General features: G+C 39.4%; 1 protein-coding gene and 2 non-coding genes across 3 annotated transcripts; 1 reads left to right on the forward strand and 2 right to left on the reverse strand.

Moving 5' to 3' along the window:
- Positions 1-626: 626 nt before the first annotated feature.
- Positions 627-1,037, reverse strand: LOC130957051 (uncharacterized). Its single transcript, XM_057883953.1, has one exon. The coding sequence runs from the start codon at positions 1,035-1,037 to the stop codon at positions 627-629; it is 411 nt and encodes a 136-aa protein (XP_057739936.1).
- A 37,691-nt stretch (positions 1,038-38,728) lies between these two features.
- On the forward strand, positions 38,729-38,832 carry LOC130958358 (small nucleolar RNA R71). Its single transcript, XR_009077485.1, has one exon. It is a non-coding gene; the product is annotated as a small nucleolar RNA R71 (small nucleolar RNA).
- An 8,323-nt stretch (positions 38,833-47,155) lies between these two features.
- LOC130959074 (small nucleolar RNA R71) lies at positions 47,156-47,263 on the reverse strand. The gene has a single exon (XR_009078169.1). It is a non-coding gene; the product is annotated as a small nucleolar RNA R71 (small nucleolar RNA).
- Positions 47,264-72,089: the final 24,826 nt, after the last annotated feature.

A 72,089-nucleotide genomic window follows, 5' to 3' on the forward strand; every position in this document is an offset into this window, starting at 1 on the left:
GTGTCAATGAGGATCCGTTTGACAAGACCCGTTCTGACCCCTAGCCGTGATGACCATGAGGGGGCTTTTCAGGACCTCCTCGAACCATTGGTATTCCGGGCCGAAAGAAATGGACGGGGCCCCTTTTGGAGCTTCATGAAGATGAGGAGGAGACCACCAGGACTTTGGCGTCTTTTTTGTGTGCTGATCTCGACCTTGGACCCGTGTTTCTCGCAGTTACTACATTCACTATGGTAAGACCGTGGTCTTCGTCCCTTGGTTCCTGCCGTTGCTTCACCGTTTGGGTCTTGTCTTCCCCGTCGTGGTCGCAACTTCGTCTCCTTGGTTCCCTGATGAGGTGGGAGAATTCAGCTAGTTTTTCGTCCCTGATTGCTTGCTCCAGTGCATCCTTCAGGTCGAAACAGTCCTGTGTTTTGTGTCCATAGCCCTTATGGTAATCACAATAGAGGCTCTTGTTCCCCCCAGTTCGGTCCTTCAGTGGACGGGGCTTTGACAAGATTCCTTTCTCAGCTATCTGTTGGTAAACTTCTATGATTGGAGGGCTGCCGCTTGTTGGCGGCCACAACTTGACTGACTTCCTCATTGTTAATGTACTCGCGGGCTACATTTTGGATCTCTTCCATTGTCTAGACTGGCTTTATGGTGAGGTGCTTTTTGAAGTCCTCGTTAAGGAGCCCATTCGTCAGGCAGAGACTGGCCACCGAATCGGTTAACCCCTCGATCTCCAAGCATTCTTCGTTGAAATGATCTAGGTACTTTTTGGTCATTTCACCGGTTTTCTGGGTGACGCCGAGCAGATTGATCGGGTGTTTTGCTTTTGTGATTCTGGTGGTGAATTGTGCTAAGAAAGTGCGACTGATATCTGAGAAGCCAGCCACGGAGCCCTGCGGGAGGCTGTTGAACCACCGTATCGCAGGGCCTGCTAGGGTGACCGGGAAGGCGCGGCACCTTACCTCGTCTCCCACTCCCTCCAAGTTTATTTGGGCCTCAAAGGCCGTGAGGTGCTCCTGTGGGTCTTGGGTTCTGTCGTACCTCATGTCCGTTGGTTTGTCAAAGTGCTATGGCAACCGGACTTCGAGGATGGAACGATGGAATGGGGTGGTGCCCATGATCGTGGGTTGCCGTGTTCCCCTAGATCTCTCTTCTTCGCTTTGGCGATCTCGCCTCATGGTGCACGCCCGTTTACCTTGGGCGTAGATGATTGTGTCATTTCGCCTCCTAGGGTGTTCCCAATCCTCCCGGCTACTTCCCGATTCTGATCTCGAGACGGGAGTACGTCGGGAGCGACTACTCCAGTGGGAGGTTCTCTCCCGACTCTCGGGAGATTGGGAGTAGTCGGGGTCAGAAGTTTGCTGTTGATTGACGTGCAGAAAACGATCCGACACAAAACTCACCGGCAAGTGCACCGGGTCGCATCAAGTAATAATAACTCACGGGAGTGAGGTCGATCCCACAGGGATTGAAGGATTGAGCAATTTTAGTTTAGTGGTTGATTTAGTCAAGCGAATCAAAATTTGGTTGAGTGATTTGTGATCTGCAGAATTTAAATTGCATAGAAAGTAAAGGGAATGGGTAATTGGCATGAAAATAAAGAGAAAAGTGCTGAATCTTAAAGAACAAGAAATTAAATGGCAGAAACTTAGAACGCAAGAAATGTAAATTGCAAAATCTTAAAATGCAAGAAATGTAAATGGCGTGAATTGTAAAGGGAATTGGGAGTTGGATTTGCAGAAATTAAACAAGGAAAAGTAAAATTGCAACAAGCAGAGAATTAGAAAATGGCTTGGATTGAACCGGATCTTAAACAGCAAAGTAAATGAGCATGGAAACATTAAACAGGGAGTGGTAAATGGGAAATCTGGATCTCAGGACCCAAGAGACTAGAAAACCAAGTCTAGATCTCAATGCCTTCCTAGATCCAACAAGAACAATTGCAAGGAAATTGTAAATTGCAAGGAAATTAGATGAAGAAGCAAGTAACAGAAATGGAAATTCAATTGTAGTGAAAATAAACAAGATCCAAGGTGAGATTGAAACAGAATTTCTTCAATTCTCTCCCTAAGATCCGAAGCAAGGAAAGTAAAAAGTGCTTGGCAAGAACAAGGAAGAAGAGAGATCAATTCTCCTCCCAAATTCTCTTGAATTAAAACAACAATGCTAGAATGTAAAAGTAAGCACCCAATGCTAACCGAAAAGAAAGCTCTATGAAAACTAAAAAGGGAAGCTCTATGAAGACTCAAAAAGGAAAGCTCTATGAAAACTAAAAAGGGAAGCTCTATGAAGACTCAAAAAGGAAAGCTCTATGAAAATTAAAAAGGGAAGCTCCCTGAATAACTTGAATTCTAGCCTATTTATACACTTTCTTCAAATGATCTTCAAGCCTTGAGTTGGGCCTTTGCTCTTGGTGGAATTGGGTTGAAAGAGGCCTTGGTTGATTGCTCTTGGAGAGGAACCAAAGTGAACCAATTGAACCGGATTGGATTTTTGAAGAAGTTGGAGTAAAAGTTTGAGTCAAAGTTAGGGGTCTAACTTTGAGGCTAACTTTTCATATCAGCTAGCAAAATTTACTGATGCCAACGTTGGTGCAAAAGTTAGGGGTCTAACTTTTGCTCCAACGTTGGCCCTTCCTAATGCACCAATGGCGCCAACATTAGCCCAAAAGTTAGGGGGCTAACGTTGGCGCAAACGTTGAGTAGCCCTGGACAAATTTTTCATGCCAACGTTAGCCTCCAAGTTAGGGGGCTAACGTTGGCGCAAACGTTGAGTAGCCCTGGACAAATTTTTCATGCCAACATTAGCCTCCAAGTTAGGGGGCTAACGTTGGCGCAAACGTTGAGTAGCCCTGGGGTGATTTTCCAATTCTCACGTTAGCCTCCAAGTTAGGGGTCTAACTTTGAGGCTAACTTTTCAACCAAAAGTTTGTGCAAAAGTTTGAGGGCTAACTTCAAGTCCAACTTTATACTTCCTGGTTCAATTTCACTTGTTTCATTGTCCTCTCTTTGATTCTAGCCATTCCTTCTTACTTCAACCTTTCTCCAAGCTTTCTTCACCTATCATTAATCAACCAAACACATCAAAGCTATGCTCAAAATCATGAGATGTTCATTCTATCCTAATATGTAACCATTATGGCATCAAATCTCATGAAAAAGCATGAATTTATCTATGGTTGATTCAATCAAAGGAAGCATGAAAATCTACCCAAATTGGCTTGCTTAGGCCTCAAGAAAGTGCATAATTTAAGTGAAAACAAAAGAAAAAGACTAGTGAAACTAGGCTAAGATGACTTGTCATCACAACACCAAACTTAAAGCTTGCTTGTCCCCAAGCAAGAAATGAATTATTAAGAAGAAAGAATGAAATGGAAGAGGATGTTCATGCTAGCAGAATATTATTGGTAGTTCATGGGATTTTGTGTGGATATGCACATACTCACTTCTTACTGACTCTTAGGCTTTAGAAAGTCTCCTTCAAGCTTCAAGTACCATACTGCTATGACCTCTCATTATTCCTTTATCCTTGGCTATTACTTTGTTCTAAGGCTTTATTTGAGTGTCATGTGTAGCAAGTTCATTTTTTTTTCTGTATACTTGACACATTATTCACCATGGACACTTGGCTCACATTCCTTCTTAAAATATTGATGTCCAGCACCTCTTTGGGTTACTAAATGCCTTGTAGTTAGGTTGCTCTTGATAGTGGATTTTCAGCTGATGATCCCGGATTAGTTAATCCAAGTCACCAAGTGTTGAAGCACTCCAAAGAGCTTACTAATCCAAGCAGATCCTAGTACAAAGACACCACAGGCATATATTTTAAAGTTTAAGCTATTGGTGTCCAGCCTTGTTTCTTTTTGTTTCCTTTTCTTTTCTCTGCCACTTTTCGGCTATTTCTTTTCTTTCTTTCTTTTTGTTTTTCTTTCTTACCAGGGATCTTTATTTAATTGAGATCCATAGACAGTAGGTCACTCTATACTTGGAAGGAGATATCCTAGCTCTTTATTCACTAACAGTGAGCTATTATACAATCACACACATACCACCACTTACTATTATTCTACTTCTATCTAACAGAGACTATCTTACTTCACATTCAAACATTTCTTTTATAGATTTAAAGATGCAGGGGACAGAACATGCTTTTAGTCAAGCGGAAGTAAACACACAAGCACAAATTTAGACTAGCTTACTTATTTTAAGAGAAAATTGAATCTGTTTGAACTAAGTGAACACTTTAACAGAACATACTCAAAACATTTCTCAACAGCAAAGGTTAAGTATAGATACAACCTATTGGTTTGCAGTTCTTTTGTTCGTCCTTCTGTTGTGCCCCTTTTCGAGTCATGATGCGTAATTCCTTGCTACTTCCTCTGATTCAACAGTTTAACTCTGGGCAGACTTTTATGTTCTTGCTAAAGGTTATAGAGTTAGGACTAAAAAGCAGTTATATGGTTGAATAATCTGTTTGATTGCTTGAGACTAGCAATGTGCAGGAAGTTAGAATGTGTTTCTGAATGAGGTTTTGGTGGAACACCAAACTTAGAATCCTACATTCTCCCTTAAATTGTTTTTGGTGTGCAACACCAAACTTAGTTCCTTGCAATACATATCAATTATTCAACATTTCTATTGAAAAAGCTATGAAAAGAAAACTACCTCAGGTTGGGTTGCCTCCCAACAAGTGCTCTTTTATTGTCATTAGCTTGACATCTTTCCATTTTTTTCAAGAGGGCTGTAGGTTCTGGACCTCTTTTTCCTTATCCCATTGTCCTCCCAAGTACAACTTTGCTCTGTGACCATTTACTGTGAATTGATTCTTTGTTGCCTCATCAAGTAGTTCAATGCTCCCATAGGGAAAAACCTTTGTCACCAAGTATGGCCCAGTCCACTTAGACCTTAGTTTGCCAGGGAAAAGTTTAAGCCTTGAATTGTACAGGAGCACTTGCTGTCCTGGCTTGAATTCCTTCTTTGTGATATTCTTGTCATGCCACCTCTTAGCTCTCTCCTTGTATATCTTAGCACTTTCATAAGCGTCTAGCCTGAATTCATCTAACTCATTTAGTTGTAACAGCCTTGATGAGCGGATATTTTGTACGCTTTTTGGGGGTAATTTCATGTAGATTTTAGCATGTTTCAGTTAGTTTTTAGTAAAATAATATTAGTTTTTAGGCAAAAATCATATTTCTGGACTTTACTATGAGTTTGTGTGTTTTTCTGTGATTTCAGGTATTTTCTGGCTGAAATTGAGGGAGCTGAGCAAAAATCTGACTTAGGCTGAAAAAGGACTGCTGATGCTGTTGGATCCTGACCTCCCTGCACTCGAAATGGATTTTCTGGAGCTACAGGAGTCCAATTGGCGCGCTCTCAACGGCGTTGGAAAGTAGACATCCAGGGCTTTCCAGCAATATATAATAGTCCATACTTTGCGCAAGGATAGACGACGTAACTTGGCGTTAAACGCCAAGTACATGCTGCTGTCTGGAGTTAAACGCCAGAAAAACGTCATGATCCGGAGTTGAACGCCCAAAACACGTCAAAACCTGGAGTTTGACGCCAAGAAAGGCCTTTACACGTGGAAAGCTTTAGTCTCAGCCCCAGCACACACCAAGTGGGCCCCAGAAGTAGATTTCTGCACCAATTATCTTAGTTTACTCATATTCTGTAAACCTAGGCTACTAGTTTACTATTTAAAACAACTTTTACAGACTTATCTTGTACCTCATGACATTTTCAGATCTGAATTACATACTTTTGACGGCATGAGTCTCTAAACTCCATTGTTGGGGGTGAGGAGCTCTGCAGCGTCTCAATGATTTAATACAATTCCTTTGTTTTCCATTCAAACACGCTTGTTCTTATCTAAGATGTTTATTCGCGCTTAACTGTGGAGAAGGTGATGATCCGTGACACTCATCACCTTCCTCAACCCATGAACGTGTGCCTGACAACCACCTCCGTTCTACATCAGATTGAATGAATATCTCTTAGATTCCCCAACAGAATCTTCGTGGTATAAGCCGGATTGATGGCAGCATTCATGAGAATCCGGAAAGTCTAAACCTTGTCTGTGGTATTCCGAGTAGGATTTCGGGATTGAATGACTGTGATGTGCTTCAAACTTTAACCTGCTGGGCATTAGTGACAGACGCAAAAGAGGGATTCTATTCCAGTAGGAGCGGGAACCAACCGGTGATTAGCCGTACTGTGACAGAGTGCGTGAGCATAGTTTTCACTGCGAGGATGGGAAGTAGCCACTGACAATGGTGACACCCTACATAGAGCTTGCCATGGAAGGAACCTGCGTGTGAGAAGAGGATTCCAAGGAAGAGTTGAAGTCAAAGGACAAAGCATCTCCAGAACTCCAACATATTCCACAATCCTTTACAAACAAATAACTCTATTGCTCAAGTAACATTATTCCCTCTTTTATTTTTATAATCAAATCTAGTAATTTCACTTTTAATCCAAATAACCTTGTTGACATCCTAACTAAGAATAATAAAATAAATATTGATTGCTTCAAACCAATAATCTCTGTGGATTCGACCCTTACTCACGTAAGGTATTACTTGGACGACCCAGTACACTTGCTGGTTAGTTGAACGGAATTGTGCCCACTCATACCAAAAATCCTAAGTTCCACAAGTCTACAATAAATACATTAATGCTATATTGATGTGATCACAATTTCGTCCACCAAGCCTTTTCTCTCCGGTAGCTTGGGAATCAAGGTTGAGGAGTTTAGTGGCCCAAAAAGCTCTGTGTTCAAGCTCTACAGGGAGGTGGCAGGATTTGCCATACAAAAGCTGAAAGGGTGACTTGCCAATAGAAGTTTTAAAAGCTGTCCTATATGCCCATAATGCATCCTCTAGTTTTCTGGCCTAATCTTTTCTTGTGATTCCCACTGTTTTCTCTAGGATCTTCTTCAATTCCCTATTTGCCAATTCAGCTTGGCCGTTAGTCTGAGGGTGGTAGGGTGTGGCTACCTTATGGACTACTCCATATTTGTGGAGGAGTTTTTCCATCTGTTTGTTGCAAAAGTGACCACCACCATCACTAACAAGCCCCTTGGGTACTCCATATCTTGTAAAAATGTGTTTTTTAAGGAATTGGAGGACAATTTGTGCGTCACAGGTAGTTGTGGCTATGGCCTCCACCCACTTTGAGACGTACTCCACAGCTACTAAGATGTATCTGAAAGAATAGGAAGGGGAAAGGGTCCCATGAAGTCAATTCCCCATAGGTCGAACAATTCTAATTCCAAGATGAAGTTTTGAGGCATTTCATTCCTTCTTGTTAATCCTCCTGCTCTCTGACATTCATTACATTGATGAACATATTCTCTGGCATCCTTGAAGATGGTTGGCCAATAGAAGCCACTCTGCAGTACTTTTGTGGCTGTTTTTTCTGGGCCAAAGTGTCCACCATAAGCTGAACCGTGACAATGCCACAAGATGTCCCTTATTTCACTCTCGGGAACACACATTCTGATTACTCCATCAGAGCATCTCTTGAACAGGAAGGGTTCATCCCATGAAAATTTCCTTGCTTCATTGATTAACCTCTTCACTTGTTGCTTAGAGAACTCTTGAGGTATCTTCCCTCCAACTTTGTAGTTAGCCATGTCAGCAAACCAAGGTGTTTGCTGGATCTGTAAGAGATGCTCATTTGGGAAGCTTTCATTTACGGGCTGAGAAGCCTTTTGAGTTGTTTCATGTGGTAGCCTTGACAGATGATCAGCAACCCGGTTTTCAGTGCCCTTCCTATCTCTTATCTCAATGTCAAACTCTTGTAGGAGCAATATCCACCTGATGAGTCTCGGTTTAGCATCCTGCTTTGACATCAAATACTTAAGTGCAGCATGATCAGTATAAACCACAACTTTGGATCCTATCAAGTATGATCTAAACTTATCAAATGCATAAACTACAGCTAGCAACTCCTTCTCTGTTGTGGTGTAATTTCTTTGGGCATCATTTAACACTTTACTTGCATAATATATAACATGATGTAGATTTCCTTTCTTTTGCCCAAGTACAGCACCAATTGCAAGGTCACTTGCATCACACATGAGTTCAAAAGGTAATTCCCAATCTGGAGGTGTGATGATTGGTGCTGTTGTGAGTTTATGTGTTAAGGTTTCAAAGGCATGCCGGCAGTCTTTATCAAACACAAAAGGATTATCAAGCATTAATAGATTACTTAAAGGTTTGGCTATTTTTGAAAAGTCCTTGATAAACCTTCTATAAAATCCGGCATGTCCCAAGAAACTTCTAACAGATTTCACATTAATTGGTGCAGGGAGTTTTTCTATTATCTCAACCTTTGCCTTATCAACCTCTTTCCCTTTTCTTGAAACTTTATGGCCGAGGACAATCCCTTCGGGAACCATGAAATGGCATTTTTCCCAGTTTAAAACCAAATTAGTTTCTTGGCATCGTTTCAAGACAAGAGTTAAATGGTTCAGGCAAGCATTGAAATTATCACCAAAAACAGAGAAGTCATCCATGAAGACCTCTAGAAATTTTTCGACCATATCAGAAAAAATGGATAGCATACACCTTTGAAATGTGGCAGGGGCATTGCAAAGCCCAAAGGGCATCCTTCGGTATGCAAAGACTCCAAATGGGCATGTAAAGGTAGTCTTCTCTTGGTCTTTGGGGTCCACCATGATTTGATTATACCCAGAATATCCATCCAAAAAGCAATAATAGGCATGACCGGCTAGCCGTTCCAGCATTTGATCAATGAATGGAAGAGGGAAATGGTCCTTTCTGGTGGCATCATTCAATCTTCTATAGTCTTTGCACATCCTCCATCCAGTCACTGTTCTAGTAGGAATCAACTCATTCTTCTCATTGGTGATGACCGTCATTCCTCCTTTCTTTGGTACAACCTGAACCGGGCTCACCCATGGGCTGTCAGATATTGGGAAAATTATCCCTGCATTCCACAACTTCATTACTTCTTTCTGGACAACTTCCTTTATTGTGGGATTTAGCCTTCTTTGAGGTTGAACTACTGGTTTGGAATTGTCTTCCAAAAGGATTTTATGCATACATACTGCAGGGCTGATTCCTTTCAGGTCATCAATGGTCCATCCTAAAGCATCTTTGTGAGCTTTGAGTACATTAAGAAGCTCTCCCTCTTCCTTCTTTGTCAGGGATGAATTAATGATCACTGGAAAACTCTCTGATGTGTCTAGAAATGCATATTTGAGATGGGGAGGTAGTGGTTTCAATTCTTGTTTCCGTACTTCTTCCTTCTTGTCTTGTTTCTCATCTTGCTCAATGAAGGTCTCAGCTACTTGTTCTTCTATTGCCTCTTGATTTCCTTCTTGCTCTTGAGAATTTTCTTCCTGCATTTCTTCCACCAGACTCTCTATCATATCCACTTTTACGTAGTCCTCTTGCTCCGGAATGTTTTGCATTGACTTGAAAACATTTATGATCATTTGTTCATTATGGACCCTGAAGATCATTTCCCCTTTTTCTACATCAATGATGGCTCTTGCTGTGTGTAGAAATGGCCTTCCTAAAATGATTGAGTCACTTCCTTCCTCTTCAGTATCCAAAATCACAAAATCTGCTGGGAAGATAAATTCCCCAACCTTCACCAACAGATTCTCCACAATTCCATTGGGTGTCTTGATGGATCTGTCAGCCATAACTAATGACATCCTGGTGGGTTTAAGCTCTTCTATATCAAGCTTTCTCATCATCGAAAGAGGCATTAAATTGATGCTGGCACCAAGGTCACAGAGAGCTTTGTTGAGAATTGTTTTGCCAATGGTGCACGACACTACAAAGCCCCCCGGATCCTTGAGTTTTGGTGGAATGCCCCGTTGAATCACAGCACTGCATTCCTCGGTGAGTAATACGGTTTCCCTCTCAAGCCAACTTCTTTTCTTGTTGATAAGCTCCTTTAAAAATTTGGCATACAGAGGCATTTGCTCAAGTGCTTCAGCTAAGGGGATATTGATTTCCAGCTTCTTGAAGGTCTCAAGGAACTTGTGGAAATGCTGGTCCTTAACTTCCTTGTTGAACCTCTGGGGATAAGGTAGTGGAGTTGTGATGTTTTTCCCTACTTGCTGTTGACTTTGTTGGTTGCCCTTCTCTTTAAGTTTTTCAGTGCTTTTGTTTGGCCTCACAAATTGCTCCTTAGCTTCATCTGCCTTTGTTTGCTTCTCATCCTCTGTTGGTTCTTTGATGCTCTCTGCTTGCTTCTTTGTAGTGTCATTGTTGCTCATCAATGTTCTCCCACTCCTTAATTGTATTGCCTTGCATTCCTCCTTGGGATTTGGGATTGTGTCACTGGGCAGTGAGCTTGAAGGTCTCTTAACAGAAATTTGCTTGGAGATTTGCCCGATCTGCCTCTCTAGGCTTTTTATTGACGCTTCATGGTTTTTGGTTGCCATTTCCTGGTATTTCATCATTTTGTCCATCAAGGTCTCCAGGTTTGTGAGTCTTTGGGATTCAGGTGGTGCTTGTGGTGGGTTATGAGTTGTGGGTGGTGGATGGTGGGCATTTTGGTTAATGGGTTGGTTATTGGATTGGTACTGGTTGAGGTTGGGGTAGTTGTTTTGAGGTTTTCTGTAAGTGTTTTGGTTGGTTTGATGCTGGTTGTAATTTTGGTTGTTTCTTGGGTTGTTTTGGTTTGAGTTCCTCTGCCATGGTTGTTGGTTTTGGTTTTGAGTGTCTCCCCATCTGAGATTGGGGTGATTCTTCCATGAGGGGTTGTAACTATCACCATAGACTTCATTTGGATTAGAATGCATGTACTGGACTTGTTCTTGCTGTTGCTCTTCTTGAACTTCTTCATTTTGTCCCCATGTAGTTGATGGTTGGCTAGTGTTAACTGCTGCAACTTGGAGGTTATCAATCCTCTTGGTCATTTGCTCAAATTGTTGTTGAATTTGCTGCTGCATTAGTTTGTTTTGAGCCAGGATTGAATCCACTCCTTCTAGCTCAATTACTCCTCGTCTTTGTGATGGTTGGCGGTTTCTTTGATGAGCAAAAAAATATTGGTTGTTAGCCACCATATTAATGAGTTCTTGAGCCTCCTCTGCAGTTTTCATGAGTTGCAAGGAACCTCCAGCTGAGTGATCCAAAGCTTCCTGGGATTTCAGTGTTAAGCCTTCATAGAAGTTTTGCAGCTTCTCCCATTCATTAAACATGGCAGGGGGGCATTTTCTGACTAGAGCCTTGTACCTCTCCCATGCCTCATAGATGGGTTCAGCCTCCATTTGTGTGAATGTTTGTACCTCGGCCTTCAACCTTATAACCCTCTGTGGTGGATAAAACTTGGCGAGGAACTTGGTTACCAAATCATCCCAGTTGTTGATGCTGTCTCTTGGAAATGATTCCAACCATTGAGTGGCCTTGTCCCTGAGAGAGAATGGGAATAGCATCAGTTTGTAACTGTCAGGAGGCACACCATTAGTTTTGACAGTGTTACATATCCTCAAGAAGGTGGATAAGTGTTAGTGCGGGTCTTCAAGTGATCCTTTGATCATCTTGTGAGATTGGTCGGTTGTGGGGTGTTAGGGGTTGGAAGGATGGGTGATGTGGTGGTATGTTGTGATTATTGTTGATATGGTGAATTTTTTGCAGGTTTGGGCAATTGGGGTTGTTGTAATTGAAGTCCCTTTGTTCCTGATATTGAGATTCCTTCATTCCTAGATAAGAATGTGGCTTCCATGGTGGAAATTGTGCCTTCACTGTGGTAGAATGGAGAAAGTCAATTTGTCTAGCTATTGACCCCAATTGTTGCTGAGTTTGCTGATGTAGCTGTTTGCTTTGATTCATGACTGCCTTCATTCCTTCAAGATTCATCATCTCCTTGTCTGAAGTTGCATTCTGTGGGGTCTCAAATGAGTGTTGGTTATTGGCTCTCTTGTTATTGAGCTCTGCAGTTCCTTGGCCAGCTGCTGTTACTTTGAGAAGGTTATCTGAGACGTAATCCACTGTTCCTCTTGTTTCTAGGGTTAATCCTTCATAGAATGCTTGGAAACCCACTTTGTCAGTTGCTTTCTTGTATTTTTCCCATGCTTTGAACAATGGTTCTTCCTCTCCTTGTGTGAATGGATGTATCCCCTCTTTCATCTTGATGTTGTGTTGGGATGAGGAGAATTTGGCCAGAAATTTGGTGACCAAATCGTCCCAACTAGTAATACTTCCCCGGGGAAAGGTTTCGAACCATTGTGCAGCTTCATCCTTTAGTGAGAAGGGAAATAGCAAGAGCTTACAGGTATCATGATTTACACCATTGGGGCTAACAGCACCACAAGTCTTTAGAAAAATGGATATATGCTGTTCAGGATCTTCCACTGGGTTTCCGCTGTAAGAACAATTTTTCTTGATTGATGTAATGAGTTGCGGCTTCAAGTTGTGGTGTTCTTCTTTCTCAGAAACTCCTTCTTCAATGATACCTTTCCCTTTGGCTGTTCTTCTTTCCTGTGACATATAAATCAATCACAAGGAATACACAGTGGTATTTTTGGAGAATAGAGTGTAGTTAATTGTAACAAAACTTCAAACAGTTAGCGTGTTAATAGAGGCAAAACTTCAAACAGTTAGTGGGTTAGTCAAAAATAAAGAAAAAGTGCTTGATCTAAATTACCACCTCACTTAATCATTGTCAATCTAATTAATCCCCGGCAACGGCGCCAAAAACTTGACGTGCGGAAAACGATCCGACACAAAACTCACCGGCAAGTGCACCGGGTCACATCAAGTAATAATAACTCACGGGAGTGAAGTCGATCCCACAGGGATTGAAGGATTGAGCAATTTTAGTTTAGTGGTTGATTTAGTCAAGCGAATCAAAATTTGGTTGAGTGATTTGTGATCTGCAGAATTTAAATTGCATAGAAAGTAAAGGGAATGGGTAATTGGCATGAAAATAAAGAGAAAAGTGCTGAATCTTAAAGAACAAGAAATTAAATGGCAGAAACTTAGAACGCAAGAAATGTAAATTGCAAAATCTTAAAATGCAAGAAATGTAAATGGCGTGAATTGTAAAGGGAATTGGGAGTTGGATTTGCAGAAATTAAACAAGGAAAAGTAAAATTGCAACAAGCAGAGAATTAGAAAATGGCTTGGATTGAACCGGATCTTAAACAGCAAAGTAAATGAGCATGGAAACATTAAACAGGGAGTGGTAAATGGGAAATCTGGATCTCAGGACCCAAGAGACTAGAAAACCAAGTCTAGATCTCAATGCCTTCCTAGATCCAACAAGAACAATTGTAAGGAAATTGTAAATTGCAAGGAAATTAGATGAAGAAGCAAGTAACAGAAATGGAAATTCAATTGTAGTGAAAATAAACAAGATCCAAGGTGAGATTGAAACAGAATTTCTTCAATTCTCTCCCTAAGATCCGAAGCAAGGAAAGTAAAAAGTGCTTGGCAAGAACAAGGAAGAAGAGAGATCAATTCTCCTCCCAAATTCTCTTGAATTAAAACAACAATGCTAGAATGTAAAAGTAAGCTCCCAATGCTAACCGAAAAGAAAGCTCTATGAAAACTAAAAAGGGAAGCTCTATGAAGACTCAAAAAGGAAAGCTCTATGAAAACTAAAAAGGGAAGCTCTATGAAGACTCAAAAAGGAAAGCTCTATGAAAATTAAAAAGGGAAGCTCCCTGAATAACTTGAATTCTAGCCTATTTATACACTTTCTTCAAATGATCTTCAAGCCTTGAGTTGGGCCTTTGCTCTTGGTGGAATTGGGTTGAAAGAGGCCTTGGTTGATTGCTCTTGAAGTTTGGAGAGGAACCAAAGTGAACCAATTGAACCGGATTGGATTTTTGTAGAAGTTGGAGTAAAAGTTTGAGTCAAAGTTAGGGGTCTAACTTTGAGGCTAACTTTTCATATCAGCTAGCAAAATTTACTGATGCCAACGTTGGTGCAAAAGTTAGGGGTCTAACTTTTGCTCCAACGTTGGCCCTTCCTAATGCACCAATGGCGCCAACGTTAGCCCAAAAGTTAGGGGGCTAACGTTGGCGCAAACGTTGAGTAGCCCTGGACAAATTTTTCATGCCAACGTTAGCCTCCAAGTTAGGGGGCTAACGTTGGCGCAAACGTTGAGTAGCCCTGGGGTGATTTTCCAATTCTCACGTTAGCCTCCAAGTTAGGGGTCTAACTTTGAGGCTAACTTTTCAACCAAAAGTTTGTGCAAAAGTTTGAGGGCTAACTTCAAGTCCAACTTTATACTTCCTGGTTCAATTTCACTTGTTTCATTGTCCTCTCTTTGCTTCTAGCCATTCCTTCTTACTTCAAACTTTCTCCAAGCTTTCTTCACCTATCATTAATCAACCAAACACATCAAAGCTATGCTCAAAATCATGAGATGTTCATTCTATCCTAATATGTAACCATTATGGCATCAAATCTCATGAAAAAGCATGAATTTATCTATGGTTGATTCAATCAAAGGAAGCATGAAAATCTACCTAAATTGGCTTGCTTAGGCCTCAAGAAAGTGCATAATTTAAGTGAAAACAAAAGAAAAAGACTAGTGAAACTAGGCTAAGATGACTTGTCATCACTGATGCTCTTGATTTGCTAATTGGCGCTCCAGGTTCTGCACCCTATGGCGCAGTTCCTGCATTATCCTAGCGCTGTCGCTACCAGTTCCCCTGAAGGGGCGTCTTTCTTGGGCTCTTGACTGCGGCTCGGTTCGTCGCGGGGGGACCTCAACCGCTTGCGGTGAGAGGCAACGGAAGCTGCCCCCTCGAGGCCCATCGTCCGGCCCTGGCCCCCTGGGCCTTGCACGATCTCCATTCAGGCGTCCTATCCCCACAGACGGCGCCAATGTTCGGTATCTCGGGTACCAGACGGTTCGGAGTGGTTCTCGGATGAACAGGTGGGGCATAGCCTGGAATCGGGTTGCAAGGGTGAGACGGGTAGGCCGACGTTCCGAGCTCCCAATGCGAAGGGTGGTGTCACCTGCAAAGACACTCCGACGCCCAAGTCAGTAGAGTGTGCAGGCAAGAAAGGGGTAAAGTGGTGTATGACGTACCTTGGGGGAGGGGTGATGGTGTTTTTGTGGAAAAACAAATTTCCAACACACAAATCCAACCGGCAAGTGTACCGGGTCGCATCAAGTAATAATAACTCACAAGAGTGAGGTCGATCCCACAGGGATTGATGGATCAAGCAACTTTAGTGGGTGATTAGTTTAGTCAAGCTAACATTGAAGTGAATTTGGATGAAGTGTAACCAACAGAAAGTAAATAGCAAGGAAAATTAAAGTGCAGAAAGTAAAATTGCAAGTAACTTAAAGAATAAGAAAGTAAAATTGCAAGAATCTTAAATGACAAGAATTATAAATTGCATGAAAAGTAAAGGGGGTTGGGTGCTGGAAATTAAATGAAAGCAATAGATTAAGCAATTGGAAATTTAAATTGCAGAAAATGTAAATGTGCAGGAAATTTAAAGAGAGCAGTAAAGCAAAGTGTAGAACAATTGCATAGAGATTAACTTGCAGGAAAGTAATTTGGGATCATGAACAGAAATGTAAAATGAAGAATAAGTGCAGAAGAGTTAAATTGCTTGAAAGTTACTTGAAAGCCAATGGAACAGTGAAAATAGAAGAGCAGCCAAGAATTCAACTCAATTTCAAAATAAAATTGAGGATCTCAAGGAATCAAAGAGACTAGAAAACAAGTCTAGATCTCACTCCCTTCCTTGATCCAACAGCAACAATTGCAAAAGAAATAAAGGAGAGCAAGTTGCAGAAATTGTAGAAGAAGAAGAAATGAACAGAAAGTAGAATTCAATTATGCAGAAGAACAAAGCATGGATTTCAGATCAAAGATTGGAACAGAATTCCTCCAACCTCAATCCAAAATTTCAAAACAAGAGAAAGACTAAAGAGAGAGCTCTCTAATGGGGCAAGCCTTTTTTTTTTTAGTCGAGCTCCCTTAGTGAGATGGAATTGATGCCTTTATATAGGCTTTACAAAGTGAAAATTAAAACAAATTACAATTAAAATGAAAATCCTAATCTAATTGATCCATGTGCCTTTGAGTGATGATGTGGGCTTTTTCTTGCTTTGGATTTGAGGAGGAATGGGTTTGGTTGGCCTTGATTCAATTTGGAGAGGAATTGAATTAAAATGGAATTTTAGTTGATTTTGGCCCATGAAGGAAAATTGCTTCCAGGAGGCTGCCCTGCCCTTGTGGAGGGCAGGGCAGAAAATTGATGCTTGGTGCTAGCAATTGGTGCGTGTTGGTGCAGCCTTGTTCGAGCCTGGTGCGGCCATGGTGCATGAAATGCTGCCCTGCCCGCGCCAAGGGCAGGGCAGGAAAAGTTGGTGCTGCCAGAACGTGCCATGGTGCTGCCAGAATCCAGAATTGGTGCGCCAGATTTAGAAATTGGTGCGCCAGAAATTTTCCTTGGTGCATGGGATGCTGCCCTGCCCTTGTGGAGGGCAGGGCAATGTTGCCTTGGTGTGTCTTGTGCGCGCACCACTTCCTTGACCGTGCGTCTCCCTCTTCGAACCTTGATGGAAGCATTTTTGTTTATTTTCGCTTGTTTTTGGCCCTTAAATATGCCTCTCGTTCCTGCCTCAATTGTGCGTCAAATATGGATTGCTATATATCGTTGGAAAGCTCTGAATGTCAGCTTTCCAATGCAACTGGAAGCACATCAATTGGACGTCTGTAGCTCAAGTTATAGCCCTTTGAAGTAGGCATGGTCATGCTGTGTGCGGCCAGATTTTAACTTAGCGAAAATTCTTGCTTCCAACCATACTTTGCATCACAATTCTGCCCTGCCCTTGGCAAGGGCAGGATCGTGTGCGTGCTGGCTGCTTCCTCTCTTGATTTGGTCATGGGCCACGCTTTTAAAAGCGTGGCCTAAGGCTCCAAAGTGTACCCAACTTCAAAATGTACCCCAAGGCTCTTTTTTTCTCCTTTTTTTGTGCTTCTTTGCTTCTTTTTCTTCTTATTTCCTACAAGATTTATAAAATTAAAAGATCAAGGAAATATATCATTTAAGTACAAAAAGCATTCAATATTTAAGCACAAATCATCAATTTCTTGTATGAAAAAGCATAGAAAATGGGTATATGATGACATGTCATCAAGGGGTTAGACCCTCTCCATATATACTTTGTCAGAAGTGGGTCCCACAAGGGTAGAACCCACCTTCTTCAAAGCTTCCTTGTACAACTGTGGCGGCTAGCTGTCCCAGACGCGTGTTCGCATCGGCAAATGAGTGCCTCACACCCGACCGTTCGGGTCGGGTGGTTAATGGGTCGGGTAGGCCCATGTTCCCTTTGGGCCAGGCCGTAACAAAATATATTTTTAAATTTTTAAAAATTTAAATGTTCGTAGACTAAAAAGTCAATAACTTATTTATCTTTTTCTCTAAATTCTTTTAAACAAATGTATGTTTATTCATAAAAGAAAATCTTAAAATGTGATTGGTTGCTATTATTGTGGTTTGTTAGTGCTATACTCCTATTCATTCGCATGAAATGGGCCGCAACAACCTTCCTTCCATTTCAGGTGGCCTACACAAAATGGATTGCTGCAGCTTTTTTACATTTCGCATATGGTTCGTCAGAAATAATGGACGATTTCATTTCGTGTATGCTCTGAACGAATTGGACCTATGTATTTTTGTCTATAAGTATTTATATAATTATATATCATACAAAATTAATTTGAGACTCAATATGAGCTAATGTTTGGTCTTAAGTCAATGTAAATTTTATATTATTTTTAGAAATATTTATGAATAGGTTTCAATTCGTATATTCGCGATATTTATATGAATTTAATCTAAAAATTATATATATTGATTTGATCTGTAAAGTAATTGGATCACATTGTATCCAATCCACATACTAATTGAATTAAATTGCAAATTTTAAGTACCTATTTGCATATCCGTAGATTCGCAAAAAATAAATAAATAAATAAATATTTTTTTTCAATTAATAATTATAATATATGTTGTATTATTTATTTTTTTTATTTAAAAAAAATATGTTTAATAATATTTTAGAAGTAAACATGTTAAAAAAAAGAATTTTATTGATTTTTTAATAAAATAAACTTTTAAAAATATTTTTATATTTTACGAATATATCCCATATCCAATCTGCAAATATGCAGATCAAATGGGATCGGATCCAAACTTAAAAATACGGATATTAGATTTGATCCGATAAATTTAGTGTGAACTCTATCGAGATTTTGATTATATCTGATCCGATTCGATTGGTTTTCAGCCCTAATAATTTTTAATTGTTTCATTTATTGGGTTATACAAGTGACAATATTTAATTAGTCTTTCTTTAAAGTAATATAGTCTCCTTTTATTAATATTGATCTCATTTTAAACATTGTATCTAATATAAGTTTTAATTTTAATTTAATTCGGTTACTATAGATGTCATAAATAATACCTTTAAAAGTATCCTATTAAAGTTGCTCTTAAATGGCATGTTTGAAAATTTTTTAAGGTATAAAATTGAATTGAATTTTATCAAAAATTGAATTTCAGTCAAAATTGAATTTAATTTTAGTATTTGGAATGAATTAATACAACTATAAAATTGAATTGAATTTCAGTATTTAGAATGTTTATCAAATAAATTAAAATTTTAGAATAGACAACTTTACCATTTATTAATATAACATCATATTTAAATAATAAATATATTTATTTATTGATGCCAGGGCATCTAGGCCAGTTTCACCGACCTTTTCTTTACTGTTTTAGGGTAGTTTCATGCATTTTCCTAGTAAACAAGGCAAGTTTTGGGTGAAAAAATACTTACACCTTCATTTAAGCAACTATTGTGAATTTTGCATGATTTCATGAGATTTTTGCCAGAATTGCATGATAATTTAATGATGCATAATCTCATGACTCTGGCTAGAGCTTTGATGCACTTTAATTGCTTGATTTCAGGATAAATGAAGCATGGAAGAATCACGTTAGCATTCACGTTAACTTAGTTAACGTGACTACTAACGTGGGATGGCAAATAGCTTGCAACGTTAATGAGAAAAGTGATCACCAATAACGCCTGCGAAGCCATTCATAGCCTGCGTTAAGAGCCACGTTAACTAAGTTAACGTGGTACTTAACGTAGGAGAAAAAGAGGACTCCACGTTAATGAGAAACGTGAACTCCAATAACGTTTCTCCTCAACGTTAGTGGTAAAAGTGAACACCACTAACGTTGGGAAACTAGGTAATGCCCGACGTTAAGAGTCACGTTAACTAAGTTAACGTGAACTCTAACGTGGAAGAGGATCAACAATGCCAACGTTAGTGACATTCACTTTTGTCACTAACGTTGGATCATTAGCATTGCCTACGTTAACTCTCACGTTAAGATTGTTAACATGGAGTGGGGTTCAAAGAGCCAACGTTAGTGACACTCACTTTTGTCACTAACGTTGGGAGAGGGCTTCATTACTATGTTAATAGCCACGTTAACTTAGTTAACGTGGGTTCTAACATAGGGGCTTAAGGCAATTGGAGCGTTAGTGACAAAGGTGAGTGTCACTAACGCTCTCGAAGGTGGTAGATACCCACGTTAAGAGCTACGTTAGCTAAGCTAACGTGAGACCTAACGTAGGGGGCAAGAGGCAAGCAACGTTAATGGGAAAAGTGATTCCCATTAACGTTTGCGAAAAAGGGGCACAAGCCAACGTTAATGGAAAAAGTGAGTCCCATTAACGTTGGCCAAGAATTGAGAAGGAACGTTAGAAGTCACGTTAAGACTTCTAACGTTGAGAATAACGTGGGCATATAAGGGTGGAACGTTAGTGGAAAAGGTGAATGCCACTAACGTTCTCGCACCCAGAAATGTATTCCACGATAATCTCACTAAATGCCCAAGCCTAATTCATATTTCTCTGCAAGCTGGGCCCACTAAAGATGAGAATTGCTTCAACTCAAGGTCCAAAGCTCACATCCAAGACTTGAAGAACTCACTAGAAGATCATGAAGAGTAGTATATATAGGAGTAGTTTTGAACAAGCTAGGGGCTTTTTGGACTTTTGGGGAACCACTCTCTGCATATTTTACTTTTCTGTACTTCTAGCATGGATTCTTCTTTTCTGCCAATTTTGATTCCTAGAGCTATGAACAACTAAACCCCTTTCATTGGGTTAGGGAGCTCTGCTGTAATTTGATGGATCAATATTAGTTTTCATTCTTCTTCTTCTCTCTTTTCTCTTGATTTTACTAGAAAGCTTTCAATCTTAATTCAATTGGTTAGTTGTCTTGGAAAAGAAACTCTCCATAATTGTATCTCTTCGAAACCTTGGAAGAGGAATGAAGAGATCATGCTAGAAATGCTTTCTCATGCTGGACCAATTTGGGATTGGATGGATATGTGACTATAATCCTACCAATACTTGATTTGGGAAATGTATGTGGTATAATCAGTGACCATACTTCATCTCTTCTCATGAGCAATTGACCAAGGAATTGGCTATTGATCAAGATTTGAGAGATTGGATTACCAAGGAATTGGAATCCAATCACTTAAGATTGCCAAGGAGATCAATGAATGCATTGATTGAGGAAGAGATGAGAATGAATTTGATCCGGAGAATTGCAACATCTCCTAAACCCAATGATCTCCCCATTTCTGATCTTACCCATTCTCTTTAATTTCTGCCATTTACTTTTATGAGCATTACCCCAATTCCCCATTTAAGATTCTGCACTTTAATTTCTGCTATTTAATTTCTAGTCATTTAAATTTCTGCATCTCAATCTCAATTCTGTCTAGCTCAACTAGCATATTCTTCTAACTAAAGTTGCTTGACCAATCAATCCTTGTGGGATTCGACCTCACTCTATAGTGAGTTTTACTTGACGATAATTCGGTATACGTGCCGAAGGAAAATTTGTTAGAGACAAGTTTCCATGCATCAAGTTTATGGCGCCGTTGCCGGGGATTGATTTTGAATCAACAATGATTAAGCTAGAAGATCACTTTATTGAGCATTTTTTTGTTATTTTCTTCTGTATTCGGTAGTTTACCTTAGTTTGTTTTTAATTCCTTCTTCATCCCCTTTACCCTCTCTATTCTGTTCTCTTTTTCTTAGTTTATCATAATTCGGCTCACTAACCCACTAACTGTTTGATAAATTGCATCACTCACACTAACAATCATTCTAACAAAAATAGTCTTCACTATATCTCCTGTTGTGCATTCTGTTTGTTGTATGACATGAAGAAGAGAATGAGTCTCAACATCCTTTGATTCAGAACCTGAGAGAACCCTTTGGAGACGAAAAAGGGAGGCAAGAGGAAAAAGAATTATTGGCGCTGAGGAAGAGGAAGAGTATTTTGAACCCAACGTGGAAGAGAATTTGGAGAACAATCATGAAGAAGAAGCTCATAATCATGCCAGAGAAGGCCATGCAAACCGGACTGGGCACGAAAGGAGGGTCTTAGGATCCTATATCAATCCTATTCCAGGAAACTGTGGAAGCAGCATTCAGAAACCCACCATACATGCCAACAATTTTGAGCTAAAACCTCAGCTCATCACTTTGGTGCAAAATAATTTCTCATTTGGAGGAGGTGCTCAAGAAGACCCTAACCAACACTTGACCACCTTCTTGAGGATTTGTGACACGGTGAAGTCCAATGGAGTCCACCCCGATGTCTATAGGTTGCTCTTGTTTCCCTTTTCACTCAGGGATAAGGCAACAAAGTGGCTTGAATCTTTCCCAAAAGAAAGCCTGACAAATTGGGAGGAGGTAGTGAACAAGTTTTTAGCAAGATTTTATCCTCCTCAAAGGATCAATAGGCTAAGAACTGAGGTGCAGACTTTCAGGCAACAAGATGGTGAGACACTTTATGAAGCATGGGAGAGATTCAAAGACTTGACAAGGAGATGTCCACCAGAGATGTTTAATGAGTGGGTTCAACTTCACATCTTCTATGAAGGTCTTTCCTATGAGTCAAAGAAGGCTGTAGATCATTCATCAGGAGGTTCTTTAAACAAGAAGAAAACCGTTGAAGAAGCCATAGATGTCATTGAAACAGTTGCTGAGAATGATTACTTCTATGCCTCTGAAAGAAGTAACACTAGAGGAGTAATGGAGCTGAACCACATGGATGCACTGTTAGCCCAAAACAAGATGATCACCAAGCAATTAGCAGATCTTACCAAGAAGGTGGAAGAGAACCAAGTTGCAGCCGCCATCACCTCATCACCAACTCATGAAGGAGTAAACATGGGAGAAGAAGGTGATTGGGAGCAAGCCAACTATGTGGAAAATTCACCTAAACAAGTCCATGATCCATACTCAAAAACCTACAACTCTGGATGGAGAAATCACCCAAACTTTGGATGGGGAAACCAACAAGACCAAGTACAAGATCAGAGACGTTCCAACTTCAACTCCAACAACAATGCCACTCATCAAAACACTTCACAGAGATATTACCAACATCCATCTAACTAACCTTCTCAACCACCTAATCTCAACCCACCACCATCTACAGATGATAGGCTTTCAAAGATTGAGGCTCTACTTGAAAACATATGCAGAGAAGTCCAAGACAACAAAGTGTTTAAGGAAGAAGTGCGAGCCAACATCAAGAACCAAGGAGAAAACATCAAGAGATTGGAATCCCAAGTAGGTTATCTATCTCAACAAATTCCCAAACCCATTGATGGATTCCCCAGTGATACAGAGTAGAATCCAAGAGGAGAACCAAAGAAAGTGAGATGGGAAGAATGCAAAATGATAACCACAAGTGATGAGGGGAGTATGAATGGAGTAGAACACCTCCAAAATAACCAAAAGGAAAGTCAAGAGGAAGGAAGCTATGCAACTCCACTCACATCCAAGGAAGAGCTAAAGAAGAAGGAGGCATTGAACCCATATGCACCTTTTCCCCACAGGCATAAAGGTGGTGTAGCAGGGAGAATGTACTCAAGGTTTCTTGATATGTTTGCATCTTTTGATGTAAATATACCATTCATTAAATCCCTCCAACAGATGCCCTTCTACATTAAGTATATAAAAGAGCTACTAGCCAGAAAAAGTCCATTGAAGGGTGGACAAACAATCAAGATGAACAGAGATTGTAGTGCTCTCATTCAACCAGGACCACCCACAAAGAAGGAGGATCCAGGAAGCTTCCACATTCCTTGTGCCATAGGAAAAACAATGATTGACAAAGGGCTTTGTGACTTGGGAGCAAGCATCAACTTAATGCCTCTCTCTCTCATGAAGAAGCTCCAAATCAATGAACTAACTCCCACTGATGTAATTATCAGATTGGCTGACAAAACCCAAAAACAAGCAGTAGGAGTAGTTAAAATGTGCTGGTGAAGGTTGGGAGCTACTATCTTCCCACAGATTTTGTCGTTCTGGAAATGGATGAGAATCCTATTTACCCCATCATTCTGGGAAGACCATTTCTAGCCACAGCTAGAGCACTCATAGATGTAGAACGAGGAGAGTTAGTGCTGAGAATACATGATGAGCAGCTCGCTTTCAATGTTTACAACCTCTCACAAGGAGCAGATCACGAAGACAATAAGATGATAGAAGAGCCAAACGAGGAAGCACAAACAACACAATTGGAAGCCCCATTGGTTGGGGAGCCATATAGTCAGGAAGAACCATGTTCAAAGGTGATCCAAGAGGAACCAGAACCACCAGATTCATGCAAGATCAATAACAAGAATCTCCTAGAGCAAGAGTCCATAGAAAACAAGAAAACATCAATGGAAACAAAGAAAAAAGTTCCAAGGAGATGGAGAAGCAGAAAGATACCTACAGAAGATCTTTCCCCGAGAGACGAACTTCTCAACGATTTCACTGGAGGCAAACATACTGCAAGATGGGAGGACTTCAAGCACTATCAACCTCCTTGACAAAGAACCAAACGTCAAGCTAGTGACGCTAAAGAAGCGCTTCATGGGAGGCAACCCATATTCTATAACCCTCTCTTCTTTAAATTTCTAATAACAATAGCAATAAGGCAATTTCCATGGAATTTCAAATTAATTTTGACAACTGACAATAAGTCCTTCTACATGCAACTTATAGTACACGATAAGTTTGGTGTTCAAAGCACACCAAGTGTGGTTTGAACACACCTTATGAGGAAAGTTCATTCCCCAAACTTGTTACACCATGTGATTACAAACAAGTTTGGTGTACCAACGTGCATGCATGGGAAGTTTAATGTTTAATTGATTTGTTTTCATGGAAAGTATTTAGTCATATAGAAACGAAAGAAAAAGAAAAAGAAAAAGAAACATTTTATTAGTTCACACTTTTTCCCACCAAAGGTTCAAATAACCCATTGCATCTACTGTTTGTATATAGGGAATCAAAAAGGACATTGATGGTAATTGATAGGACAATTAATACAAGGAGATTCGGCCACTATACCAAGGGAATTTTACACTTGTCTTCATAGGGAATGTCCTTGGAAGTGTTGCCATGCAACATGGGGAATGGATGGCTTTGGAGACCAAACCAAGACCCTCATAAAGGAGGTGATCCATGTGATAATCCAATCTCAAAACCCCAACCGTCCATTATCAAAACAACACCATCAATCCACACCCTTCAACAATTGCCATCCCCCTATATAAACCCCTTCACACAACTCTTCCGTACACACCCTTTATCCCCATTCTTTTCTTTTCACTTCTTTCTCCCGGCCATACATACTTCACGTATACCTTATATACTCACCTCTTCTCTTCTCCCTTCAAAACTCATTCCTACAACACTCATTCTACCTCAACCTAATCGAACTCCATCTTCAACCCTTTAACCTCTACTATTCAATTCTCACTCAAGGCAGCATCAAGCTTCAAGAGGCGAAGAGGAAAAGAACCAATGGAGTAGCCCTCCTTCGACACTGGGAGATTTAAAATAGCCTTTCATGAGCTCGAATTCGAGCGAATAAAGGAAAAGAAGATTTTGCCCGAGTCAACCTTTCAGTTCGATGAAGATGAGTGTCCACAAATTCGAGAGAAGATTGAAAAGAGGGGTTGGGAAAAGCTCACTAACCCGGAAGCAAGGGCAAATGCAAACCTCATCAGAGAATTTTATGCAAATGTGGTTAGAGAAGATAAGACCACAGCCCCTACCTTCAAGAGCTATGTAAGAGGAATAGAGGTAGATTTTAGCCCCAATGCAATCACTAGAGTCCTCCATTTGAAATCCCCACGTTTTGTTGAGCTTGGTTATCAAGAAAGAATAAATAAAGGTGCCGACAATGATGAATTGGAAGAGATTGTGGGTGATATATGCATTGTGGGATCTGACTGGGAAAGGTATGCAGATAAGAGACCTCGGTTCATCAGGAGAGGAGACCTCATCCCGGAAGCCAAGGCCTGGTTTGAGCTTGTGAGACGATCTATCCTTCCAGCAGCAAATAATTCTGAGGTCAATATTACTCGAGCTACCATGGTACATTGCTTGATAAAGGGTGGAAGCATCAACATGCACGAAATTATAGCTGAAGGAATCCAAGAATCAGCCGAGAAAAAGGATTCAGGTGCCAGACTTTGGTATCCCAGCACCATCCTTAGATTATGCATGAAAGCCAAGGTAGTCTTTGAGGACAGCAATCCAACTTGGCTAGGTCTTGGGAGATCACTTACACTCCAACGCATCACCCATGTGACTCCAGCTCAACAGCAGAAAAGACCCCATCTAAGGAAGAGGACATCGGAAGAGGCACAACAGGAAGAGCCTCTCCAAGAAGAACCCCAACCCACGGAACATCATTAAGAAGGATATCATGACCCAACCGACATCAACTTGGGTCACATCCGAGGAGCGATTGATGATTTGTCAAGGCTATACATGGAAGGACAAGAACAACAACTGCAACTTCAATCTTAGAGAATGGATCGGCAAGAGGAAATGCTAACAAATTGGATGAATCAACAGAGGGAATGGCAGAGACAGCTAATGGAGCAACAACAAGAGCACTACTCCCAGCTTACTCAAGCCTTCAATCAAGTGTCTGAAAGGCAAGAAAGTCAAGATAAACACTTCCAAGAACTCAACCAACGCTAGATGAATCAGATGAAAGCATTCAACGAATTCAGCGTGCTAAATGAAGGAAGGCAACTGCACCGAGAAGAATTCAGCATCAACACTCAAGCAAAGTTAAACTATGTGGTTGAACATATGCATCACCTACACCCTGACATCCCAAATTATGAGGCAGTTCGCAAGAACTTAACTGAACAAGAAGAAGGGAAGGTGAAACAGTGAAAGGAAGCATTAAAGAATAAGATGGAGGATGCCGGATTTGGAAAAAGTTGATGGGGAAGCGTAAAGGGAATGGAGACTCAAGTAATCAAGGAGAATCTCAAGGGAGCAGAAGAGAATGAGCAGGCCAACAAGTGAAAGGTGGTGAAATTCCTTCTTAGTTTACCTTCTTTTTCAAAGCTTTAAATAAGGAAAATCATGTATGAAATAGAACATGCTTCCATGGTAGCTTAGGATGTTCAATTATGCATTTAATTCTCCTTATTTAAGTCTATGTTATTGAGCCTAATGTCTTGAATGTTCACTTGCACCTTTCTTACTTGTATGCTTGTCTCTTTAAGTTAATCAAAAAGAAAATGTTATGAAAATAATGAGAGTGGAGTTATTTTGTAAAGTGCATTCTGAATGTTTGTGGTAGGATGATTAGTAAGCTAAGTTGGTTCACCAAGAAAGGAAAGAAAGCAGCTATCCATCCTAAGTCCTATGTTTGAGACACATTCTTTGAGGCTAGCTAAACAATAAGATCCTAGCAAGAAAAGAAAAAAAAGAAGAGCAATACAAGTGAAAATAAGAAAGGGAACACAACAAGAAACAATGCTAGGCACCAAGGGTTTCGAAACTGAGGCATGTGTCTGTGGTGTTTATGTACAAGGGATATACTTGGATGAATAAGCTCTTAGGGGTGCCTTATCACTTGGTAACTTGGATTAACTAATTCGGGATTATCAGCTGAAAGTCCACTATCAAGAGTAACCCTTGTTACAGAGTACTTAGTAACCCAAAGAGGTGATGGACACCAAGGTCTCAAGAAAGAAAGAATAACAAACCATGTGCCTGTGGTGTGTATGTATGAGGGAAAGAGACTTGAGGGAGTAAGTCCTTAGGGGTGTCTTAACACCTAGCACCTTAAAACCAACTGGTTTGGGAGTGTTGGCTGAAAGCTTATCATAAAAAGTCGCCCTCTTACAAAGCACCTAGCAAAAAGAAAAATATACTTTGATAAAAAAAAGAAGGATCAATAAGAAAGAAGCCTCAAGGGATGCAATCAAGAGAGTGACTAGGGATTTAATAAAGGCTTGAAACCTAAAAGGAAAGAACCTAAGTTGCTATGCATGAAACTCCATGAACCATGAATGCTACTTCCATCTTATCTTCTTGTTCTTTCATTTCATTTTTCTTATGCTTCAGTACTTGCTTAGGGACAAGCAAACTTTAAGTTTAGTGTTGTGATGCCAGGGCATCTAGGCCAGTTTCACTGACCTTTTCTTTACTGTTGTAGGGTAGTTTAATGCATTTTCCTAGTAAACAAGGCAAGTTTTGGGTGAAAAAACACTTACACCTTCATTTAAGCAACTATTGTAAATTTTGCATGATTTCATGAGATTTTTGCCAGAATTGCATGATAATTTAATGATGCATAATCTCATGACTCTGGCTAGAGCTTTGATGCACTTTAATTGCTTGATTTCAGGACAAATGAAGCATGGAAGAATCACGTTAGCATTCACGTTAACTTAGTTAACGTGACTACTAACGTAGGATGGCAAATAGCTTGCAACGTTAATGAGAAAAGTGATCACCAATAACGCCTGCGAAGCCATTCATAGCCTACATTAAGAGCCACGTTAACTAAGTTAACGTGGTACTTAACGTAGAAGAAAAAGAGGACTCCACGTTAATGAGAAACGTGAACTCCAATAACGTTTCTCCTCAACGTTAGTGGTAAAAGTGAACACCACTAACGTTGGGAAACTAGGCAATGCCCCACGTTAAGAGTCACGTTAACTAAGTTAACGTGAACTCTAACGTGGAAGAGGATCAACAATGCCAACGTTAGTGACATTCACTTTTGTCACTAACGTTGGATCATTAGCATTGCCTACGTTAACTCTCACGTTAAGATTGTTAACGTGGAAGTTAACGTGGAGTGGGGTTCAAAGAGCCAACGTTAGTGACACTCACTTTTGTCACTAACGTTGGGAGAGGGCTTCATTACTACATTAAGAGCCACGTTAACTTAGTTAACGTGGGTTCTAACATAGGGGCTTAAGGCAATTGGAGCGTTAGTGACAAAGGTGAGTGTCACTAACGCTCTCGAAGGTGGTAGATGCCCACGTTATGAGCTACGTTAGCTAAGCTAATGTGAGACCTAACGTAGGGGGCAAGAGGCAAGCAACGTTAATGGGAAAAGTGATTCCCATTAACGTTTGCGAAAAAGGGGCACAAGCCAACGTTAATGGGAAAAGTGAGTCCCATTAACGTTGGCCAAGAATTGAGAAGGAACGTTAGAAGTCACGTTAAGACTTCTAACGTTGAGAATAACGTGGGCATATAAGGGTGGAACGTTAGTGGAAAAGGTGAATGCCACTAACGTTCTCGCACCCAGAAATGTATTCCACGATAATCTCACTAAATGCCCAAGCCTAATTCATATTTCTCTGCAAGCTGGGCCCACTAAAGATGAGAATTGCTTCAACTCAAGGTCCAAAGCTCACATCCAAGACTTGACGAACTCACTAGAAGATCATGAAGAGTAGTATATATAGGAGTAGTTTTGAACTAGCTAGGGGCTTTTTGGACTTTTGGGGAACCACTCTCTGTATATTTTACTTTTCTGTACTTCTAGAATGGATTCTTCTTTTCTGCCAATTTTGATTCCTAGAGCTATGAACAACTAAACCCCTTTCATTGGGTTAGGGAGCTCTGCTGTAATTTGATGGATCAATATTAGTTTTCATTCTTCTTCTTCTCTCTTTTCTCTTGATTTTACTAGAAAGCTTTCAATCTTAATTCAATTGGTTAGTTGTCTTGGAAAAGAAACTCTCCATAATTGGATCTCTTCGGAACCTTGGAAGAGGAATGAAGAGATCATGCTAGAAATGCTTTCTCATGCTGGACCAATTTGGGATTGGATGGATATGTGACTATAATCCTACCAATACTTGATTTGGGAAATGTATGTGGTATAATTAGTGACCATACTTCATCTTTTCTCATGAGCAATTGACCAAGGAATTGGCTATTGATCAAGATTTGAGAGATTGGATTACCAAGGAATTGGAATCCAATCACTTAAGATTGCCAAGGAGATCAATGAATGCATTGATTGAGGAAGAGATGAGAATGAATTTGATCCGGAGAATTGCAACATCTCCTAAACCCAATGATCTCCCCATTTCTGATCTTTCCTATTCTCTTTAATTTCTGCCATTTACTTTTATGAGCATTACCCCAATTTTCCATTTAAGATTCTGCACTTTAATTTTTGCTATTTAATTTCTAGTCATTTAAATTTCTGCATCTCAATCTCAATTCTGTCTAACTCAACTAGCATATTCTTCTAACTAAAGTTGCTTGACCAATCAATCCTTGTGGGATTCGACCTCACTCTATAGTGAGTTTTACTTGACGATAATTCGGTATACTTGTCGAAGGAAAATTTGTTGAGAGACAAGTTTCCATGCATCATGTTTATGGCGTTGTTGCCGGGGATTGATTTTGAATCAACAATGATTAAGCTAGAAGATCACTCTATTGAGCATTTTTTTTGTTATTTTCTTCTGTATTCGGTAGTTTACCTTAGTTTGTTTTTAATTTCTTCCTCATCCCATTTACCCTCTCTATTTTCTGTTCTATTTTTCTTAGTTTATCATAATTCGGCGCACTAACCCACTAACTGTTTGATAAATTGCATCACTTACACTAACAATCATTCGAACAAAAATAGTCTTCACTATATCTCCTGTTGTGCATTCTATTTGTTGTATGATAGGGAGAAGAGAAGGAGTCTCAACATCCTTTGATTCAGAACCTGAGAGAACCCTTTGGAGATGAAAAAGGGAGGCAAGAGGAAAAGGAATTATTGGCGCTGAGGAAGAGGAAGAGTATTTTGAACCCAACATGGAAGAGAATTTGGAGAACAATCATAAAGAAGAAGCTCATAATCATGCCAGAGAAGGCCATGCAAACTGGACTGGGCATGAAAGAAGGGTTTTAGGATCCTATATCAATCCTAATCCAGGAAACTGTGGAAGCAGCATTCAGAAACCCACCATACATGCCAACAATTTTGAGCTAAAACCTCAGCTCATCACTTTGGTGCAAAATAATTTCTCATTTGGAGGAGGTGCTCAAGAAGACCCTAACCAACACTTGACCACCTTCTTGAGGATTTGTGACACGGTGAAGTCCAATGGAGTCCACCCCGATGTCTATAGGTTGCTCTTGTTTCCTTTTTCACTCAGGGACAAGGCAACAAAGTGGCTTGAATCTTTCCCAAAAGAAAGCCTGACAAATTGGGAGGAGGTAGTGAACAAGTTTTTAGCAAGATTTTATCCTCCTCAAAGGATCAATAGGCTAAGAACTGAGGTGCAGACTTTCAGGCAACAAGATGGTGAGACACTTTATGAAGCATGGGAGAGATTCAAAGACTTGACAAGGAGATGTCCACCAGAGATGTTTAATGAGTGGGTTCAACTTCACATCTTCTATGAAGGTCTTTCCTATGAGTCAAAGAAGGCTATAGATCATTCATCAGGAGGTTCTTTAAACAAGAAGAAAACCGTTGAAGAAGCCATAGATGTCATTGAAACAGTTGCTGAGAATGATTACTTCTATGCCTCTGAAAGAAGTAACACTAGAGGAGTAATGGAGCTGAACCACATGGATGCACTGTTAGCCCAAAACAAGATGATCACCAAGCAATTAGCAGATCTTACCAAGAAGGTGGAAGAGAACCAAGTTGCAGCCGCCATCACCTCATCACCAACTCATGAAGGAGTAAACATGGGAGAAGAAGGTGACTGGGAGCAAGCCAACTATGTGAGAAATTCACCTAGACAAGTCCATGATCCATACTCTAAAACCAACAACTCTGGATGGAGAAATCACCCAAACTTTGGATGGGAAAACCAACAAGACCAAGGACAAGATTAGAGACGTTCCAACTTCAACTCCAACAACAATGCCACTCATCAAAATACTTCACAGAGATATTACCAACATCCATCTAACCAACCTTCTCAACCACCTAATCTCAACCCACCATCATCTACAGATAATAGGCTTTCAAAGATTGAGGCTCTACTTGAAAACATATGCAGAGAAGTCCAAGACAACAAAGTGTTTAAGGAAGAAGTGCGAGCCAACATCAAGAACCAAGGAGAAAACATCAAGAGATTGGAATCCCAAGTAGGTTATCTATCTCAACAAATTCCCAAACCCACTGATGGATTCCCCAGTGATACAGAGTAGAATCCAAGAGGAGAACCAAAGAAAGTGATATGGGAAGAATGCAAAATGATAACCACAAGTGATGAGGGGAGTATGAATGGAGTAGAACACCTCCAAAATAACCAAAAGGAAAGTCAAGAGGAAGGAAGCTATGCAACTCCACTCACATCCAAGGAAGAGCTAAAGAAGAAGGAGGTATTGAACCCATATGCACCTTTTCCCCACAGGCTTAAAGGTGGTTGATGATTGGATTATTGACGGTATAGAATTTCACAAATGAATTCTCGTTGCAAGTATAGTTCCTAAACCAAACAATAATCTTTTCATACAAAAAGTTGTTTGTCACTAAAACAAATCCCCTAAATTTATAAACCGAAGTATTGAAACCTCGGGTCGTTCTCCCTAGGAATTACAATAAAGTGTCTTGTTATTGGTTAGAAATGTGTTTTGGGGTTTTGGATAAGAAGCATGAAAGTAAATGGCAATGAAAATAAACTAACAACTATAAAAGGCTCTTGGCAAGGTATGAAAATTAGAAGTTCTATCCTAGTTATCCTTCTCAATTGTGATGAGAATTATTCATTGCTACCACTTAGTTAACCCTTACTAAATAAAGGAAAGTCAAGTGGATGAATTAACTTGAGCCACAAGTCCTAGCCAACTCCCAAGGAAAGACTAGCTTTAGTGCACTCCAAACCAATTAGCAATCTCTCTAATTACCAATCAACAAAGGAATTAGATAACTCAAGTATCACTAATTACTCTACCTAGGCCAAGAGGAACAAAATCTAACTAATAGCTATAAGAGACATTTCATCAAACACATAGAGTGCAATACAAGTAAACATTTTTAAATGCAAGAATTAAAGGAATCTACAACTACAAAAACAAGAGATCAACAATAGAAAAGCAAAGAAGACACATTTAGTATGAATTACCTCTTATTGAATTGGAAGAATGTAGAAGGAACAATACTGGATCTACAACAAAATATAAGAACAATCATAAAGGAAATTACAACAAAAGAGTAGAAGAAGATGAATGTAGCAACAAAGAATTGAGAGATAGAAGTGGAAGAAAGCAAAGATTAAAACCTAGATCTAAGAACTAATCCTAATCCTAATCCTAGAGAGAAGTGAGAGCTTCTCTCTCTAGAAACTACTTCTAACTATTAAACTAAGCTAATGGTAACTAACATCTAAAGTATGAAAAAGTATCTTCATTCCCGCTTCAATCCTTGGCTTAAATAGCATCAGAAATGAGTTGGATTGGGCCCACAAGGCTTCTAAAATCATTGGCCACGTTTTGCTTTAAGTGAACCAGGTGGCAGCAACGGCGCGTGCGCGTACTATGCATGTACGCGTCACCATGCGCAGTTCAACCATAACAAATCTTATATCGTTTCGAAGCCCCGAATGTTAGCTTTCCAACCCAACTAGAACTGCATCATTTGGACCTCTGTAGCTCAAGTTATGGTCATTTAAGTGCGAAGAGGTCGGCTTGACAGCTTTCCGGTTCTTTCATTTCTTCATGAGTTCTCCAACTTTTCATGCTTTCTTTCTTCATTCCCTTGATCCAATCTTTGCCTCCTAAACCTTAAATCACTTAACAAACATATCAAGGCATCTAATGGAATCAAGGTGAATTAGATTTAGCTTTTTTAAGTCCTAAAAAGCATGTTTTCACTCTTAAGCACAATTAAAGGAGAAGTTATAAAACCATGCTATTTCAATGGATAAATGTGGGTAAAAAGTCATAAAATCCCTTAAATCAAGCACAAGATAAACCCTACAAATGGGGTTTATCAGTGGTGTAGCAGGGAGAATGTACTCAAGGTTTCTTGATATGTTTGCATCTTTTGATGTAAATATACCATTCATTAAAGCCCTCCAACAGATGCCCTTCTACATTAAGTATAAAAAGGAGCTACTAGCCAGAAAAAGTCCATTGAAGGGTGGACAAACAATCAAGATGAACAAAGATTGTAGTGCTCTCATTCAACCAGGACCACCCACAAAGAAGGAGGATCCAGGAAGCTTCCACATTCCTTGTGCCATAGGAGAAACAATGATTGACAAAGGGCTTTGTGACTTGGGAGCAAGCATCAACTTAATGCCTGATGCTACGATTTTAGGAAATTGCACGATCGGTAAAAATTCCTTCCGGCAAGTGCACCGGTTATCGTCAAGTAAAAACTCACAATAGAGTGAGGTCGAATCCCACAAGGATTGGTTGCGTGAGCAATTCGGATTAGAAGTGTGTTCTAGTTGAGCGGAATCAAGATTTAGATGAGAATTGCGGAATGTAAAATTGGCGGGAAACGTAAATGGCAAGAAATTGAAATTGCGGAATCTTAAATTGCATGAATTAAAGAGCGAGAAGCTAAATTGCTGAAATTAAAAAGGGATCGGGGTGATTGCATGAATTTAATTTCAGAATGTAAAGAGAAAGTGGTAGATCAGAAATGGGGAATTCATTGGGTTTCAGGAGATATTGAGATCTCCGAATCAAAACATTTTTATCCCTTCCTCAACCAATGCGTTCATTGAATTTTGCTTGGCAATCTTATATGATTGGATCCCAATCCCTTGGCTCACCAATTCTCTCTAAAAACAAACAAATTCCCAATCCCTTGGTTTAAATGTTCATAAGAAGATATGACGCTCGATCACTGATTTTACCACATAGTTTCATGAACCACAATTTGGTAGGATTACATGTCACAATATCCATCCAAACCCCAATCCAATTCACTGTGAGAAAGCTTCTCTAGCATGAATCCTCCATTCCTTTCCCAAGGTTCCGAAGGATTCCAATTATGGATAGTTTCTTTCCCAAGACAACTAACCAATGGAATTAGATCGAGAAGCTTTCTAACAAAAATTCAAGAGAAAAGATTGAAGAAGAAGATAAAAACTATTATTGATTCATTGAATTACAATAGAGCTCCCTAACCCAATGAAAGGGGGTTTAGTGAGTCATAGCTCTGAATTCAATCCCCAAAAAGTATGAAAACTAGAAAAATGATCCAAAAGTCCTCTCACTAACTTAAATTCTATCCTATTTATACACTTTCTAAATTGAGCTTCTGTTGTGTTTCTTGGGCTTTGAGGCCTTTCCCTGATTTCCTTTTGCTTTGGGTTTATGATCCATAATCCTGATGAGGCTGCTGATCCAATTCTGTAACATTCATTGAGCCAACTTAGTGATAATCAAGTAATGACACATGACTCAACAAATTAAAATTCCAGACTCATCAATTCTTCAGGCCCAATCCCATAAACCATGATATTCAATTGAGTTTCATACCAGAGTACGTTTAAGTTAATGTTTGTGCTCAAATGCTAACTTAAAACTGCAATATCTTTGGCCCAGAAACCTTTTCAAATAGTGGCGTTTAAGTTGCAGTTTAAGCTTAAACTGCAACTTAAACGCCAGACACTTCCAGTGATGGTATAACTCAAGCACGTTTAAGCTTCAGTTTAAGGTTAAACTGAAGCTTAAACGTGGAAATGGAAGGAAGCAACCATGGAGGGTAAAGTAGTCGAACACGTTTAAGCTTCAGTTTAAGGTTAAACTGAAGCTTAAACGTGGAAATGGAAGAAAGCAACCCTGGAGTGTGGAATGGTCAAACACGTTTAAGCTTCAGTTTAAGGTTAAACTGAAGCTTAAACGTGGAAATGAAGAAAGCAACCCTGGAGGAGAATTTTGGTCGAACACGTTTAAGCTCCAGTTTAAGGTTAAACTGGAGCTTAAACGTGGAAATGGCTCCCTGGTGCATTTCTCATTTCTGGCGTTTAACTTCCAGTTTAAGGTTAAACTGGAGGTTAAACGCCACTTTCAGCTTTTCCTTAGCTTTCATGATTTTGGCGTTTAAGCTCCAGTTTAAGCTTAAACTGGAGCTTAAACGCCACTGATAGTTCCCAGCATTATATGGCTTGGCAGTTTAAGTTCCAGTTTAAGCTTAAACTGGAACTTAAACTCCACATGTGATATTCAAGCTTCCTTTATTGATTTTGTTGCTTCCTTGCCTAGCCTCTTCTTCCCTGAAATCATCCAAACAACTGCATCAAAGTCTTGCAAAATTTCATGAGAAATCTTCCATTCATAGAATTCAAGTAATATAACTAAAAACTCATGGAATTTGCATCAAAATCATACTGTTTGGATGGTTCATTGCTTTGTTATTCATTTAACCATTCTTGGTTACTTTAAGCTCAAGAAAATGCATAAAACAACTAAAACTAACAGAAAAATGCTAGTGAAACTAGCCTAAGATGCCTTGGCATCACAACACCAAACTTAATACTTGCTTGTCCCTAAGCAAGTCCTGAGTTATTTGAGAAGAAAGTATGAAACAGAAAGCAATTACATTGGCTATATTAGCAAGCATTTGAAGTTCATCAGAAGGGTTTTATGCAGAAAGTTGCAGCATCACCTTTTTAATTCTTATCAGGTAAGATTATCACTTTTTCATTGCATCCATCAAACATTGCTATGGCCTCTTGTTATTCTTATGTCCTTGGCACTTTTCCCTTCTTTTTGAATTGTAAATCAATTATTGACTTCATGAGCTTATAGCCGTGACCCTTGTATGTATGCACACTTATTACTGGACACCAAACTTAGTGTTTGGTAATGTCTCCTGATGACATGAAATCCATGTTGGTTGTCCTTAATGAATGTGCATAATTCTAATAAATCATAGTCACTTTGGCTCTTTGATCCTAAACAATTTTACTACCTAAAGTAATTGAAATCAAAGTATTAAAACATGCAAATGGTATACTTGTCATGAATTTCTAAATCCAGAGGAACTTCTTGCTTTTCATTAACTGTGTTCAAAGAGGAACACCAAACTTAATGTTTGGTTGTGCACCTTGAATGAAAGATTGAATACAATTTGAATAAGATTTGGGGTGCCTTCAGGCACACCAAACTTAGAGACCAATTGTATTTTACATGCAATGTTTAGTGCACCTTATCAACAGTTGTCCTGAGGATTCAAGTTCATGCATAAGAAACCATGCTTTATTAGATGCAAAGCAAAACAATAAAGAGTAAGGATACTAAAACATGGGTTGCCTCCCATGAAGCGCTTCTTTAACGTCACTAGCTTGACGGTTGTCCCTTGTTAGGGTGGATTGTAGTGCTTGATGTCCTCTCCTCTCACTATGAAAACGTCCCCATTTGATTCCTTCATGATTTCCAAATGTTCCATAGAAAGAACCTTCCTGATTGTGAACACTTGAGGGAGCTGGGAAGGAATGGTTTTGAGGCCAGGTGGGATTGGAAGATAATGACTTGATATCACTTTATCTCCCGGAGAGAAACCTTCAGTGGGAATTTTCTTGTTTCTCCACCCTCTTGGCAATTTCTTTACAATTCTTCCCTCTCTCTTGAGGATTTCTTCATTGACCCTTATGCCAGGAGGATCCTTCTGAGCTGTTTCTATTGATTCTTGTGGCTTTAACTCTTGCAATTCTTGTTTGCCTTCCAAGGACTATTTCAGAGTTTCAGCTGCTGGGTTGCTTTCCTCCAAACACAGATGGCTACTATCATCCTTAGGCTTTTCAGGTTCTGGTTCAGGCTCAGATGCAGGTTTGAAAACATGGAAAATGAGCTGTTCATCATGTATTCTCAAAATTAGCTCTCCTTGTTCTACATCTATGAGCGCTTTAGCAGTGGCTAGAAATGGCCTTCCCAGAATGATAGGGTGTAGGTAGCTTTTCTCCATGTCCAAAACGACAAAGTCTGTGGGGAAGAAATAATTTCCCACTTTCACCAGCACATTCTCAACTACCCCTTCAGCTTGCTTCTGAGTTTTGTCAGCCAGTTGTATGATTACATCAGTGGATCTCACCTCATTCAGTTGTAGCCTCTTCATAAGAGTCAGAGGCATCACATTTATGCTAGCTCCTAGATCACAGAATCCTCTGTCAATTTTTGTTTCCCCTATGATGTAGGGGATATGAAAACTTCCTGGGTCTGTTTTCTTAGAGCCTATGTCCTTCTTGATGAGGGCACTGCATTCTTTGTTCATTATTACAGTTTGTCCTCCCTTCAAAACTCTTTTCTTGCTCAGCAATTCCTTCAAATACTTGATATGTGTAGGCATCTGCTGGAGAATCTCAAGAGAGGGAATATTGATATGGAGAGACTTAAATGTCTCTAAAAACCTTGAATATGTTTTCCCTTTTTCACCTCCTCCTAACCTCTGAGGAAATGGTGCTTTTGGTTGGTATGTTTCCAGCATGCCTTTATTTTGCAGTTCCTTGGCTTGCTCAGTTTCACTTTCCTGCTTAGCTTCTTCCTTCAAGATTTTTGGCTCCTGTTCTGAGGGTCTGATTCCTTCTTCTTCTGAGACTTCCTTCAATATGGTGATGGCCTTGCATTCTTCCCATCTCACTCCCTTTTGTTCCCCTTTAGGATTCTTTTCTGTGTCACTAGGAAACACTGCAGTTGACTTGGGGGCCTGTTGAGATAGCTCTCCTACTCGAGACTCCATCCTCTTGAGTTTTTCACCATGGTTCCTTAAGGTAGATCTCACATCATCCCTAAAGCTTTTCAACTAACTTATGTCCTGACCCATGTTTGCAAGTATTCCTTCTATCCTGTTTAATTGATCTTGAAATTGTTGGTTCGGATTAGGTTGGGCAGGTTGATTATTTTGGCCATGATATGGTGGTTGGGAGTAAGTGTTTTGTGTGGCTTGGTATGATCTTTGGTTGGAGTTTTGGTATGTGGAATTGTTATGTTGGTTGGGTTTGTAAGGTTTGTGGTTTTGTGGTTGGGTTTGTTGGTTTCCCCACCCAAAGTTTGGGTGGTTTTTCCAGCCTGGGTTGTAAGTGTTGGAATGTGGATCATATGGTTGCCTTTGTTGATTTCCTACATAATTGGCCTCTTCCCAATCACCTCCTTCAGTGCTTACTTCCTCTTGATCTTGTGTGTGTATTGCAGCCACTTGATTTGTTTCTAATTTCCTGGTGAGCTCTACTAGTTGCTTGGCAAACACCTTGTTTTGGGCTAGAATTGTATCAACATGGTTCAGCGCCATGACTCCCTTAGTGTTGTGTCTCTCTGAAGCATAGTAGTACTCATTCTCAGCCACTGTCTCAATTACTTCAATGGCTTCTTCCACAGTCTTTTTCCTATTCAATGAACCTCCTGATGAATGGTCTACAGCCTTTCTTGATTCATAAGAAAGTCCATCATAGAAAATATGCAATTGCACCCAGTCATGGAACATGTCTGGTGGGCATTTCCTTGTCAAATCCTTGAACCTCTCCCATGCCTCGTAGAGAGTTTCACCATCTTGTTGTCTAAAAGTCTGAACCTCAGATCGAAGCCTATTGACCTTTTGTGGGGGGTAGAAACGTGCCAGAAACTTGCTTTCCACCTCATCCCAGGTTGTTAGGCTCCCCCTTGGGAATGATTCCAGCCACTTAGCTGCCTTGTCCCTAAGTGAAAATGGGAACAAGAGCAGTTTATAGGCATCTTCCTGGACTCCATTGGACTTCACAGTGTCGCAAATTCTCAGGAATTTTGTGAGATGTTGGTTTGGATCTTCATTAGCACTCCCACCAAATGAACAATGATTCTCCACCAGTGATATTAGCTGTGGTTTGAGTTCAAAATTGTTGGCCTGAATGGGTGGTTTCTGAATGCTGCTACCACAATTCCGAGAGGTTGGGTTTATGTATGAACCAAGAACCCTCCTCTCGGGAATGGCATTGTTTCCATCAGCTCTCTCATGGTTGTGAACTTCTCTATCCATGTTGAGATCTAGAGCTTCCTCAAAATTGTCCTCAGATTCTCCTTCAGATTCTTCTTCTCCCAATACTCTCTTCCCTCTTGCTTCCCTTCTAAGTTTATGAAGGGTCCTCTCTGGTTCGGTATATGGAGGAGTTGATGTCTCTCCTCTCCTACCTGTCATACAAGAACACAGCACAGGCAACAAACAAGTGAAATACTCTTGGTTAATGGAAGAGTATGGTTAGAGCAATTGAGGAATTAATTCAAATAGTTAGTGAGTCAGTGAGTTAGTTGCTTGAATTTAAAGGCATAAAGAAAGAAAGCAAGTAACAGAGTGCAGAAATTAAAATTCAACAAGAAACTTGAACTGAATTAACAAAACAAGAAAAATGCTCAATCTAGTTAACTTCCAATTTGAGAATTGTCAATCGAAAACCAATCCCCGGCAACGGCGCCATAAACTTGATGCTACGATTTTAGGAAATTGCACGATCGGCAAAAATTCCTTCCGGCAAGTGCACCGGTTATCGTCAAGTAAAAACTCACAATAGAGTGAGGTCGAATCCCACAATGATTGGTTGAGTGAGCAATTCGGATTAGAAGTGTGTTCTAGTTGAGCGGAATCAAGATTTAGATGAGAATTGCGGAATGTAAAATTGGCGGGAAACATAAATGGCAAGAAATTGAAATTGCGGAATCTTAAATTGCATGAATTAAAGAGCGAGAAGCTAAATTGCTGAAATTAAAAAAGGATCGGAGTGATTGCATGAATTTAATTTCAGAATGTAAAGAGAAAGTGGTAGATCAGAAATAGGGAATTCATTGGGTTTCAGGAGATATTGAGATCTCCGAATCAAAACATTTTTATCCCTTCCTCAACCAATGCGTTCATTGAATTTTGCTTGGCAATCTTATATGATTGGATCCCAATCCCTTGGCTCACCAATTCTCTCTAAAAACAAACAAATTCCCAATCCCTTAGTTTAAATGTTCATAAGAAGAGATGACGCTCGATCACTGATTTTACCACACAGTTTCATGAACCACAATTTGGTAGGATTACATGTCACAATATCCATCCAAACCCCAATCCAATTCACTGTGAGAAAGCTTCTCTAGCATGAATCCTCCATTCCTTTCCCAAGGTTCCGAAGGATTCCAATTATGGATAGTTTCTTTCCCAAGACAACTAACCAATGGAATTAGATCGAGAAGCTTTCTAACAAAAATTCAAGAGAAAAGATTGAAGAAGAAGATAAAAACTATTATTGATTCATTGAATTACAATAGAGCTCCCTAACCCAATGAAAGGGGGTTTAGTGAGTCATAGCTCTGAATTCAATCCCCAAAAAGTATGAAAACTAGAAAAATGATCCAAAAGTCCTCTCACTAACTTAAATTCTATCCTATTTATACACTTTCTAAATTGAGCTTCTGTTGTGTTTCTTGGGCTTTGAGGCCTTTCCCTGATTTCCTTTTGCTTTGGGTTTATGATCCATAATCCTGATGAGGCTGCTGATCCAATTCTGTAACATTCATTGAGCCAACTTAGTGATAATCAAGTAATGACACATGACTCAACAAATTAAAATTCCAGACTCATCAATTCTTCAGGCCCAATCCCATAAACCATGATATTCAATTGAGTTTCATACCAGAGTACGTTTAAGTTAATGTTTGTGCTCAAATGCTAACTTAAAACTGCAATATCTTTGGCCCAGAAACCTTTTCAAATAGTGGCGTTTAAGTTGCAGTTTAAGCTTAAACTGCAACTTAAACGCCAGACACTTCCAGTGATGGTATAACTCAAGCACGTTTAAGCTTCAGTTTAAGGTTAAATTGAAGCTTAAACGTGGAAATGGAAGGAAGCAACCATGGAGGGTAAAGTAGTCGAACACGTTTAAGCTTCAGTTTAAGGTTAAACTGAAGCTTAAACGTGGAAATGGAAGAAAGCAACCCTGGAGTGTGGAATGGTCGAACACGTTTAAGCTTCAGTTTAAGGTTAAACTGAAGCTTAAACGTGGAAATGAAGAAAGCAACCCTGGAGGAGAATTTTGGTCGAACACGTTTAAGCTCCAGTTTAAGGTTAAACTGGAGCTTAAACGTGGAAATGGCTCCCTGGTGCATTTCTCATTTCTGGCGTTTAACTTCCAGTTTAAGGTTAAACTGGAGGTTAAACGCCACTTTCAGCTTTTCCTCAGCTTTCATGATTTTGGCGTTTAAGCTACAGTTTAAGCTTAAACTGGAGCTTAAACGCCACTGATAGTTCCCAGCATTATATGGCTTGGCAGTTTAAGTTCCAGTTTAAGCTTAAACTGGAACTTAAACTCCACATGTGATATTCAAGCTTCCTTTATTGATTTTTTTGCTTCCTTGCCTAGCCTCTTCTTCCCTGAAATCATCCAAACAACTGCATCAAAGTCTTGCAAAAGTTCATGAGAAATCTTCCATTCATAGAATTCAAGTAATATAACTAAAAACTCATGGAATTTGCATCAAAATCATACTGTTTGGATGGTTCATTGCTTTGTTATTCATTTAACCATTCTTGGTTACTTTAAGCTCAAGAAAATGCATAAAACAACTAAAACTAACAGAAAAATGCTAGTGAAACTAGCCTATGATGCCTTGGCATCAATGCCTCTCTCTCTCTCAAGAAGAAGCTCCAAATCAATGAACTAACTCCCACTGATGTAATTATCAGATTGGCTGACAAAACCCAAAAACAAGCAGTAGGAGTAGTTGAAAATGTGCTGGTGAAGGTTGGGAGCTACTATCTTCCCACAGATTTTGTCGTTCTGGAATTGGATGAGAATCCTATTTACCCCATCATTCTGGGAAGACCATTTCTAGCCACAGCTAGAGCACTCATAGATGTAGAACGAGGAGAGTTAGTGCTGAGAATACATGATGAGCAGCTCGCTTTCAATGTTTACAACCTCTCACAAGGAGCAGATCACGAAGACAATAAGATGATAGAAGAGCCAAACGAGGAAGCACAAACAACACAATTGGAAGCCTCATTGGTTGGGGAGCCATATAGTCAGGAAGAACCATGTTCAAAGGTGATCCAAGAGGAACCAGAACCACCAGATTCATGCAAGATCAATAACAAGAATCTCCTAGAGCAAGAATCCATAGAAAACAAGAAAACATCAATGGAAACAAAGAAAAAAGTTCCAAGGAGATGGAAAAGCAGAAAGATACCTACATAAGATCTTTCCCTGAGAGATGAACTTCTCAACGATTTTACTGGAGGCAAACATACTGCAAGATGGGAGGACTTCAAGCACTATCAACCTCCTTGACAAAGAACCAAACGTCATGCTAGTGACGCTAAAGAACCGCTTCATGGGAGGCAACCCATGTTCTATAACCATCTTTTCTTTAAATTTCTAATAACAATAGCAATAAGGCAATTTCCATGGAATTTCAAATTAGTTTTGACAACTGACAATAAGTCCTTCTACGTGCAACTTATAGTACACGATAAGTTTGGTGTTCAAAGCACACCAAGTGTGGTTTGAACACATCTTATGAGGAAAGTTCATTCCCCAAACTTGTTACACCATGTGATTACAAACAAGTTTGGTGTACCAACGTGCATGCATGGGAAGTTTAATGTTTAATTGATTTGTTTTCATGGAAAGTATTTAGTCATATAGAAACGAAAGAAAAAGAAAAAGAAAAAGAAACATTTTATTAGTTCACACTTTTTCCCACCAAAGATTCAAATAACCCATTGCATCTACTGTTTGTATATAGGGAATCAAAAAGGACATTGATGGTAATTGATAGGACAATTAATACAAGGAGATTCGGCCACTATACCAAGGGAATTTTACACTTGTCTTCATAGGGAATGTCCTTGGAAGTATTGCCATGCAACATGGGGAATGGATGGCTTTGGAGACCAAACCAAGACCCTCATAAAGGAGGTGATCCATGTGATAATCTGATGAGCGGATGATTTGTATATTTTTTGGCATTGTTTTTAGTATGTTTTTGATATGATCTAGTTAGTTTTTAGCATATTTTTATTAGTTTTTAGTTAAAATTCACTTTTCTGGACTTTACTATGAGTTTGTGTATTTTTCTGTGATTTCAGGTATTTTCTGGCTGAAATTGAGGGACCTGAGCAAAAATCTGATCCAGAGACTCAAAAGGACTGCAGATGCTGTTGGATTCTGACCTCCCTGCACTCGAAGCGGATTTTCTGGAGCTACAGAAGCCCAATTGGCGCGCTCTCAACGGCGTTGGAAAGTAGACATCCTGGGCTTTCCAGCAATATATGATAGTCCATACTTTGCCCAAGATTTGATGGCCCAAACCGGCGTTCAAAGTCACCTCAAGGAATCCCAGCGTTAAACGCTGGAACTGGCACCCAAATGGGAGTTAAACGCCCAAAATGGCACCAAAACTGGCGTTTAACTCCAAGAAGAGTCTCTACACGAAATTTCTTCATTGCTCAGCCCAAACACACCAAGTGGGCCCGGAAGTGGATTTTTATGTCATTTACTCATCTATGTACTAAGTTTTCTATAAGTAGGACCTTTTACTATTGTATTAGAGAGCTTTTTGACATCAAGGACTTTTGGTAGCTATCTTTGTATGCTATCTTAGACCTTTGGGAGGCTGGCCATTCGGCCATGCCTAGACCTTGTTCTTATGTATTTTCAACGGTGGAGTTTCTACACACCATAGATTAAGGGTGTGGAGCTCTGCTGTACCTCGAGTATTAATGCAATTACTATTGTTCTTCCATTCAATTCCGCTTGTTCTTTTACCAAGATATCACTTGTTCTTCAACATGATGAAGGTGATGATTGACGCCCATCACCATTCTCACCCATGAACAAGGTGACTGACAACCATTCTTGTTCTACAAGCATCTGAGGCTTAGTGAATATCTCTTGGATTTCTGATTGCATGATGCTGGTTGATCGCCTGACAACGAGTGCTCGCCTGACAAACGAGCCAGCCATTCCATGAGATCAGAGTCTTCGTGGTATAGGCAAGAACTGATGGCAGTATTCAAGAGAATCCGGAAGGTCTAACCTTGTCTGTGGTATTCTGAGTAGGATTCAATGACTGAATGACTGTGACGTGCTTCAAACCTGTAACCTACTGGGCGTTAGTGACAGACGCAAAAGAGTTATTCTATTCCGGTAGGGGAGGGAACCAAACGGTGACTGGCAGCACTGTGACAGAGTGTGTGCATTAGCTTTCACTGCGCGGATGGGAGGTAGCTGCTGACAACAGTGAGACCCTACACAAGTTTGCCATGGAAAGGAGTAGGAAGGATTGGATGAAGACAGTAGGAAAGCAGAGAGACGGAAGGGAAGGCATCTTCATACACTTGTCTGAAGCTCTTACACCAATGATATACATAAGTATCACTATCTTTATCTTTTATGTTATTTTCGTTCATCATCATATACATTTGAGTTTGCCTGACTAAGATTTACAAGATGACCATAGCTTGCTTCAATACTAACAATCTCCGTGGGATCGACCCTTACTCACGTAAGGTTTATTACTTGGACGACCCAGTGCACTTGCTGGTTAGTTGTGCGAAGTTGTGTAATGCCATGGTATGAGCGCACCAAGTTCTTGGAGTTCATTACCGGGGATTATTGAGTTGTGAAAAAGTATTGTTCACAATTTCGCCACCAAGTTTTTGGCGCCGTTGCGGGGATTGTTCAAGTTTTGAGCAAGCTTTGGTAACATCAGTGCCAAGATCCGGCAACAACATCAAGTTTTTGGTGTTATGCCGGGATTGTTTAGGCTGGACAACTGACGGTTCATCTTGTTGCTTAGATTAGGTATTATTTTTTTCGAAATTCTTGAAGATGAATTCTAGAGTTTCATGATGATTTGTTGAAATCTGGCTGGCTGAGAAGCCATGTCTAATCTGATTGGACCGAGGTTTCAACTCATCACCACAAGAGCTTGTTGATTCTCATCAATTTTGCTCTTGGAGCAGTGATCTGCTAAGATTTGGCTGACCTTGGTCATGTCTAGTGTTTTGGACCGAAGCTTTCTTTGAAAGCTTGGCTGGCTGTGAAGCCATGTCTAATTCCTGGACCGGAGTCTTAGACTAGCATTGCACTGATTCCTGGAATTCTCATTAAGAATTTTGATACCTTTTCCCATTTAATGTTCGAAAAACACAAAAAAAAAAATTTGAAAATCATAAAAACCAAAAATATTTCTTGCTTTAGTCTAGTGTCTCATCTTAAGTTTGGTGTCTTATGCATGTTTTTGTTATAATTTTCGAATCCATGCATATATTTCTTTGTTTTGATCTTTGAATTCTATTGACTTGAAGTATTTTGTGTGTCTCATATGCATTCTCATATTGTTAGTGTCAGTAGTATACAAACTGCTAAGTTTGGTGTCTTGCATGCATTGTTAATTGATTCCTTTTGCATTTTGATTATTAAAATCCAAAAATATTTTTAATTTGTGTCTTTTCAAGTCAATGATACAAAGAATTGAAGATTCAGAACATACAGCAGAGGGATTATACAGAAAAAGCTGAGCATTCAAAATGCCAGTGAAGAAGGCAGACTGGCGTTTAAACGCCAGCCAGGGCACCTGGTTGGGCGTTTAACGCCCAAAAGGGTGCATTTTGGGCGTTAAACGCCAGAATGTATACCATTCTGGGCGTTTAACGCCAGGATGGTGCTAGGAGGAATTTTGTTTTCAAATCAATTTTTTTTAGTTTTTCAAAATCAAATCTTTTTCAAATCAAATCTTTTCAATCAAATGTTTTCAAAATCAATTTCTTTCCTTTTTAAAAGATACTTACTAACAATTAATGATTTGATTGAACATCACAAGATTGTTACCTTTTCTGTTGAGAAAGGTTTAAATGTTTCAATCATATCTTTTCTTGTTAGGAAGTCATTAATTTTAAGATCATATCTTTGCAAATTGTTTTCAAATCATATCTTTTAAAATTGTTTTCAAATCATATCTTCTCAATCACATCTTTTAAAACCATAACTCTTCAATTAAATCTTTTAACCACATCTTTTTCAAAATAGTTTTCAATCAAATCTTTTTAATTCTAATTCAAAATCTTTTTCAAAAATCACTTGATTTTTTTCACTTTGATTTTCGAAATCAATTGATGTTTTTCAAAAATGTTTTCAAAATATTTAATTAATTTTCGAAAATCTTCTTCCCTCCTTCTCACATCCTTCTATTTATGGAGTACCACTCCTTCTCAATGCACAATTTGAACCTTATCTAATTAAAGTTCGAATTCTTCTTCTCCTTCTTCTTTCTATTTCTCTTTTCCTCTGACATTTCAAGGAATCTCTATACTGTGACATAGAGGATTCCACACTTTCTTTTTCTTCTCTTTCATATGAGCAGGAGCAGAGACAAAGGCATTCTTGTTGAGGCTGATCCTGAACCTGAAAGGACCTTGAAGAGAAAGCTAAGAGAAGCCAAAACACAACTCTCTTTAGAGGACTGACCGAATTCTTCAAGGAAGAAGAAGATATGGCAGCCGAAAACAACAATAATGCAAACAATGCAAGGAAGGTGCTGGGTGACTTTACTGCACCTACTCCTGATTTCTATGGGAGAAGCATCTCTATCCCTGCCATTGGAGCAAACAACTTGAGCTTAAGCCTCAATTAGTTTCTCTAATGCAACAGAATTGCAAGTTCCATGGACTTCCAATGGAAGATCCTCATCAGTTCTTAGCTGAATTCTTGCAAATCTGTGACACAGTCAAGACTAATGGGGTTAACCCTGAGGTCTATAGACTGATGCTATTCCCTTTTGCTGTAAGAGACAGAGCTAGAATATGGTTGGATTCTCAACCTAAAGAAAGCCTGGACTCTTGGGAAAAGCTAGTCAATGCCTTCTTGGCAAAGTTCTTTCCACCACAAAGATGGAGTAAGCTTAGAGTGGAAGTCCAAACCTTCAGACAGAAGGATGGAGAATCCCTCTATGAAGCTTGGGAAAGATACAAACAATTAATCAGAAGATGTCCCTCAGACATGCTTTCTGAATGGAGCATCATAGGTATTTTCTATGATGGTCTCTCTGAACTATCCAAGATGTCCTTGGATAGCTCTGCAGGAGGATCTTCATTTGAAGAAGACGCCTGCAGAAGCTCAAGAACTGATTGAAATGGTTGCAAATAACCAATTCATGTACACTTCTGAAAGAAATCCTGTGAACAAGGGACTAGTCAGAAGAAAGGAGTTCTTGAGATTGACACTCTGAATGCCATATTGGCTCAGAACAAATATTGACTCAACAAGTCAATTTGATTTCTCAAAGTCTGTCTGGAATGCAAAATGCACCAAACAGTACTAAGGATGCTTCATCTGAGGAAGAAGCTTATGATCCTGAGAACCCTTCCATGGAAGAGGTGAATTACCTAGGAGAACCCTATGGAAACACCTATAATTCTTCATGGAGAAATCACCCAAATCTCTCATGGAAGAATCAAGAGAGACCTCAACAAGGTTTCAATAATAATGGTGGAAGAAACAGGTTTAACAATGGTAAACCTTTTCCATCATCTTCTCAGCAGCAGACAGAGAGCTCTAAACAGAATACTCTGACTTAGCAACCATGGTCTCTGATCTAATCAAAACCACTCAAAGTTTCATGACTGAAACTAGATCCTCCATTAGGAATTTGGAAGGACAAGTGGGTCAGCTGAGCAAGAAAATTACTGAACTTCCCCCAAGCACTCTCCCAAGTAACACTGAAGAAAATCCAAAGGAGAGTGCAAAGCCATAGACATGCCGAATATGGAGAGGAAGGAAGGGAGGAGGACGCCAGTGAGGAAGACCTCAGTGGGCGTGTACCAATCTCCTCTGAGTTCCAATGGGAATCTGAGGCTCAAATGAGACCATAGAGATTCCCTTGGACTTACTACTGCCTTTCATGAGCTCTGATGAGTATTCTTCCTCTGAAGAGGAGGAGTATGTCACTGAGGAGCAAGTTGCCAAATACCTTGGAGCAATCATGAAGCTAAATGACAAGTTGTTTGGAAATGAGACTTGGGAGGATGAACCCCCTTTGCTCACCAAAGAACTGGATGACTTGTCTAGGCAGCAATTGCCTCAAAAGAGGCAGGATCCTGGGAAGTTTTCTATACCTTGTACCATAGGCACCATGACCTTCAAGAAGGCCTTGTGTGACTTAGGGTCAAGTGTAAACCTCATGCCCCTCTCTGTAATGGAGAAATTAGGGAGCCTTGAGGTGCAAGCTGCAAGAATCTCATTAGAAATGGCAGACAATTCAAGAAAACAAGCCTATGGACTTGTAGAGGATGTTCTGGTTAAGGTTGAAGACCATTACATTCCTACTGATTTCATAGTCCTAGAGACTGGGAAGTGCATGGATGAATCCATCATCCTTGGCAGACCCTTCCTAGCCACAGCAAAGACTGTGATTGATGTTGATAGAGGAGAGTTGATCATTCAAGTGAATGATGAATCCTTGGTGTTTAAGGCCCAAGGATACCCCTCTGTCATCATGGAGAAGAAGCATGAAAAGCTTCTCTCAAAACAGAGCCAATCAGAGCCCCCACAGTCAAACTCTAAGTTTGGTGTTGGGAGGCCACAACCAAACTCTAAGTTTGGTGTTGAACCCCCACATTCAAACTCTAAGTTTGGTGTTGGGAGGTTCCAACACGGCTCTGAGCATCTCTGAGGCTCCATGAGAGTCCTCTGTCAAGCTAATGACAGTAAAGAAGCGCTTGTTGGGAGGCAACCCAATGTTTTATAATTAATTATTTTCTTTTGTTATTTTATCTTTTTTGTAGGTTGATGATCATAAGAAGTCACAAAAGCAATGAAAAAGGAAAAACAAAATGAAAAAACAGGAAGAAAAACAGCACACCCTGGAGGAAGATGCTGCTGGCGTTCAAACGCCAGTCAGCCTAGCAGTTGGGCGTTTAACGCCCAGTCTGGCACCTTTCTGGGCGTTTAACGCCAGAAAGGGGCACCAGACTGGCGTTAAACGCCAGTAAAGGGTAAAAACCTGGCGTTAAACGCCAGGAATGGGCACCAGCCCGGCGTTTAACGCCAGAAAAGGCTCAAAACGTGGATTTTGATGCCATTTGGTGCAAGGATGCCTTTTCCTTGACACTACAGGATCTGTGGACCCCACAGGATCCTACCATCACTCTCTCTCTTCTTCCCCATTCACCAATCACCTCAACACCTCTTCCCCAAAAAACCCCTCACCTATCAAATCCCATCTTTCTCTTCACCACTCACATCCATCCTTCATAAAACCCCACCAACCTCACCCTTCAAATTCAAACCACTTTCCCTCCCAAACCCCCCTCAAATGACCGAACCCTCATCCCCCTCTTTCCTATATAAACCCCTCTTTACCCCTTCATTTTCACACAACCTAAACACCCTTTCTTACCCTTCTTGGCCGAACACACTACCATCTCCCTCTTCCTCAATTCTTTTCTTCTACTCTCTTCTTCTTCTTTTGCTCGAGGACGAGCAACATTTTAAGTTGGTGTGGTAAAAGCGTTGCTTTTTCATAACCATTTATGGCATCCAAGGCCGGAGAAACCTCTAAAAAGAGGAAAGGGAAGGCAAAGGCTTCCACCTCCGAGTCATGGGAGATGGATAGATTCCTCTCAAGGGTGCATCAAGACCACTTCTATGAAGTTGTGGCCTTAAAGAAGGTGATCCCCGAAGTTCCCTTTTCACTCAAAAAGGGTGAATATCCGGAGATCCGCCATGAGATCCGAAGAAGAGGTTGGGAAGTACTTACCAACCCCATTCAACAAGTCGGAATCTTGATGGTTCAAGAGTTCTATGCCAATGCATGGATCACCAAGAACCATGACCAAAGTGTGAACCCGATCCAAAGAATTATCTTACCATGGTTCGGGGGGGGAATACTTGGATTTTAGTCCGGAAAGTGTGAGGGTGGCGTTCAACTTGCCTGAATGCAAGGAGATGAGCATCCTTACACTAGAAGGGTCAACTTTGATCAAAGGTTGGACCAAGTCCTCACAACATATGTGAAGAGGGCGCACAATGGAAGCAAGATTCAAGAGGCAAGCCAGTTCAATTAAGAAGGCATGACCTCAAGCCAGTGGCTAGAGGATGGTTAGAGTTCATACAACGCTCAATCATTCCCACTAGCAACCGGTCCGAAGTTACCATAGACCGGGCCATCATGATCCATAGCATCATGATTGGAGAAGAAATAGAAGTTCATGAGGTTATAGCCCAAGAACTCTACAAGGGGCGGACAAGACCTCCATTTGGCAAGGTTAGCCTTTCCTCTCTCATCTGTCACCTCTGTTATTCAGTTGGAGTTGACATAGAGGAGACATCACCATTGATGAGACAAGCCATTACCAAGAAAAGGATGGCACACAAGAGACCCCTCTCATCATGAAATCCCTGAGATACCTCAAGGGATGCACTTTCCTCCACAAAACTATTGGGAGCAAGTAACACCTCCTAGGAGAGTTGAGTTCCAATATGGGACAACTAAGGGTGGAGCACCAAGAACACTCCATTCTCCTCCATGAAATTGAGAAGAACAAAGAATCATGAGAGAGGAGCAACAAGGCACGGAAGAGACATTGCGGAGCTCAAGCACTCCATAGGACCTTCAAAAGCAAGGAAGAGCCGCCATCACTGAGGTGGACCCCATTCCTTGATTTCCTTGTTCTTTATTTTCTTTGTTTTTTTCGAAAATTTGTGCTTTATGTTATCCTGCTTGTGTCTTATGATCATTAGTGTCTTAGTCTATGCCTTAAAGTTATGAATGTCCTATGAATCCATCACCTTTCTTGAATAAAAAAAATGTGCTTAATTGAAAAAAGGAAAATTGCATGAATTTTGAATTTTATAATAGTTTAATTATTTGATGTGGTGGCAATTTTTGTTCTCTGAATGTATGCTTAAACATGCATATGTATCTTGAATTTGTGGTTCATGAATGTTGGCTCTTGAAAGAATGATGATAAAGGAGACATGTTATTGAGGATCTGAAAAATCAATAAATGATTCTTGAAGCAAGAAAAAGCATTGCTATAAAAAATAAAAAAAAAATAAAAAAAACCGAAAAAAAAGAAAAATAAAGTTGTGATCCAAGGCAATAAGAGTGTGCTTAAGAACCCTGGACACCTCTAATTGGGGACTTTAGGAAAGCTAAGTCACAATCTGAAAAGGTTCACCCAATTATGTCTGTGGCATGTATGTTCCGGTGGTAATACTGGAAGACAGAGTGCTTTGGGCCACAGCCAAGACTCAAAATAGCTATGTTCAAGAATCATCATACTTACTAGGAGAATCATTAACACTATCTGGATTCTAAGTTCCTAAAGAACCAACCATTCTGAATTTCAAAGGATAGATTGAGATGCCAAAACTGTTCAGAGGCAAAAAAATCAAAAGCCCCGCTCATCTAATTAATACTGATCTTCACAGATGTTTTTTGAAATTCATTGCATATTCTCTTCTTTTTATCTTACTTGATTTTCAAGTTGCTTGGGGACCAAGCAACAATTTAAGTTTGGTGTTGTGATGAGCGATGATTTGTATACTTTTTGGCATTGTTTTAGTATGTTTTTGATATGATCTATTAGTTTTTAGCATATTTTTATTAGTTTTTAGTTAAAATTCACTTTTCTGGACTTTACTATGAGTTTGTGTGTTTTTCTGTGATTTCAGGTATTTTCTGGCTGAAATTGAGGGACCTGAGCAAAAATCTGATCCAGAGACTCAAAAGGACTACAGATGCTGTTGGATTCTGACCTCCCTGCACTCGAAGCGGATTTTCTGGAGCTACAGAAGCCCAATTGGCGCGCTCTCAACGGCGTTGGAAAGTAGTCCATACTTTGCCCAAGATTTGATGGCCCAAACCGGCGTTCAAAGTCACCTCAAGGAATCCCAGCGTTAAACGCTGGAACTGGCACCCAAATGGGAGTTAAACGCCCAAACTGGCACCAAAACTGGCGTTTAACTCCAAGAAGAGTCTCTACACGAAATTTCTTCATTGCTCAGCCCAAACACACACCAAGTGGGCCCGGAAGTAGATTTTTATGCCATTTACTCATCTATGTACTAAGTTTTCTATAAGTAGGACCTTTTACTATTGTATTAGAGAGCTTTTTGACATCAAGGGCTTTTGGTAGCTATCTTTGTATGCTATCTTAGACCTTTGGGAGGCTGGCCATTCGGCCATGCCTAGACCTTGTTCTTATGTATTTTCAACGGTGGAGTTTCTACACACCATAGATTAAGGGTGTGGAGCTCTGCTGTACCTCGAGTATTATGCAATTACTATTGTTCTTCCATTCAATTCCGCTTGTTCTTTTACCAAGATATCACTTGTTCTTCAACATGATGAAGGTGATGATTGACGCCCATCACCATTCTCACCCATGAACAAGGTGACTGACAACCATTCTTGTTCTACAAGCATCTGAGGCTTAGTGAATATCTCTTGGATTTCTGTTGCATGATGCATGGTTGATCGCCTGACAACCGAGTGCTCGCCTGACAAACGAGCCAGCCATTCCATGAGATCAGAGTCTTCGTGGTATAGGCAAGAACTGATGGCAGTATTCAAGAGAATCCGGAAGGTCTAACCTTGTCTGTGTATTCTGAGTAGGATTCGATGACTGAATGACTGTGACGTGCTTCAAACCTGTAACCTACTGGGCGTTAGTGACAGACGCAAAAGAGTTATTCTATTCCGGTAGGGGAGGGAACCAAACCGGTGACTGGCAGCACTGTGACAGAGTGTGTGCATTAGCTTCACTGCGCGGATGGGAGGTAGCTGCTGACAACAGTGAGACCCTACACAAGTTTGCCATGGAAAGGAGTAGGAAGGATTGGATGAAGACAGTAGGAAAGCAGAGAGACGGAAGGGAAGGCATCTTCATACACTTGTCTGACTCTTACAATGATATACATAAGTATCACTATCTTTATCTTTTATGTTATTTTCGTTCATCATCATATACACTTGAGTCTGCCTGACTAAGATTTACAAGATGACCATAGCTTGCTTCACTAACAATCTCCGTGGGATCGCCCTTACTCACGTAAGGTTTATTACTTGGACGACCCAGTGCACTTGCTGGTTAGTTGTGCGAAGTTGTGTAATGCCATGGTATTGAGCGCACCAAGTTCTTGGAGTTCATTACCGAGATTATTTGAGTTGTGAAAAAGTATTGCTCACAATTTCGCCCACCACTAGCCAAATGGTTTAAAACTTGTTTTCAAAGGTACAAAAGCATAGGAATTGACTCCAACAAGTTTGAGATCAATCCTAAGTATTTTGAAGTGATTTTAAGCCATTCTTTAAGGTTTGCATCGATGCACACTCATCTTGCATCGATGCAAAGCATGCGACGACTTGTTGCATCGATGCACACTTATCTTGCATCGATGCAAAGCATGCGACGACTTGTTGCATCGATGCAAAGATGTTTGCATCGATGCAACCTAGCTGAAAATTCAAATTTCAGCTTCAAAGACACATTTGCATCGATGCAAAGTGTTATGCATCGATGCAAATGATTCAAAAACATAAAAAACGGCTAGTTTTGACAAAAAGGCTCCATCCCATTAACTCCCCAACGTTTCTAAGGTTTGGGGAGTCTATAAATAGATGGATTAAAGCCTTATTTCATATCCTTGAGTATTTGCAAACTATCTTGTTCATATTCTTTCATTCTACACATTTTTTAAGGTGTTATAATACACAATTTGAGAGAGCAATATCAATTGGTTCAATAGTGCTAAACTTGTAATCATACACTCTTCTAGAGAGTACTCATTTCGTCTCAACAATTCTTGAGAATTGTTTTCTTGTACACTTGTAATTGGAGTGTGATCTCCAAGGTTGAGTCAAGAGTTATAAACACTATAGTCGGTGAGGATACCAAAGAGGTATACTAAGTCAAGGCAAATCTTAGAGAAGGTATCTCTAAGTGGAGTGGTTAGTATACGAGATCATATACCGTGAGGTGTTAGAAACTAAGGACTCGGATTGTAAAAGGTTTGCACGAGCACCTTGAAGCTTGGCAATAGTGGAGCTTCTCAATAGCGATTGAGAAAGAAAGTGGACGTAGGACAAGGATTGTGCCGAACCACTCTAAATAGCGTTTGCATCTCTCCAAACTCTCTCTTCAATATTATTGTCTTTTACCTTTGAGCAAATAATTGTGATCGAAAAGTAGCTTCGTAAGTACTTAAGGAATAGCTTAAGTCCGATTGGTGAAAGCTTGATCAATTTATTTGAGTTGGTGTCTATTGGAAAGTAAAAGCTCCTTATAAATGCTTAGCAATTGAGTTAAGCTCTTGGAAAAATACTAGTACAATAACACTTTTGTATATTGTCTTTAACTTTCGCAAAAAGATTCATTGTTGTTGCAATACTCAATTCACCCCCCCCTCTTGAGTAATTGTGCATAGGTTCTACACTCTCCAGATTCGGCCATGTTTATGGCCTTGCACTCTCCTTTTGGATTTTCTTCTGTATTGCTTGGGAGAGTACTAGGAGGGAGTTCAGTAATTTTCTTGCTCAGCTGTCCCACTTGTGCCTCCAAATTCCTAATGGAGGACCTTGTTTCCGTCATGAAACTTTGAGTGGTTTTGATTAGATCAGAGACCATGGTTGCTAAGTCAGAGGGGTTCTGTTTAGCATTCTCTGTCTGTTGCTGAGAAGATGATTGAAAAGGCTTGCCATTGCTAAACCTGTTTCTGCCACCATTATTGTTATTGAAACCTTGTTGAGGTCTCTCTTGATTCTTCCATGAGAAATTTGGGTGATTTCTCCATGAATTATAGGTGTTTCCATAGGTTCTCCTAGGTAATTCACCTCTTCCATTGAAGGGTTCTCAGGATCATAAGCTTTTTCTTCAGATGAAGCATCTTAGTACTGCTTGGTGCATTTTGCATTCCAGACAGACTTTGAGAAATCAAATTGACTTGTTGAGTCAATATCTTGTTCTGAGCCAATATGGCATTCAGATATCAATCTCAAGACTCCTTTCTTCTGATTAGTCCCCATTGTTCATAGGATTCCTTTCAGAAGTGTACATGAATTGGTTATTTGCAACCATTTCAATTAGCTCTTGAGCTTCTGTAGGCGTCTTCTTCATGAAGAGATCCTCCAGCAAGCTATCCAAAGACATCTTGGATAGTTCAGAGAGACCATTATAGAAAATACCTATGATGCTCCATTCAGAAAGCATGTCAGAAGGACACTTTCTGATCAATTGTTTGTATCTTTCCCAGCTTCATAGAGGGATTCTCCATCCTTTTGTCTGAAGTTTGGACTTCCACTCTAAGCTTACTCAATTTTTGAGGTGGAAAGAACTTTGCCAAGAAGGCATTGACTAGCTTTTCCCAAGAGTTCAGGCTTTCTTTAGGTTGTGAGTCCAACCATATCCTAGCTCTGTCTCTTACAGCAAAAGGGAATAGCATAAGTCTGTAGACTTCAGGGTCAACCCCATTAGTCTTGACAGTGTCACAGATTTGCAAGAATTCAGCTAAGAACTGATGAGGATCTTCCAATGGAAGTCCATGGAACTTGCAATTCTGTTGCATTAGAGAACTAATTGAGGCTTAAGCTCAAGTTGTTTGCTCCAATGGCAGGGATAGAGATGCTTCTCCCATAGAAGTTGGGAGTAGGTGCAGTAAAGTCACCAAGCACCTTCCTTGCATTGTTGGCATTGTTGTTGTTTTCGACTGCCATGGGTTCTTCTTCTTTGAAGAATTCGGTTAGGTCCTCTACAGAGAGTTGTGCCTTAGCTTCTCTTAGCTTTCGCTTCAAGGTCCTTTCAGGTTCAGGGTCAGCTTCAACAAGAATGCCTTTGTCTTTGTTCCTGCTCATATGAAAGAGAAGAAAACAAGAAAATATGGAATCCTCTATGTCACAGTATAGAGATTCCTTGAGGTGTCAGAAGAACAGAAAATTAGAAGGAAGAAGGAGAAGAATTCGAACTTAGTGGGATATAGTTCGAATTAGTGCATTGAGGAGGAGTGGTACTCATAATAGAAGGATGTGAAAAGAGGGAAGTAATTTTCGAAAATTAATTAAAAGATTTTAAAAACATTTTGAAAAATTGATAATTTTCGAAAACTGAAAGTGGAAAGAAATCAAGTGATTTTTGAAAAGATTTTGAAAATAAAAAGATAAAAACTTTTGAAAAAGATGTGATTAAAAAAATTTGATTGAAAGTTATGGTTTTAAAAAATATGATGAAAAGATATGTTTGAAAACAATTTAAAAAGATTTGATTTTAAAAATTAATGACTTGCCTAACAAAATATGATTCAAACATTAAACCTTCTCACAGAAAAGGCAACATACTTGAAATGTCAATCAATCATTAATTGTTAGCAAGTATCTTTGAAAAAGGAAAGAATTGATTGAAACATTTGATTGAAAAGATATGATTTGAAAAAGATTTGATTTTGAAAAACTTTGAAAACTTGAAAAAAAATTGATTTGAAAGACAAAATCTTCCCCCTTGTGCCATCCTGGCGTTAAACACCCAGAATGGTATCCATTCTGGCGTTTAACGCCCAAAATGCTACCTTTTTGGGCGTTAAACGCCCAACCAGGCACCCTGGCTGGCGTTTAAACGCCAGTCTGTCCTTCTTCACTGGGCGTTTTGAACGCCCAGCTTTTTCTGTGTAATTCCTTTGCAGTATGTTATGAGTCTTCAATTCTCCGTATTATTGACTCGAAAAGACACAAATGAAAAATATTTTTGGATTTTTAATAATAAGGAATAATCAAGATGCAACTAAATCAAATACAATGCATGCAAGACACCAAACTTAGCAGTTTGTATACTACTGACACTAATAAATGTGAATGCATATGAGACACATAACACTCAATTCAAGAGAATTAAAAATCATAGTAATAAAATCATCAGAACAACTTGAAGATTAATGAAGACACATGCATGAATGCAAAAAGCAGAAACATGCAATTGACACCAAACTTAAAATGAGACACTAGACTTCAAACAAGAAACATAAAATTATTTTTGGTTTTTATGGTTTTGAAATTTTTTTGTGCTTTTTTTTTTCGAAAATTATATGAAATGGAAATAAAGGTTTCAGAATTCTTAATTTGGATTCCAGAATCATTGCAATGTTAGTCTAAGACTCCGGTCCAGGAATTAGACATGGCTTCACAGCCAGCCAAGCTTTCAAAGAAAGCTTCGGTCCAAACACTAGACATGGCCAATGGCCAGCCAGCCTTAGCAGTCATTGCTCCAATAGCAAGATTGATAAAATCAACAAGCTATTGTGATGATTATTGAACCTCGGTCCAATAAGATTAGACATGGCTTCTCAGCCAGCCAGATTTCAACAGATCATCATGAAACACTAGAATTCATTCTCAAGAACTCTGAAGAAAATACTAATCTAAGCAACAAGATGAACCGTCAGTTGTCCATACACAAAACAATCCCCGGCAACGGCGCCAAAAACTTGGTGCGCGAATTGTGATCACTACACAACTTTGCACAACTAACCAGCAAGTGCACTGGGTCGTCCAAGTAATAAACCTTACGCGAGTAAGGGTCGATCCCACGAGATTGTTGGTATGAAGCAAGCTATGGTCACCTTGTAAATTTAGTCAGGCAGACTCATGGTATAGATGATGAATAATAAAACATAAAAGATAAAGATAGAGATACTTATGTATATCATTGGTGAGCTTCAGATAAGCGTATGAAGATGATTTCCCTTCCGTCTCTGCTTTCCTACTGTCTTCATCCAATCCTTCTTACTCCTTTCCATGGCAAGCTTATGCAAGGTTTCACCGTTGTCAGTGGCTACCTCCCATCCTCTCAGTGGAAATGTTCAACGCACCCTGTCACGGCACGGCTATCCATCTGTCGGTTCTCGGTCAGGCCGGAATAGAATCCAGTGATTCTTTTGCGTCTGTCACTAACGCCCCGCCTACTAGGAGTTTGAAGCACGTCACAGTCATTCAATCATTGAATCCTACTCAGAATACCACAGACAAGGTTAGACCTTCCAGATTCTCTTGAATGCCACCATCAGTTCTTGCCTATACCATGAAGACTCTGATCTCACGGAATGGCTGGCTCGGTTGTCAGGCGAGCACTCGGTTGTCAGGCGATCAACCATGCATCGTGTATCAGGAATCCAAGAGATAAACACTAGCGCCTTGATTGCTTGTAGAACAAAAGTGGTTGTCAGTCACTTTGTTCATAGGTGAGAATGATGATGAGTGTCACGGATCATCACATTCATCAAGTTGAAGAACAAGTGATATCTTGGACAAAGAACAAGCGGAATTGAATAGAAGAACAATAGTAATTGCATTAATACTCGAGGTACAGCAGAGCTCCACACCTTAATCTATGGTGTGTAGAAACTCCACCGTTGAAAAACATAGAACAAGGTCTAGGCATGGCCGAATGGCCAGCCTCCCAAAGTGAGTTCAATCATAAAACATGATCAAAGCTCTCAATACATAGTAAAAGCCCTATATAGAGAACTAGCCTAGGGTGTACAGAGATGAGTAAATGACATAAAAATCCACTTCCGAGCCCAATTGGTGTGTGCTTGGGCTGAGCAATGAAGCATTTTCGTGTAGAGACTCTTCTTGGAGTTAAACGCCAGCTTTTGTGCCAGTTTGGGCGTTTAACTCCCATTTTGGTGCCAGTTCCGGCGTTTAACGCTGGAAATTCTGAGGGTGACTTTGAACGCCAGTTTGGGCCATCAAATCTTGGGCAAAGTATGGACTATCAGATATTGCTGGAAAGCCCAGGATGTCTACTTTCCAACGCCATTGAGAGCGCGCCAATTGGGCATCTGTAGCTCCAGAAAATCCACTTTGAGTGCAGGGAGGTCAGAATCCAACAGCATCTGCGGTCCTTTTCAGTCTCTGGATCAGATTTTTGCTCAGGTCCCTCAATTTCAACCAGAAAATACCTGAAATCACAGAAAAACAGACAAACTCATAGTAAAGTCCAGAAAAGTGAATTTTAACTAAAAACTAATAAAAATATACTAAAAACTAACTAAATCCTACTGAAAACATACTAAAAATAATGCCAAAAAGCGTATAAATTATCCGCTCATCAGATGCCAATCATTCTGAACTTCAAAGGATAAATTGAGATGCCAAAACTGTTCAGGAGCAAAAAGCTACTAGACCCGCTCATCTAATTAGAATCTGAGCTTCACTTAAAACTCTGAGATGTATTGCCTCTTGATTTTTTTCTACCTTATTTTATTTATCTAGTTGCTTGGGGACAAGCAACAGTTTAAGTTTGGTGTTGGGATGAGCGGATATTTTATACACTTTTTGATGGTATTTTCATGTAGTTTTTAGTATGCTTTAGTCACTTTTTAGTACATTTTTATTAGTTTTTATGCAAAAATCACATTTCTGGACTTTACTATGAGTTTGTGTGTTTTTCTATGATTTCATGTATTTTCTGGCTGAAATTGAGGAACCTAAGCAAAAATCTGATTCAGAGGCTGAGAAAGGACTGCAAATGCTATTGGATTCTGACCTCCCTGCGCTCGAAATGGATTTTCTGGAGCTACATAAGCCCAATTGACGCGCTCCCAATTGCGTTGGAAAGTAGACATCTTGGGCTTTCCAGCAATATATAATAGTTTATACTTTACTCGAGATTTGATAGTATAAACTGGCGTTTAAACGCCAATTTTTTTCCATTTTCTCGCGTTAAACGCCAGAACTGGCATAAAAGTTGGAGTTAAATGCCCAAACTGGCACCAAAGCTGGAGTTTAATGCCAGGAATAGCCTATGCACGTAAAAGCTTCAATGCTCAGCCCAAACACACACCAAGTGGGCCCCGGAAGTGGATTTCTGCACTATCTATCTTAGTTTACCCATTTTCTGTAAACCTAGGTCACTAGTTTAGTATAAAAACTACTTTTAGAGATTCATTTTGTACCTTATAACATTTTACATCTGAATTTTATATCTTCTATGGCATGAGTCTCTAAACTCCATGATTGGGAGTGAGGAGCTCTGCTGTGTCTCAATGGATTAATGCAATTACTACTGTTTTTCATTCAATCACGCTTGTTTCTATTCTAAGATATTCATTCACATTTCAACATGATGAATGTGATTATCCATGACACTCATCACCATTCTCAACCTATGAACGCCTGCCTGACAACCACTTCCATTCTACCTTAGATTGAGTGGGTATCTCTTGGGCTCTTGGTTCATGAGTTTGATTGCCTCTCCTGACAATAGAGCATTCAAATCCGTGAGATTAGAGTCTTCGTGGTATAAGCTAAAATCAATAGGCAGCATTCTTGAGATCCAGAAATTCTAAACCTTGTTTGTGGTATTCCGAGTAGGATCTGGGAAGGGATGACTGTGATGAGCTTTAAACTCATAAATGTTGGGCGCAGTGAGAGTGTGCAAAAGGATCAACGGATTCTATTCCAACACAAATTAGAACCGACAGATGATTAGCCATGTACATGGACCATTTTCATTGAGAGGACGGCGGGTAGCCATTGACAATGGTGATCCACCAGCATACTGCTTGCCATGGAAGGAGTCTTGCGTGCGTGAAGAAGAAGATAGTAGGAAAGCAGAGATTCAGAAGACAGAGAATCTCTAAAACCCCAATCTGATCTCCATTACTGCATAACAAGTACTCTTTATTTCATGTCCTTTTACTTTCTGCAATTAAAACTAATAATCATTATTGATATCCTGACTAAGAGTTACAAGATAACCATAGCTTGCTTCAAGCTGACAATCTCTGTGGGATCGACCCTTACTCACGTAAGGTATTACTTGGACGACCCAGTGCACTTGCTGGTTAGTTGTGCGAAATTGAAAAAGTGTGATTGTAATTTCGTGCACTAGTAACGCGTAAGCGTCTGGTACGCGTACGCATGCCTCTGGTCGTGCCAGTCGCACAAGACTAGCCCCGGACCCTCACAACTCTCTGTTCAAACATGGATTTATGCCGATTTCCTTATCCATGCATGCACGTCTTAGACGCGTACGTGTGGGTCGCCAGAGCTTCAAGTGACGCGCACGCGTGAGGTACGCGTACGCGTGGGCTTGATGGTTCACAAAGCATGCTTCCTACTCAACTCCCGCGTAACTCTCTGTTCAATCCAATATATTTCGCATTCACATATGACGCGTGCGCGTCCTAGACGCTTGCACATCGAATGTCCCTTTTTTATGCAGAATGCAGGTGATGATGCAGAATTTATGAATTAACATTGATAAAAATAAAATAAAATAAAATTAAGAATAAAAAGGGACGATCATATCATGGTGGGTTGTCTCCCACCTAGCACTTTTAGTTATTGTCTTTTAGTTGGACATTTGGTGTGCTCCTTATCATGGTGGCTTGTGCTTGAACTCATCCAGGAATCCCCACCAATGTTTGCAATTCCAATAGCCTCCGGGGTCCCAAACTAGGCACATAAAGCCTTCAAGCAAGTTAAGGCAAGTGACAAGTCCCCAAGAGTGTTGATTGTTGGAATGAATTCTGGGGTCCCAAGCCTTGCTTTTACACCCGTCTTCTTGTTGATTGTCATTGTTCCAACCGGGTGGCAAGCAAATTAAATTCTCACTGAAGCGTTTAAACAACTTCCTAGACCCATTCAATCAAGCTCTACACCAATCCTTGCACATCAACTTGGAGCACAGAACCATATTGAACCTTGCATGACAACTCCTACCACTAACCATCTCCCTTTTACTCTTAAAGCCACAAAGAGCTCTATGTTGACCATCTGTCTAAAGTAAACCATATTCAAGTTGGAAAATAAAGGTTAAAGATAAGGATTTTACCCATTTGAATGTTGTATTGGATGGTAATGGCTTTGGGAGTAGAGCTTGCAATTGATAAACTGCTATTTTACGGTTTATCTTGTGTTTAATTTAGTGGGTTTTATACATTATTCTCACACTTATTCATTGAATTCGCATGTTTTACATTTTCCTTCATAATTTTGTGCTATGATTGAAAACATGCTTCCTTGGACTTAAATTTGCTAATTTTAATCCTCTCTTATTACCATTTGATGCCTTGATATGTGTGTTAAGTGATTTCAGGGTGTACAGGGCAGGAATGGCTTAGAGGACAGAAAGGAAGCATGCAAAAGTGAAAGGAATACAAGAAATTGAAGAAATTGCTAAGCTATCAACCCTAACCTCTTCGTACTAAATCGATCATAACTTGAGCTACAGAGGTTCGAATGAGACGGTTCCAGTTGCGTTGGAAAGCTAACATCCGGGGCTTTGAAATGATATGCAATTTCCCATAGTTGCCTTGCTGTTAGATGATGCGTACGAATGGATAGTGCGGCAGACAAGCGACGCGTACGCGTGGGCGATGCGTACGCGTGATGAAGCCACGTGCTGTACGTATCAGAAATTGTTGGGGACGATTTCTGGGCTGTTTAAGCCCGAACGGGGCCGATGCCTACGCGTCGCCTCCCCATGTGCGTGATCCACGTGTACGTGTGACGCAGCGTACGCGTCGTACGTGAAACACCCCCAGATACTTGTGCCGCCACTTATCATATATTTTCTTTTCTAATCTTAATTTCTTTCTTTCTTCTTCCTCCTTCTTTCTTTTTCTTTCTTCTTTATTCTCCATTCTTTTTCTTCTTCTCTCTTTACTCTTTTCTCCTTCTTTCCTCATTTCCCACTCTCTTCTCCTCCTCTCTCATCCTTATTCCCTTTCTTTTCTTCTATTTGTACATTTGCATACTCGCATTCATGGCATTTTAACTTCATTGTTTCTTCTCCCTTTCTTTTCTATATTTGTTGTTTTCACATTGGTGTTAAATTTTTCTTACTCAACTGTCACATATTTCCTGCATTATTTTGGGTGCTTCTTGACTTGTTTGCTATTTCATTGACATGCCATTTGCTTCTATTGTCTTCTCACTTACACGTTGTAGCTACCATGTAATTGAGAACCTTATTTGGCACATTTATTACTTGATACTTGATCTATGCTTCTCATGCCTTTGCTTGCATGCTTTTAAACCTCTTGCATCTAGTTGCTCTAATATGCCTTCATTAACTTCAATTGATGTCCTATTTGCATGTAGTCGCGACCATGTATTTAAGACATTATCTTTTAACCTGGCTTTGTTATCACTTGGACTTTCCTCCTCCCGGTTCTAGCTATTTGAATTACGTGTCCCTTTCCTTTCTCCCTTTTCAGGATGGCCACCAAGAGGGAAAAGAAAAAGTTTCTAACTGGAGCAATAAACAAGTCTGCCACATAATCTTTGGTGAAAAGCAACACTTGTAGCAACCCGTCCACTTGTACATCTTAGCATGCACCAAGGACGGTGCAATCTTTAAGTGTGGGGAGGTCGATACCGATCTCCGTGGGTTAGTTACCTTATTTTCAACACCATTGTTTAATTTTCTTTGTAGTTCATTGTTGCATTTGCATGTTTGATTGCATGTTTGTTTGATTTTTGTGCATATTTTACCACTGCTTGGTTAAAGTAATGAGTTTCTTTTCAAGACCCTTTTTACAATAGTTCTTTAATTTAAATTAAAAATTTGGGTTAAACTTGTTTGATGCTTGTATTTGGAACATAGTCTATAGCTATGAACACACAACATGTGATTGAGCTTAATTATATGATTACATTAATTAGCCATAAATTTTTATTCTTGTGTGTTTTCTTCTCTATGATTGTAATCTATATTTTGTTCCATTCTATATGTCCATTGTTTAGTGTGTTTACATGATTGCATATGATTGAGGCCATCATTTGTTGTTAGCTCACTTATCCCAAATAGCCTACCCTTTCAATCACCTTTGTTTGCCACTTTGAGCCTTTTTAATCCCCGTTTGTTCTATATTTTACCACATCACTAGCTTTAAGCGGAAAAATAATTAATTACCCTAAATGAATCTTTGGTTAGCTTAAGTTAGAGATTGTGTGTCAATTAAGTGTGAGGAACTGTGGGAACTTGGGTTGATGAAAGTATACATTGTTTCATTGACAAAATATTGGGAATTTAGGTAGCTACTCATATGAGACCAGAAAAAAATTAAAAACTCATGTGCATTGATATGTTATGTTTGCTTTAAAAAAAACAAAAATATTCAAATGATTAAGTAAATAAGGAGACAAAATTACCCCAATGTTAAGTTTAAGGAACAATCAATGCATATGTGATAAAATTAAAGAAAAGTTGATACATGAGTATGTAATGCAAAAGTGAGAATTTTGGGTAGCTAGGCATGATTTTAGAGTTACATAGAGTGTGTATGTGTGTTAGGTGAGAGCTTAGGTTAATCAAAGATTCATATTTTAGCTCACTTGGCCATACATATATCCTCACCCTTACCTTAGCCCCATTACAACCTTGAAAAGACCTCAAGATGTTTGCATTGGTATACTAAATACTTGTTGATTGGTTAGATGAAGAGCAAAGTTTTAGAAAGCATGATTAGAGAAGACTAGAGTGATTGATCCTAGACACTTGAGAGATTAGAATGCATATACACTTCTTGTGAGGGTTCAATGCTTGATTCTATGTTCCCTGCTTTCATGAGCTATCTTCTTACAAGTTTACTTGTCTTTTATTGTATAATTTGAATTAGTGAAATCTGATTTATATTTATCTTGAAGAGCTTATTTACTTTTAACCAAGTAGACAGAAATATCTTAGCATATGGTTGCATTTATAGGTTGCATCTCATACTTTCTACCATTCCTCTTCACTCTTATAGGTTCTCTTGAGCTTAGCATGAGGACATGCTAATGTTTAAGTGTGGGAAGATTTGATGCACCACTATTTCATGGTACATTTTGTACTTCATTGAGTGGATTTTATCCACTATTCTCACACTTATTCATAGAATTCGCATGTTTTACATTTTCCTTCCTGATTTTGTGCAATGATTGAAAACATGTTTCTTTGGCCTTAAATTTGCTATGTTTAATCCTCTTTCATTACTATTCAATGCCTTGATTTGTGTGTTAAGTGTTTTCAAGGTTTATAAGGCAGGAATGGCTTAGAGGATGGAAAGGAAGCATGCAAAAGTGGAAGGAATACAAGAAACTGAAGGAATAGCTGAGCTGTCTAGCCTGACCTCTTCGTAATAAATCGATCATAACTTGAGCTATAGAGGTCCAAATGAGGCGGTTCTAGCTGGGTTGGAAAGCTAACATCTGGGGCTTCACAACGATATATAATTTGTCATATTTGCCTTGCTGTTAGGCAACGCGCATGCATGAAGCACGCGTACACGTGGATTGTGCCACAGACAAGTGACGCGTACGCGTGGGCGACGCGTATGCGTGACAGAGCTACGTGCTGGACGTATCAGAAATCTCTGGGGGCAATTTCTGGGCTATTTTTGACCCTGTTTTTTGCCCAAAAAATATAGATTAGAGGCTATAGAGTGGGGGAATCCATTCATTTCATCATTCACTTCTCATTCACATAATTTTAGGTTTTAGATGTAATTTTTAGAGAGAGAGGCTCTCTCCTCTCTCTAGGTTTTAGGATTTAGGATTTTTCTTCTACTCTTATTGATTACTCATTGTTACTACTTTAGTTTGTGAACTTTTGATGCTAGATTCAATTTCCATATTAATGCAATTGATTGTTTGGATTTTATTATCTCCTATTGCTTTTCTATGCTTTTGTGTTGTACCTTCCAAGTGTTTGATAAAATGCTTGGGAGGGTTCTAAAGTAGATTTTTTTCCTTTTGGCATTGGTTGAGTAATTGGTGACACTTGAGTTATCAAACTCCTTTGTTGATTGATAATTGAAAGTTGCTAATTGATTTGGATTCTACTAAAGCTAGTCTTTCCTTAGGAGTTGACTAGGACTTGAGGGATCAAATTAATTTGTTCACTTGACTTTCCTTCATTTGTTGAGAGTTAACTAAGTGGGAGCAATGAACAATTCTCATCACAATTGATAAGGATAACTAGGATATGATTTCCAGTTCTCATACCTTGCCAAGAGCTTTTCTAGTTATTAGTTTATTCCTTTTGCCATTTACTATTCTTGCTTCTTATCTTAAAAAAACTCCAAAACACACTTTTCCATAACCAATTATAAGTATACTTCCCTGCAATTCCTTGAGAGATGACTTGATGTTTGAATACTTTGGTTATTAGTTTTATTAGGGGTTTGTACTTGTGACAAACAATAATTTTGTACGAAAGGATTCTTTGTTGGTTTAGAAGCTATACTTTCAACGATCTTTTATTTGTGAATTCTAGACCCCACAAAAATCCCTTCGTCATGGATGTACGTTCTTAGAAAAACCCAGATTACCCAAAAAGCTGCAAAACCAAATAATACATATTTCACACCAAAACTTCCGACATCCATAACTTTCTCAACAAAAATCCGTTTTTCACAAAATTTATACCGTTCAAAAGCATGTAAAACTATCTTTGAGTTGAAACAAATTCCATTTTCAAAAACTTCAAAACCTCATTTTATTTTCAAGACTCATTCCCACTCAATTCAACATACTCATAACCATCAATATAACTTACCCTCAATAATAGCACAACAATCCTTGCAATCCTATCATTTCCTTAGCTAAATAACATCTTATTTCAACTCAATCTTTACAAGTTTAAACATAAACTAACAAATCAATCTATATACATATATTGCCATGATCATAAATTCTCCAACCATCATCACATCATCATTCATTGCATCAATACCAACAAAATCAAGTAAACACCACTCAAGCTTAAACCATATCATTATATTGCCATGATCATAATTTCTCCATCCATCATCATTATTCTAGCATATATATATACATATATTCAACCCACATTATCAATTGCTCAACTATAATCAAATACCAAGAAGACATCATAAATTTACCATATTCCTCAACACATGCCCAACGTCAAATTATCCATCAATATCATAAAGACTAATCATTTAACATATTCAACCACTTCAACTTATCCTATAGTTCTCTAGCCTAAGTTTTCACAGAGCATTACATATTAAATGTGTGAATCTAAACCATACCTTGGCTGATCACCACGTTTGGTCCAAGGCAGCCACCTAAGCCACACACATAGCTCCACAAGTTTAAAAAAAATCACCAAGACCTTAGTACCAATCCTCCACTAAGCTTCAATTGTCCACAATTCCATTCCAATACAAATATATATATATATATATATATATATATATATATATATATATCTAGTTCACACATATTACACATATATACTTCAAAATTCAGAATTCACCAAATAAATTCAAGAGTTGGCTAGGTTAGGTGATCCTTACCGCACCCACGCACAAAGTAACTCAAACCTGATAAGCTCCGCAAGCTAAATCGAACCTAGAACACCAAATTTGACAAAATCTCATTATAAGGGCTCAATTTCAAAAATTAAAATTGGGTAGATAATATGAGATAGGATTGTGGCTTACCCATGAAATTGATCCGATAGAAACGTAGAGCTCAACGCGCTAGACGCATGGCCGTAAACGGTGCGGCGATTGCAGCTCGGACGAAGGAGTTATGGTGGTTTATGTTGATGGTGAGGGTTAGGAAGCTCTCCACTCCTCCCTTGCTGTTCATTGTGATTTGTTGCTGGATGGGGAAGGAGATAGCTCCTGCCCATTTTAAGTTATGGGTCTGCTTGGGCCCACAGGCCCGGTTTGGGTCCAATTCAATCGGTTTGGCACCTCCGGCCCAATTTTAGGCCAAATTTTTCGAAATTAGTGTCAAAATTCTTGTTTTGAAGAGCTCCACCCTATTTTAATATTAGATTTATATTTTTTATTTTTTTATTAAAATTCAATTTATTAACTAATTATTTGCTAATTTTAGTGGGGTTTACACATTCTAAATATCCAAACAGTCATCTAAACACCACGAAACCTTATTCAAGACACTAGACTACCAAATAAGCTCAACAAACCAAACTAAACATGAAATTAAACTTAATCACAATTATATACAAAAGAAAAAGTTAAGAAATGTTACCATGGTGGGGTGTTTCTCACCTAGCACTTTTATTTAATGTCCTTAAGTTGGACATTTGGTGAGCTCCTTGTCATGGTGGCTTGTGCTTGAATTCATCGTTGAAATTCCACCAAAGTTTGCTCTTCTAATGATCTCCAACATTTCCAAACAAATTCACCAAACCTTGATGAAGTTCTTCACAAACTATGAGCTCCCAAAGTTAGTCTTGATTTTGTAATTCAGGATCCCATATCTTATTTTCGCACCCGTCTTCAAGTTGATCCTTATGGTTCCACTCAGGTGGTAAGCAAGTTGAATTCTCAAGTAAATCCAAAGTCTTCGCTTACACCCATCCAATTGAGCACTAGTCTAACCTTTGCATTTAATCCTTGAAGTCTCAACCTTAATGAGCCTAGATTAACAATGCCAACCACTAATCATCCTTCTCGTATGCTTCATTCCACAAAGCGCCATAAGTTGGCCATCCATTTCAAATAAACCAAATTCAAGTGGGATAATAAAGCTAAGAGAAATAAGTTTTACCCACTCAAATGAAGGAATAGATGGTGACTTAGGTAGAGAAGTCTCCAATGATCTAGACAAAATATATTCCATGGGAGCCCTTTGAGTGCATAAGCATTGGCAGACTGGATTGGTTACTACCTCAGTCAAGGTAGCCATGAATCGTTCTTGTCCACTTTAAGATTCAAGTCGCTCTTGAAGAATGGTATGAAATTCCCTTTGCTTTTGGAGAAAGGTGAAAAGGGGGTCATCCATGAATGTTTGAGGTGAAGGGAGGGGTTCATTTCTTGGGAGAAAAGGTTCATAATAGGAAGGTGGTTCATCTTGGTGAGAATATAGAGGTGGTATATATGAAATTGGTAGTTATTGCGAGTATTAATGTGGGAATGGGAGTAGTTCTAAGTATGGTTCATATGACTCATATGGTTTTTGGTATGTGGTGCGGAATTTGAGAATATCCACAACTTAACCGGCAAGTGCACCGGGTCATCCAAGTAATACCTTAGGTAAGTGAGGGTCGATCCCATGAGGATTGCTGCACTGAGCAACAATGGTTAACTGATTAGCTTAGTTAGGCAAGCAGAAAAGGTTGTTTTGTTGGGCTGAAAGTGCATAAAAACAGTAAACAAGAGAGAAAGAAAGCAAATAAGAGGTTTGGTGTGAAATAAATGAGAGAAAATAGTTAAGGTATCAGTGATGTTTACTTTTTTGGATTAAGGTTTCTTACCAACTATTTTAATCATGCAAAATTCATTTCATGGAAAACTGTAATTAACTAAACCCTAATCTCTTAGTGATTTAGTCTCCTCTAACCTTTATCAACCGCTAATCTCTTGGTCACTTGATTCCGATTAGAGGGTTAAGTTCAAATCAAGTTTATGGCCACAGAAACCCTAATTACCCAAAGCTAAATGGACTGTATGTCACGTATCTAGATTAGTTCAAGTAATTAGTAATTTAGGAGGAATTTACTTTCAACATGTGTTCAGGTGAGAAACCTTTCCCAAGGGTCACAAGAATGCATCTAGAATAAGAGTCATGTTCTCATTCCACCCAGATTCATAAAATTAAGAATGAAAGTAATCCTTGAAACTGAATCAATACATTAATTAAAATAGAAAAGCAATAATCTTCATCCATATAAATTAACAGAGATCCTAACCTTAACCAATAAGGTTTAGTGGCTCATGACTTACAAAGAAAACAAGGGTTCTGAAACGTGTGCAAAATGTCAAAAGGTCCAAATCCTACTAAATGAAGAATTTTTTTCCTTTTATATCTAACCTAATTTGATTTGAAAAAAAAATAAAATTATAAATCTAAAATTATAAGAAAAATTACCAAAAGAAAATATAAGATAACTAATAAAGGCTAAATCCAACTAGAGATGCTCCAAAGTGTGGGCTTGGATTCAGATTGCCTGGCGCTAAATGCCAGATGGGCGTTTAGCGCCCATAAGGGGCAGAGATGTTTCTGTTTGTAAATCTTACTAGCACTAAATGCCAAGGTTAGCGCCCAAAGGGGGACAGCTCCAACTTTCTCCTTTTTGCTCAAAACTCTGCCAAATTGCTCCAAATTCCACCTGAAACCATAAAAACACTAAAACAACTCAAAGTAGCATCCAAAGAGGATTTTTGCATGAAAATGAAATAAAACTTAATAAATTATGACTAAAAACAACTATAAAATCTAGAAAATGAAGGGAAAAAGGGTAAACATGCTCACGCATCACAACACCAAATTTAAACTGTTGCTTGTCCTCAAGGAACAAAAGAATATAGGACTGAGAATCAAAAATTCCTAAGACTTGAGTGTTCATTTAAGCTTAAGTCTAGTCATTGAGCGGGACTAATGACACTCTAATTCAAAATAGGTTTGTCATCTCACTATCTTTTGAAGCTCAGAAATATTGGTATCCTGAAGAACTAGAACTTGGATGATATCATAGATTCTCTTCTTTAGGCTCCAATTGATCATTGAACACAGCTTTTTCTTTCTTTTCTTTGGTGCTTTGCACCTTGAGCCTAGCAGTGGCTCTAAGTGTTTTGTCTTCAAGCTTAACTTGAAACAAGAACACCACAAGCACTTAATTGGAGAACTCCTTGAGTTCTAATTTTTCTTTTTATTTCTCTTAGATAGTGGTGCTTAGAGCCTTAGGCATACTCTGTAACAGCAATTGGACACCACGTTAAGTGTTCAGTCTCAAGGGTTACTTGACACTTTCACACCACAAGAATATGGTTAGGAAAACAACTCATTTGAGCCTTTTTGATCAATTTTGATCCCCCTAACCGTTGATGCTCAAGGCCTTAGACCTTTTTCTTCTTTTCTCTTTTTTTCTTTTTATTTCTTTTTGCTGTTTGTTTTGCTTCAAGAATTAATGTCTTTCTTATTTCATAGAACCTATAATACTTTTCTAACTTCCTGTTGTTCAAGAACCAATATTCTCAACTCTAATATCAAATATGCAATGTTCAATTCATACATTTAGAAATAAAGATAATGCCACTATATCAAAGTAAATAGAATAACTCATAATATATAACTAAATCTCATGCATTTTACTACTTTCTCTTTTGATTTTTCTTTAAGATCGGTGAGCAATACATGAGGCATCTTTCAAAATAGACATAAAACTTTAAAATAGATAACTAAACTAGAAAGCAAGAAAACTCTACTAGTGATCATGCAAAAGCTAGAATAGAAAACACGAAATAAGATAAAATGCTGAAAGATAGAAAATAGGATAAAGCAAGGGATAATGAAACTCAATCACCTTAGTCATGGTGGCTATTTCTCCCTCTCGGGAATCCTCTCTGGCGCCTATGATCATCTATCTCATGCCTCTGCCACTATTGCTCTTGTACCAGCTGGTAGAGAAGGGCAAAGTGGTCCTGATGCTCAATCCTCAACTGATCAACAGAAGACATCAGCTCCCCAATAGATGTAGTCAACTGATCCCACTAGTCACGGGGAGGGAAGTAGAATCCCTGAGGCATCTCAGGCTGCGGCTCCTACTGCTGAGGAGGAAGACCTAGTTCCTGCTATGATCCATGTCCAAGCTCTCTAGTGTGCTCCATACTCCTCCTAGTGCTCGGTCTATCAACCTCGATCGGGGTATCACCATCAATGAAAGCTCTAGCTACTCCACACAGGCGGTAGATAAGATAAGGGAAAGCTAGTCTAGTTGAGGTGGAGGACTTATTAGCTATTTTGTAAAGTTCTTGAGGTATTACCTGATGCAGCTATACCTCATTACTGAGCATGATACTGTGAATCATCACTGCTCAGTCAATTGTAACCTCAGAACGGTTACTTGTA

The sequence above is a fragment of the Arachis stenosperma genome, chromosome 10, assembly GCF_014773155.1.
Source record: "Arachis stenosperma cultivar V10309 chromosome 10, arast.V10309.gnm1.PFL2, whole genome shotgun sequence".
NCBI classification, from domain to species: domain Eukaryota; kingdom Viridiplantae; phylum Streptophyta; class Magnoliopsida; order Fabales; family Fabaceae; genus Arachis; species Arachis stenosperma.

What these genes read in the sequence shown, in the direction of transcription:
- LOC130957051 (XM_057883953.1), bottom strand. Translation starts at nt 1,037, where the DNA reads ATGAGGTACGACAGAACCCAAGACCCACAGGAGCACCTCACGGCCTTT.